The sequence below is a fragment of the Castor canadensis genome, chromosome 17 (genome assembly GCF_047511655.1).
Source record: "Castor canadensis chromosome 17, mCasCan1.hap1v2, whole genome shotgun sequence".
Lineage (NCBI taxonomy): Eukaryota > Metazoa > Chordata > Mammalia > Rodentia > Castoridae > Castor > Castor canadensis.
The window spans coordinates 31,449,229-31,521,317 of record NC_133402.1 but is presented as its reverse complement, the minus strand read 5'-3'; positions in this window follow the sequence as shown (position 1 = coordinate 31,521,317).

The following is a 72,089-nucleotide window of genomic DNA, read 5'->3' as shown; positions in this document are numbered from 1 at the left end:
ATATTGCACAAAGGTGGTATTCCTCACCCATGAACACACTGAGTTGTAGGCATTATTCCTTGAAAGGAGTACCTCAGTTCTAATTGGGAAACAAGGTGCTTGACCCTCCTGTTTCTAACATTCCTACTTCTCTTCCAAGAGTTGGAGGGTTGGTTCCCTTGACTTGAAAGAGGTAATTTTGCACAAACTTGAGGATCCTCACCCATAAAAACACTGAGAGTTAGGCAGTATTCCCTTCAACAGGTAACTCAATTCACAATGCTTAAGAGGGTGCTAGACCCTCTTGCTTCTAACATTAATCATTGTCTTACAAGAGCTACAGTATGCCTCCTTTCACTTGAGAGGCCTATTTTGCAGAACATTGAAGTTTCTCCCCGTGAAAACACTGACAGTTACGCAGTGTTCCCTTAAACAGGTAACTCAATTCACCATGCTTCACAAGGTGCTTGACCCTCTTGCTTGTAACACTTATGGTTCTCTTACAGGAGAAACAGTGCTTCTTCCTTACATTGCAACAGGCCTATTTTGCACAAAGCTACTATTCTTCACACTGTAAAAGCCTGAGAGACAGGTAGTATTCCTTTGTAAAGCTCACTCAATTCTCACTTTTGAACAACATTCCAGACCCTCTTGCTCCTAGAATGAATGGTTTTCATACATCCTAAACTGTTCTTCTTCCATTCAGTTGAATGCAGCTATTTGGCCAAACGGTGATGTTCCTCACCCATGAAAAAACTCAGAGGTAGTCAGTATTCCTTTCAACAGGTAACTTATTTCTCATAGGAAGACAAGTTGCAAAATATTCCTGCCTCTCACACACTGCATCAGGCCCTGAGCTACTAGTGTGTGTCCCTTTCGCCTAAAGAGCATATTTTTCAAGGAGTGAATGGTTCTCCATTGTCAAAGGCTTTCATTTGGCCAGCATTCCTTTCACATGCTAATTCAACTCTCACAGGGAAACAATGTGCTTGCAACTCCTGCTGCAAACCTTGACATCTGCTTGCAAGAGACACAGTGCCTGTTCCATTCAGTGGAAAGGTCTATTGGCACAAAGATGGAAATGCTCACACTGTCAAACCCTGACAGATAGGCAGTGTTCCTTTTGAATGCTAAATCAATTGAAGCTGCTAAACAAAGTGCTAGAGCAACTTTCCTGTAAGCTTTGTGGTTCTCCTACCAGACACCCAGTAATCCTTCCCTTCATTGAAACAGGCAATTTTGCACCAAAAGCAAGTTCCTCACACTTTCAAACCCTGAGTGCCAGGTGGTCTTCCTTTGAAAACTTCACTCTACTCACACTGTTACACAAGTTGCTAGACCCTCTTGCTTCTAACCTCAAACATTTTCTTAGAAGAGCCTCAGAGATTCTTCCATTCTTTTCAAAATGTGATGTTGCACCAAGGTGGTACTCCTCATCCCTGGAAACACTAAGTGGTAGGCAGTATTCCTTGAAACAAGTTACTCAAGTCTCATCCGAAGACAATCTGCTTCACCCTCCTGCTTGTAACATTCAGCCTTTTCTTACAACATAAGCACCGCTGGATCCAGTCACTTCAAAGAGGTGATTTTGCACAAAGTTGAAGGTACTCACACATAAAAACACTGAGAGGTATCAGTATGTCCTTAGACAGCTAACTCAGTTGAGAATCCTCAGAGTGCTAGGCTCTCTTCCTGTTAACTGTCCTGTCTCTCTTAGAAGGCCTACAGGGCATCTTCCATTCTCTGGAATGGGGCAATTTGGAAAAAACCTGGAGTCCTCATCCCTGAAAATCTGGAGAGGTAGGTAGTATTCCATGAAACAACTAACTCAATTCACAATGCTGAACAAAGTGTTTGACCCTCTTCCTTCTAACATTCATGGATTTCTTACAAGAGCTACAGTGTTTCTCCTTTCACTTCACAGAGTAAATTTTGCACAACGGTGATCTTCTTAGCACATGAAAACTGAAAAGCAGAGAGTATTCATTTAAAAAGCTAAGTCAATTCACAATGCTAAACAAGTTGCCAAGCCCTGTTGCTTCTAACATTCATGACTCTCTTACAAGAGCTACCAGGAATTTTCCATTCGCTTGTATGGGATATTTTGCAAAGTTGTGTTCCTGACCCATGAAAACGCTGAGAGGTACTCAGTATTCCTTTACACAGCTAACTCAGTTCACAATGCTGAACAAGGTGGTAGACCCTTTTCTTTCTAACATTAATGATTCTCTCTCAAATTCAACAGTGCTTCTTCCAATCCCTTTTAGCGGGTTATATTGCACAAAGGTGGTATTCCTCACCCATGAACACACTGAGTTGTAGGCATTATTCCTTGAAAGAAGTATATCAATTCTCCTTGGGAAACACGGTGCTTGACCCTCCTGTTTCTAACATTCCTACTTCTCTTCCAAGAGTTGGAGGGTTGGTTCCCTTGACTTGAAAGAGGTAATTTTGCACAAACTTGAGGATCCTCACCCATAAAAACACTGAGAGTTAGGCAGTATTCCCTTCAACAGGTAACTCAATTCACAATGCTTAAGAGGGTGCTAGACCCTCTTGCTTCTAACATTAATCATTGTCTTACAAGAGCTACAGTATGCCTAATTTCACTTGAATGGCCTATTTTACAGAACATTGAAGTTTCTCCCCGTGAAAACACTGACAGTTACGCAGTGTTCCCTTAAACAGGTAACTCAATTCACCATACTTCACAAGTTGCTTGACCCTCTTGCTTGTAACACTTATGGTTCTCTTACAGGAGAAACAGTGCTTCTTCCTTACATTGCAATAGGCTTATTTTGCACAAAGCTACTATTCTTCACACTGTAAAAGCCTGAGAGACAGGTAGTATTCCTTTGTAAAGCTCACTCAATTCTCACTTTTGAACAACGTTCCAGACCCTCTTGCTCCTAGAATGAATGGTTTTCATACATCCTAAACTGTTCTTCTTCCATTCAGTTGAATGCAGCTATTTGGCCCAACGGTGATGTTCCTCACCCATGAAAAAAGTCAGGGGTAGTCAGTATTCCTTTCAAAAGGTAACTCATTTCTCATAGGGAGACAAGTTGCAAAATATTCCTGCCTATCACACACTGCATCAGGCCCTGAGGTACAAGTGTATGTCCATTTCGATGGAAGCGAGTATTTTTCAAGGAGTGAATGATTCTCCATTTTCAAAGGCTTTCATTTGGCAAGCATTCCTTTCAAATGCTAATTCAACTCTCACAGGGAAACAATGTGCTTTTAACTCCTGCTGCAAACCTTGACATCTGCTTGCTAGAGACACAGTGCCTGTTCCATTCAGTGGAAAGGTCTATTGGCACAAAGACGGAAATGCTCACACTGTCAAACCCTGACAGATAGGCAGTGTTCCTTTTGAAGGCTAAATCAATTGAAGCTGCTAAACAAAGTGCTAGAGCAGCTTTCCTGTAAGCTTTGTGGTTCTCCTACCAGACACCCAGTAATCCTTCCCTTCATTGAAACAGGCAATTTTGCAGCAAAAGGAAGTTCCTCACACATTCAAACCCTGAGTGGCAGGTGGTCTTCCTTTAAAAACTTTACTCTACTCACACTGTTACACAAGTTGCTAGACCCTCTTGCTTCTACCCTCAAACATTTTCTTAGAAGAGATTCAGAGATTCTTCCATTCTCTTCAAAGGGTGATGTTGCACAAAGGCGATACTCCTCATCCCTGGAAACACTAAGTGGTAGGCAGTATTCCTTGAAACAAGTTACTCAATTCTCATCCGAAGACAATCTGCTTCACCCTCCTGCTTGTAACATTCAGCCTTTTCTTACAACATAAGCACCGCTGGATCCAGTCACTTCAAAGAGGTGATTTTGCACAAAGTTGAAGGTACTCACACATAAAAACACTGAGAGGTATCAGTATGTCCTTAGACAGCTAACTCAGTTGAGAATCCTCAGAGTGCTAGGCTCTCTTCCTGTTAACAGTCCTGTCTCTCTTAGAAGGCCTACAGGGCATCTTCCATTCTCTGGAATGGGGCAATTTGGAAAAAACCTGGAGTCCTCATCCCTGAAAATCTGGAGAGGTAGGTAGTATTCCATGAAACAACTAACTCAATTCACAATGCTGAAGAAAGTGTTTGACCCTCTTCCTTCTAACATTCATGGATTTCTTACAAGAGCTACAGTGTTTCTCCTTTAACTTCAGAGAGATAATTTTGCACAAAGGTGATCTTCTTAGCACATGAAAACTGACAAGCAGGCAGTATTCCTTTAAACAGCTAAGTCAATTCACAATGCTAAACAAGTTGCCAAGCCCTGTTGCTTCTAACATTCATGACTCTCTTACAAGAGCTACCAGGACTCTTCCATTCGCTTGTATGGGATATTTTGCCAAAGTTGTGTTCCTCACCCATGAAAACGCTGAGAGGTACTCAGTATTCCTTTACACAGCTAACTCAGTTGACAATGCTGAACAAGGTGGTAGACCCTTTTCTTTCTAACATTAATGATTCTCTCTCAAGTTCGACAGGGCTTCTTCCAATCCCTTTTAGGGGGTTATATTGCACAAAGGTGGTATTCCTCTCCCATGAACACATTGAGTTGTAGGCATTATTCCTTGAAAGAAGTATATCAATTCTCCTTGGGAAACAAGGTGCTTGACCCTCCTGTTTCTAACATTCCTACTTCTCTTCCAAGAGTTGGAGGTTTGGTTCCCTTGACTTGAAAGAGGTAATTTTGCACAAACTTGAGGATCCTCACCCATAAAAACACTGAGAGTTAGGCAGTATTGCCTTCAACAGGTAACTCACTTCACAATGCTTAAGAGGGTGCTAGACCCTCTTGCTTCTAACATTAATCATTGTCTTACAAGAGCTACAGTATGCCTCCTTTCACTTGAGAGGCCTATTTTGCAGAACATTGAAGTTTCTCCCCGTGAAAACACTGACAGTTACGCAGTGTTCCCTTAAACAGGTAACTCAATTCACCATGCTTCACAAGGTGCTTGACCCTCTTGCTTGTAACACTTATGGTTCTCTTACAGGAGAAACAGTGCTTCTTCCTTACATTGCAACAGGCCTATTTTGCACAAAGCTACTATTCTTCACACTGTAAAAGCCTGAGAGACAGGTAGTATTCCTTTGTAAAGCTCACTCAATTCTCACTTTTGAACAACGTTCCAGACCCTCTTGCTCCTAGAATGAATGGTTTTCATACATCCTAAACTGTTCTTCTTCCATTCAGTTGAATGCAGCTATTTGGCCCAACGGTGATGTTCCTCACCCATGAAAAAAGTCAGGGGTAGTCAGTATTCCTTTCAAAAGGTAACTCATTTCTCATAGGGAGACAAGTTGCAAAATATTCCTGCCTCTCACACACTGCATCAGGCCCTGAGGTACAAGTGTATGTCCATTTCACTGGAAGCGGGTATTTTTCAAGGAGTGAATGATTCTCCATTGTCAAAGGCTTTCATTTGGCCAGCATTCCTTTCACATGCTAATTCAACTCTCACAGGGAAACAATGTGCTTGCAACTCCTGCTGCAAACCTTGACATCTGCTTGCAAGAGACACAGTGCCTGTTCCATTCAGTGGAAAGGTCTATTGGCACAAAGATGGAAATGCTCACACTGTCAAACCCTGACAGATATTTAGTGTTCCTTTTGAATGCTAAATCAATTGAAGCTGCTAAACAAAGTGCTAGAGCAACTTTCCTGTAAGCTTTGTGGTTCTCCTACCAGACACCCAGTAATCCTTCCCTTCATTGAAACAGGCAATTTTGCACCAAAAGCAAGTTCCTCACACTTTCAAACCCTGAGTGGCAGGTGGTCTTCCTTTGAAAACTTCACTCTACTCACACTTTTACACAAGTTGCTAGACCCTCTTGCTTCTAACCTCAAACATTTTCTTAGAAGAGCCTCAGAGATTCTTCCATTCTTTTCAAAGGGTGATGTTGCACAAAGGTGATACTCCTCATCCCTGGAAACACTAAGTGGTAGGCAGTATTAATTGAAACAAGTTACTCAAGTCTCATCCGAAGACAATCTGCTTCACCCTCCTGCTTGTAACATTCAGCCTTTTCTTACAACATAAGCACCGCTGGATCCAGTCACTTCAAAGAGGTGATTTTGCACAAAGTTGAAGGTACTCACACATAAAAACACTGAGAGGTATCAGTATGTCCTTAGACAGCTAACTCAGTTGAGAATCCTCAGAGTGCTAGGCTCTCTTCCTGTTAACAGTCCTGTCTCTCTTAGAAGGCCTACAGGGCATCTTCCATTCTCTGGTATGGGGCAATTTGGAAAAAACCTGGAGTCCTCATCCCTGAAAATCTTGAGAGGTAGGCAGTATTCCATGAAACAACTAACTCAATTCACAATGCTGAAGGAAGTGTTTGACCCTCTTCCTTCTAACATTCATGGATTTCTTACAAGAGCTACAGTGTTTCTCCTTTTACTTCACAGAGTTAATTTTGCACAAAGGTGATCTTCTTAGCACATGAAAACTGACAAGCAGACAGTATTCATTTAAAAAGCTAAGTCAATTCACAATGCTAAACAAGTTGCCAAGCCCTGTTGCTTCTAACATTCATGACTCTCTTACAAGAGCTACCAGGAATTTTCCATTCGCTTGTATGGGATATTTTGCAAAGTTGTGTTCCTGACCCATGAAAACGCTGAGAGGTACTCAGTATTCCTTTACACAGCTAACTCAGTTCACAATGCTGAACAAGGTGGTAGACCCTTTTCTTTCTAACATTAATGATTCTCTCTCAAGTTCGACAGTGCTTCTTCCAATCCCTTTTAGCGGGTTATATTGCACAAAGGTGGTATTCCTCACCCATGAACACACTGAGTTGTAGGCATTATTCCTTGAAAGAAGTATATCAATTCTCCTTGGGAAACACGGTGCTTGACCCTCCTGTTTCTAACATTCCTACTTCTCTTCCAAGAGTTGGAGGGTTGGTTCCCTTGACTTGAAAGAGGTAATTTTGCACAAACTTGAGGATCCTCACCCATAAAAACACTGAGAGTTAGGCAGTATTCCCTTCAACAGGTAACTCAATTCACAATGCTTAAGAGGGTGCTAGACCCTCTTGCTTCTGACATTAATCATTGTCTTACAAGAGCTACAGTATGCCTCCTTTCACTTGAATGGCCTATTTTACAGAACATTGAAGTTTCTCCCGTGAAAACACTGACAGTTACGCAATGTTCCCTTAAACAGGTAACTCAATTCACCATGCTTCACAAGGTGCTTGACCCTCTTGCTTGTAACACTTATGGTTCTCTTATAGGAGTAACAGTGCTTCTTCCTTACATTGCAACAGGCCTATTTTGCACAAAGCTACTATTCTTCACAGTGTAAAAGCCTGAGAGACAGGTAGTATTCCTTTGTAAAGCTCACTCAATTCTCACTTTTGAACAACATTCCAGACCCTCTTGCTCCTAGAATGAATGGTTTTCATACATCCTAAACTGTTCTTCTTCCATTCAGTTGAATGCAGCTATTTGGCCAAACGGTGATGTTCCTCACCCATGAAAAAACTCAGAGGTAGTCAGTATTCCTTTCAACAGGTAACTTATTTCTCATAGGAAGACAAGTTGCAAAATATTCCTGTCTCTCACACACTGCATCAGGCCCTGAGCTACTAGTGTGTGTCCATTTCGCCGGAAGCGGGTATTTTTCAAGGAGTGAATGATTCTCCATTGTCAAAGGCTTTCATTTGGCAAGCATTCCTTTCAAATGCTAATTCAACTCTCACAGGGAAACAATGTGTTTGCAACTCCTGCTGCAAACCTTGACATCTGCTTGCAAGAGACACAGTGCCTGTTCCATTCAGTGGAAAGGTCTATTGGCAAAAGACAGAAATGCTCACACTGTCAAACCCTGACAGATAGGCAGTGTTCCTTTTGAAGGCTAAATCAATTGAAGCTGCTAAACAAAGTGCTAGAGCACCTTTCCTGTAAGCTTTGTGGTTCTCCTACCAGACACCCAGTAATCCTTCCCTTCATTGAAACAGGCAATTTTGCAGCAAAAGGAAGTTCCTCACACTTTCAAACCCTGAGTGGCAGGTGGTCTTCCTTTAAAAATTTCACTCTACTCACACTGTTATACAAGTTGCTAGACCCTCTTGCTTCTACCCTCAAACATTTTCTTAGAAGAGATTCAGAGATTCTTCCATTCTCTTCAAAGGGTGATGTTGCACAAAGGTGATACTCCTCATCCCTGGAAACACTAAGTGGTAGGCAGTATTCCTTGAAACAAGTTACTCAAGTCTCATCCGAAGACAATCTGCTTCACCCTCCTGCTTGTAACATTCATCCTTTTCTTACAACATAAGCATCGCTGGATCCAGTCACTTCAAAGAGGTGATTTTGCACAAAGTTGAAGGTACTCACACATAAAAACACTGAGAGGTATCAGTATGTCCTTAGACAGCTAACTCAGTTGAGAATCCTCAGAGTCCTAGGCTCTCTTCCTGTTAACAGTCCTGTCTCTCTTAGAAGGCCTACAGGGCATCTTCCATTCTCTGGAATGGGGCAATTTGGAAAAAACCTGGAGTCCTCATCCCTGAAAATCTTGAGAGGTAGGTAGTATTCCATGAAACAACTAACTCAATTCACAATGCTGAAGAAGGTGTTTGACCGTCTTCCTTCTAACATTCATGGTTTTCTTACAAGAGCCACAGTGTTTCTCCATTCACTTCACAGAGGCAATTTTGCACAAAGGTGATCTTCTTAGCACATGAAAACTCGGACAAGCAGGCAGTATTCCTTTAAAAAGCTAAGTCAATTCACAATGCTAAACAAGTTGCCAAGCCCTGTTGCTTCTAACATTCATGACTCTCTTACAAGAGCTACCAGTACTCTTCCATTCGCTTGTAAGGGATATTTAGCCAAAGTTGTGTTCCTGACCCATGAAAACGCTGAGAGGTACTCAGTATTCCTTTACCCAGCTAACTCAGTTCACAATGCTGAACAAGGTGGTAGACCCTTTTCTTTCTAACATTAATGATTCTCTCTCAAATTCAACAGTGCTTCTTCCAATCCCTTTTAGGGGGTTATATTGCACAAAGGTGGTATTCCTCACCCATGAACACACTGAGTTGTAGGCATTATTACTTGAAAGAAGTATATCAATTCTCCTTGGGAAACAAGGTGCTTGACCCTCCTGTTTCTAACATTCCTACTTCTCTTCCAAGAGTTGGAGGGTTGGTTCCCTTGACTTGAAAGAGGTAACTTTGCACAAACTTGAGGATCCTCACCCATAAAAACACTGAGAGTTAGGCAGTATTCCCTTCAACAGGTAACTCAATTCACAATGCTTAAGAGGGTGCTAGACCCTCTTGCTTCTAACATTAATCATTGTCTTACAAGAGCTACAGTATGCCTCCTTTCACTTGAATGGCCTATTTTACAGAACATTGAAGTTTCTCCCCGTGAAAACACTGACAGTTACGCAGTGTTCCCTTAAACAGGTAACTCAATTCACCATGCTTCACAAGTTGCTTGACCCTCTTGCTTGTAACACTTATGGTTCTCTTACAGGAGAAACAGTGCTTCTTCCTTACATTGCAACAGGCCTATTTTGCACAAAGCTACTATTCTTCACACTGTAAAAGCCTGAGAGACAGGTAGTATTCCTTTGTAAAGCTCACTCAATTCTCACTTTTGAACAACATTCCAGACCCTCTTGCTCCTAGAATGAATGGTTTTCATACATCCTAAACTGTTCTTCTTCCATTCAGTTGAATGCAGCTATTTGGCCCAACGGTGATGTTCCTCACCCATGAAAAAAGTCAGGGGTAGTCAGTATTCCTTTCAAAAGGTAACTCATTTCTCATAGGGAGACAAGTTGCAAAATATTCCTGCCTCTCACACACTGCATCAGGCCCTGAGGTACAAGTGTATGTCCATTTCGCTGGAAGCGGGTATTTTTCAAGGAGTGAATGATTCTCCATTGTCAAAGGCTTTCATTTGGCCAGCATTCCTTTCACATGCTAATTCAACTCTCACAGGGAAACAATGTGCTTGCAACTCCTGCTGCAAACCTTGACATCTGCTTGCAAGAGACACAGTGCCTGTTCCATTCAGTGGAAAGGTCTATTGGCACAAAGATGGAAATGCTCACACTGTCAAACCCTGACAGATATTTAGTGTTCCTTTTGAATGCTAAATCAATTGAAGCTGCTAAACAAAGTGCTAGAGCAACTTTCCTGTAAGCTTTGTGGTTCTCCTACCAGACACCCAGTAATCCTTCCCTTCATTGAAACAGGCAATTTTGCACCAAAAGCAAGTTCCTCACACTTTCAAACTCTGAGTGGCTGGTGGTCTATCTTTGAAAACTTCACTCTACTCACACTTTTACACAAGTTGCTAGACCCTCTTGCTTCTAACCTCAAACATTTTCTTAGAAGAGCCTCAGAGATTCTTCCATTCTTTTCAAAGGTTGATGTTGCATAAAGGTGATACTCCTCATCCCTGGAAACACTAAGTGGTAGGCAGTATTCCTTGAAACAAGTTACTCAAGTCTCATCCGAAGACAATCTGCTTCACCCTCCTGCTTGTAACATTCAGCCTTTTCTTACAACATAAGCACCGCTGGATCCAGTCACTTCAAAGACGTGATTTTGCACAAAGTTGAAGGTACTCACACATAAAAACACTGAGAGGTATCAGTATGTCCTTAGACAGCTAACTCAGTTGAGAATCCTCAGAGTGCTAGGCTCTCTTCCTGTTAACAGTCCTGTCTCTCTTAGAAGGCCTACAGGGCATCTTCCATTCTCTGGAATGGGGCAATTTGGAAAAAACCTGGAGTCCTCATCCCTGAAAATCTTGAGAGGTAGGCAGTATTCCATGAAACAACTAACTCAATTCACAATGCTGAAGGAAGTGTTTGACCCTCTTCCTTCTAACATTCATGGATTTCTTACAAGAGCTACAGTGTTTCTCCTTTTACTTCACAGAGTTAATTTTGCACAAAGGTGATCTTCTTAGCACATGAAAACTGACAAGCAGACAGTATTCATTTAAAAAGCTAAGTCAATTCACAATGCTAAACAAGTTGCCAAGCCCTGTTGCTTCTAACATTCATGACTCTCTTACAAGAGCTACCAGGAATTTTCCATTCGCTTGTATGGGATATTTTGCAAAGTTGTGTTCCTGACCCATGAAAACGCTGAGAGGTACTCAGTATTCCTTTACACAGCTAACTCAGTTCACAATGCTGAACAAGGTGGTAGACCCTTTTCTTTCTAACATTAATGATTCTCTCTCAAGTTCGACAGTGCTTCTTCCAATCCCTTTTAGCGGGTTATATTGCACAAAGGTGGTATTCCTCACCCATGAACACACTGAGTTGTAGGCATTATTCCTTGAAAGAAGTATATCAATTCTCCTTGGGAAACACGGTGCTTGACCCTCCTGTTTCTAACATTCCTACTTCTCTTCCAAGAGTTGGAGGGTTGGTTCCCTTGACTTGAAAGAGGTAATTTTGCACAAACTTGAGGATCCTCACCCATAAAAACACTGAGAGTTAGGCAGTATTCCCTTCAACAGGTAACTCAATTCACAATGCTTAAGAGGGTGCTAGACCCTCTTGCTTCTGACATTAATCATTGTCTTACAAGAGCTACAGTATGCCTCCTTTCACTTGAATGGCCTATTTTACAGAACATTGAAGTTTCTCCCGTGAAAACACTGACAGTTACGCAATGTTCCCTTAAACAGGTAACTCAATTCACCATGCTTCACAAGGTGCTTGACCCTCTTGCTTGTAACACTTATGGTTCTCTTATAGGAGTAACAGTGCTTCTTCCTTACATTGCAACAGGCCTATTTTGCACAAAGCTACTATTCTTCACAGTGTAAAAGCCTGAGAGACAGGTAGTATTCCTTTGTAAAGCTCACTCAATTCTCACTTTTGAACAACATTCCAGACCCTCTTGCTCCTAGAATGAATGGTTTTCATACATCCTAAACTGTTCTTCTTCCATTCAGTTGAATGCAGCTATTTGGCCAAACGGTGATGTTCCTCACCCATGAAAAAACTCAGAGGTAGTCAGTATTCCTTTCAACAGGTAACTTATTTCTCATAGGAAGACAAGTTGCAAAATATTCCTGTCTCTCACACACTGCATCAGGCCCTGAGCTACTAGTGTGTGTCCATTTCGCCGGAAGCGGGTATTTTTCAAGGAGTGAATGATTCTCCATTGTCAAAGGCTTTCATTTGGCAAGCATTCCTTTCAAATGCTAATTCAACTCTCACAGGGAAACAATGTGTTTGCAACTCCTGCTGCAAACCTTGACATCTGCTTGCAAGAGACACAGTGCCTGTTCCATTCAGTGGAAAGGTCTATTGGCAAAAGACAGAAATGCTCACACTGTCAAACCCTGACAGATAGGCAGTGTTCCTTTTGAAGGCTAAATCAATTGAAGCTGCTAAACAAAGTGCTAGAGCACCTTTCCTGTAAGCTTTGTGGTTCTCCTACCAGACACCCAGTAATCCTTCCCTTCATTGAAACAGGCAATTTTGCAGCAAAAGGAAGTTCCTCACACTTTCAAACCCTGAGTGGCAGGTGGTCTTCCTTTAAAAATTTCACTCTACTCACACTGTTATACAAGTTGCTAGACCCTCTTGCTTCTACCCTCAAACATTTTCTTAGAAGAGATTCAGAGATTCTTCCATTCTCTTCAAAGGGTGATGTTGCACAAAGGTGATACTCCTCATCCCTGGAAACACTAAGTGGTAGGCAGTATTCCTTGAAACAAGTTACTCAAGTCTCATCCGAAGACAATCTGCTTCACCCTCCTGCTTGTAACATTCATCCTTTTCTTACAACATAAGCATCGCTGGATCCAGTCACTTCAAAGAGGTGATTTTGCACAAAGTTGAAGGTACTCACACATAAAAACACTGAGAGGTATCAGTATGTCCTTAGACAGCTAACTCAGTTGAGAATCCTCAGAGTCCTAGGCTCTCTTCCTGTTAACAGTCCTGTCTCTCTTAGAAGGCCTACAGGGCATCTTCCATTCTCTGGAATGGGGCAATTTGGAAAAAACCTGGAGTCCTCATCCCTGAAAATCTTGAGAGGTAGGTAGTATTCCATGAAACAACTAACTCAATTCACAATGCTGAAGAAGGTGTTTGACCGTCTTCCTTCTAACATTCATGGTTTTCTTACAAGAGCCACAGTGTTTCTCCATTCACTTCACAGAGGCAATTTTGCACAAAGGTGATCTTCTTAGCACATGAAAACTCGGACAAGCAGGCAGTATTCCTTTAAAAAGCTAAGTCAATTCACAATGCTAAACAAGTTGCCAAGCCCTGTTGCTTCTAACATTCATGACTCTCTTACAAGAGCTACCAGTACTCTTCCATTCGCTTGTAAGGGATATTTAGCCAAAGTTGTGTTCCTGACCCATGAAAACGCTGAGAGGTACTCAGTATTCCTTTACCCAGCTAACTCAGTTCACAATGCTGAACAAGGTGGTAGACCCTTTTCTTTCTAACATTAATGATTCTCTCTCAAATTCAACAGTGCTTCTTCCAATCCCTTTTAGGGGGTTATATTGCACAAAGGTGGTATTCCTCACCCATGAACACACTGAGTTGTAGGCATTATTACTTGAAAGAAGTATATCAATTCTCCTTGGGAAACAAGGTGCTTGACCCTCCTGTTTCTAACATTCCTACTTCTCTTCCAAGAGTTGGAGGGTTGGTTCCCTTGACTTGAAAGAGGTAACTTTGCACAAACTTGAGGATCCTCACCCATAAAAACACTGAGAGTTAGGCAGTATTCCCTTCAACAGGTAACTCAATTCACAATGCTTAAGAGGGTGCTAGACCCTCTTGCTTCTAACATTAATCATTGTCTTACAAGAGCTACAGTATGCCTCCTTTCACTTGAATGGCCTATTTTACAGAACATTGAAGTTTCTCCCCGTGAAAACACTGACAGTTACGCAGTGTTCCCTTAAACAGGTAACTCAATTCACCATGCTTCACAAGTTGCTTGACCCTCTTGCTTGTAACACTTATGGTTCTCTTACAGGAGAAACAGTGCTTCTTCCTTACATTGCAACAGGCCTATTTTGCACAAAGCTACTATTCTTCACACTGTAAAAGCCTGAGAGACAGGTAGTATTCCTTTGTAAAGCTCACTCAATTCTCACTTTTGAACAACATTCCAGACCCTCTTGCTCCTAGAATGAATGGTTTTCATACATCCTAAACTGTTCTTCTTCCATTCAGTTGAATGCAGCTATTTGGCCCAACGGTGATGTTCCTCACCCATGAAAAAAGTCAGGGGTAGTCAGTATTCCTTTCAAAAGGTAACTCATTTCTCATAGGGAGACAAGTTGCAAAATATTCCTGCCTCTCACACACTGCATCAGGCCCTGAGGTACAAGTGTATGTCCATTTCGCTGGAAGCGGGTATTTTTCAAGGAGTGAATGATTCTCCATTGTCAAAGGCTTTCATTTGGCCAGCATTCCTTTCACATGCTAATTCAACTCTCACAGGGAAACAATGTGCTTGCAACTCCTGCTGCAAACCTTGACATCTGCTTGCAAGAGACACAGTGCCTGTTCCATTCAGTGGAAAGGTCTATTGGCACAAAGATGGAAATGCTCACACTGTCAAACCCTGACAGATATTTAGTGTTCCTTTTGAATGCTAAATCAATTGAAGCTGCTAAACAAAGTGCTAGAGCAACTTTCCTGTAAGCTTTGTGGTTCTCCTACCAGACACCCAGTAATCCTTCCCTTCATTGAAACAGGCAATTTTGCACCAAAAGCAAGTTCCTCACACTTTCAAACTCTGAGTGGCTGGTGGTCTATCTTTGAAAACTTCACTCTACTCACACTTTTACACAAGTTGCTAGACCCTCTTGCTTCTAACCTCAAACATTTTCTTAGAAGAGCCTCAGAGATTCTTCCATTCTTTTCAAAGGTTGATGTTGCATAAAGGTGATACTCCTCATCCCTGGAAACACTAAGTGGTAGGCAGTATTCCTTGAAACAAGTTACTCAAGTCTCATCCGAAGACAATCTGCTTCACCCTCCTGCTTGTAACATTCAGCCTTTTCTTACAACATAAGCACCGCTGGATCCAATCACTTCAAAGACGTGATTTTGCACAAAGTTGAAGGTACTCACACATAAAAACACTGAGAGGTATCAGTATGTCCTTAGACAGCTAACTCAGTTGAGAATCCTCAGAGTGCTAGGCTCTCTTCCTGTTAACAGTCCTGTCTCTCTTAGAAGGCCTACAGGGCATCTTCCATTCTCTGGAATGGGGCAATTTGGAAAAAACCTGGAGGCCTCATCCCTGAAAATCTTGAGAGGTAGGCAGTATTCCATGAAACAACTAACTCAATTCACAATGCTGAAGGAAGTGTTTGACCCTCTTCCTTCTAACATTCATGGATTTCTTACAAGAGCTACAGTGTTTCTCCTTTTACTTCACAGAGTTAATTTTGCACAAAGGTGATCTTCTTAGCACATGAAAACTGACAAGCAGACAGTATTCATTTAAAAAGCTAAGTCAATTCACAATGCTAAACAAGTTGCCAAGCCCTGTTGCTTCTAACATTCATGACTCTCTTACAAGAGCTACCAGGAATTTTCCATTCGCTTGTATGGGATATTTTGCAAAGTTGTGTTCCTGACCCATGAAAACGCTGAGAGGTACTCAGTATTCCTTTACACAGCTAACTCAGTTCACAATGCTGAACAAGGTGGTAGACCCTTTTCTTTCTAACATTAATGATTCTCTCTCAAGTTCGACAGTGCTTCTTCCAATCCCTTTTAGCGGGTTATATTGCACAAAGGTGGTATTCCTCACCCATGAACACACTGAGTTGTAGGCATTATTCCTTGAAAGAAGTATATCAATTCTCCTTGGGAAACACGGTGCTTGACCCTCCTGTTTCTAACATTCCTACTTCTCTTCCAAGAGTTGGAGGGTTGGTTCCCTTGACTTGAAAGAGGTAATTTTGCACAAACTTGAGGATCCTCACCCATAAAAACACTGAGAGTTAGGCAGTATTCCCTTCAACAGGTAACTCAATTCACAATGCTTAAGAGGGTGCTAGACCCTCTTGCTTCTGACATTAATCATTGTCTTACAAGAGCTACAGTATGCCTCCTTTCACTTGAATGGCCTATTTTACAGAACATTGAAGTTTCTCCCGTGAAAACACTGACAGTTACGCAATGTTCCCTTAAACAGGTAACTCAATTCACCATGCTTCACAAGGTGCTTGACCCTCTTGCTTGTAACACTTATGGTTCTCTTATAGGAGTAACAGTGCTTCTTCCTTACATTGCAACAGGCCTATTTTGCACAAAGCTACTATTCTTCACAGTGTAAAAGCCTGAGAGACAGGTAGTATTCCTTTGTAAAGCTCACTCAATTCTCACTTTTGAACAACATTCCAGACCCTCTTGCTCCTAGAATGAATGGTTTTCATACATCCTAAACTGTTCTTCTTCCATTCAGTTGAATGCAGCTATTTGGCCAAACGGTGATGTTCCTCACCCATGAAAAAACTCAGAGGTAGTCAGTATTCCTTTCAACAGGTAACTTATTTCTCATAGGAAGACAAGTTGCAAAATATTCCTGTCTCTCACACACTGCATCAGGCCCTGAGCTACTAGTGTGTGTCCATTTCGCCGGAAGCGGGTATTTTTCAAGGAGTGAATGATTCTCCATTGTCAAAGGCTTTCATTTGGCAAGCATTCCTTTCAAATGCTAATTCAACTCTCACAGGGAAACAATGTGTTTGCAACTCCTGCTGCAAACCTTGACATCTGCTTGCAAGAGACACAGTGCCTGTTCCATTCAGTGGAAAGGTCTATTGGCAAAAGACAGAAATGCTCACACTGTCAAACCCTGACAGATAGGCAGTGTTCCTTTTGAAGGCTAAATCAATTGAAGCTGCTAAACAAAGTGCTAGAGCACCTTTCCTGTAAGCTTTGTGGTTCTCCTACCAGACACCCAGTAATCCTTCCCTTCATTGAAACAGGCAATTTTGCAGCAAAAGGAAGTTCCTCACACTTTCAAACCCTGAGTGGCAGGTGGTCTTCCTTTAAAAATTTCACTCTACTCACACTGTTATACAAGTTGCTAGACCCTCTTGCTTCTACCCTCAAACATTTTCTTAGAAGAGATTCAGAGATTCTTCCATTCTCTTCAAAGGGTGATGTTGCACAAAGGTGATACTCCTCATCCCTGGAAACACTAAGTGGTAGGCAGTATTCCTTGAAACAAGTTACTCAAGTCTCATCCGAAGACAATCTGCTTCACCCTCCTGCTTGTAACATTCATCCTTTTCTTACAACATAAGCATCGCTGGATCCAGTCACTTCAAAGAGGTGATTTTGCACAAAGTTGAAGGTACTCACACATAAAAACACTGAGAGGTATCAGTATGTCCTTAGACAGCTAACTCAGTTGAGAATCCTCAGAGTCCTAGGCTCTCTTCCTGTTAACAGTCCTGTCTCTCTTAGAAGGCCTACAGGGCATCTTCCATTCTCTGGAATGGGGCAATTTGGAAAAAACCTGGAGTCCTCATCCCTGAAAATCTTGAGAGGTAGGTAGTATTCCATGAAACAACTAACTCAATTCACAATGCTGAAGAAGGTGTTTGACCGTCTTCCTTCTAACATTCATGGTTTTCTTACAAGAGCCACAGTGTTTCTCCATTCACTTCACAGAGGCAATTTTGCACAAAGGTGATCTTCTTAGCACATGAAAACTCGGACAAGCAGGCAGTATTCCTTTAAAAAGCTAAGTCAATTCACAATGCTAAACAAGTTGCCAAGCCCTGTTGCTTCTAACATTCATGACTCTCTTACAAGAGCTACCAGTACTCTTCCATTCGCTTGTAAGGGATATTTAGCCAAAGTTGTGTTCCTGACCCATGAAAACGCTGAGAGGTACTCAGTATTCCTTTACCCAGCTAACTCAGTTCACAATGCTGAACAAGGTGGTAGACCCTTTTCTTTCTAACATTAATGATTCTCTCTCAAATTCAACAGTGCTTCTTCCAATCCCTTTTAGGGGGTTATATTGCACAAAGGTGGTATTCCTCACCCATGAACACACTGAGTTGTAGGCATTATTACTTGAAAGAAGTATATCAATTCTCCTTGGGAAACAAGGTGCTTGACCCTCCTGTTTCTAACATTCCTACTTCTCTTCCAAGAGTTGGAGGGTTGGTTCCCTTGACTTGAAAGAGGTAACTTTGCACAAACTTGAGGATCCTCACCCATAAAAACACTGAGAGTTAGGCAGTATTCCCTTCAACAGGTAACTCAATTCACAATGCTTAAGAGGGTGCTAGACCCTCTTGCTTCTAACATTAATCATTGTCTTACAAGAGCTACAGTATGCCTCCTTTCACTTGAATGGCCTATTTTACAGAACATTGAAGTTTCTCCCCGTGAAAACACTGACAGTTACGCAGTGTTCCCTTAAACAGGTAACTCAATTCACCATGCTTCACAAGTTGCTTGACCCTCTTGCTTGTAACACTTATGGTTCTCTTACAGGAGAAACAGTGCTTCTTCCTTACATTGCAACAGGCCTATTTTGCACAAAGCTACTATTCTTCACACTGTAAAAGCCTGAGAGACAGGTAGTATTCCTTTGTAAAGCTCACTCAATTCTCACTTTTGAACAACATTCCAGACCCTCTTGCTCCTAGAATGAATGGTTTTCATACATCCTAAACTGTTCTTCTTCCATTCAGTTGAATGCAGCTATTTGGCCCAACGGTGATGTTCCTCACCCATGAAAAAAGTCAGGGGTAGTCAGTATTCCTTTCAAAAGGTAACTCATTTCTCATAGGGAGACAAGTTGCAAAATATTCCTGCCTCTCACACACTGCATCAGGCCCTGAGGTACAAGTGTATGTCCATTTCGCTGGAAGCGGGTATTTTTCAAGGAGTGAATGATTCTCCATTGTCAAAGGCTTTCATTTGGCCAGCATTCCTTTCACATGCTAATTCAACTCTCACAGGGAAACAATGTGCTTGCAACTCCTGCTGCAAACCTTGACATCTGCTTGCAAGAGACACAGTGCCTGTTCCATTCAGTGGAAAGGTCTATTGGCACAAAGATGGAAATGCTCACACTGTCAAACCCTGACAGATATTTAGTGTTCCTTTTGAATGCTAAATCAATTGAAGCTGCTAAACAAAGTGCTAGAGCAACTTTCCTGTAAGCTTTGTGGTTCTCCTACCAGACACCCAGTAATCCTTCCCTTCATTGAAACAGGCAATTTTGCACCAAAAGCAAGTTCCTCACACTTTCAAACTCTGAGTGGCTGGTGGTCTATCTTTGAAAACTTCACTCTACTCACACTTTTACACAAGTTGCTAGACCCTCTTGCTTCTAACCTCAAACATTTTCTTAGAAGAGATTCAGAGATTCTTCCATTCTCTTCAAAGGGTGATGTTGCACAAAGGTGATACTCCTCATCCCTGGAAACACTAAGTGGTAGGCAGTATTCCTTGAAACAAGTTACTCAAGTCTCATCCGAAGACAATCTGCTTCACCCTCCTGCTTGTAACATTCAGCCTTTTCTTACAACATAAGCACCGCTGGATCCAGTCACTTCAAAGACGTGATTTTGCACAAAGTTGAAGGTACTCACACATAAAAACACTGAGAGGTATCAGTATGTCCTTAGACAGCTAACTCAGTTGAGAATCCTCAGAGTGCTAGGCTCTCTTCTTGTTAACAGTCCTGTCTCTCTTAGAAGGCCTACAGGGCATCTTCCATTCTCTGGAATGGGGCAATTTGGAAAAAACCTGGAGTCCTCATCCCTGAAAATCTTGAGAGGTTGGCAGTATTCCATGAAACAACTAACTCAATTCACAATGCTGAAGGAAGTGTTTGACCCTCTTCCTTCTAACATTCATGGATTTCTTACAAGAGCTACAGTGTTTCTCCTTTCACTTCACAGAGTTAATTTTGCACAAAGGTGATCTTCTTAGCACATGAAAACTGACAAGCAGACAGTATTCATTTAAAAAGCTAAGTCAATTCACAATGCTAAACAAGTTGCCAAGCCCTGTTGCTTCTAACATTCATGACTCTCTTACAAGAGCTACCAGGAATTTTCCATTCGCTTGTATGGGATATTTTGCAAAGTTGTGTTCCTGACCCATGAAAACGCTGAGAGGTACTCAGTATTCCTTTACACAGCTAACTCAGTTCACAATGCTGAACAAGGTGGTAGACCCTTTTCTTTCTAACATTAATGATTCTCTCTCAAGTTCGACAGTGCTTCTTCCAATCCCTTTTAGCGGGTTATATTGCACAAAGGTGGTATTCCTCACCCATGAACACAGTGAGTTGTAGGCATTATTCCTTGAAAGAAGTATATCAATTCTCCTTGGGAAACACGGTGCTTGACCCTCCTGTTTCTAACATTCCTACTTCTCTTCCAAGAGTTGGAGGGTTGGTTCCCTTGACTTGAAAGAGGTAACTTTGCACAAACTTGAGGATCCTCACCCATAAAAACACTGAGAGTTAGGCAGTATTCCCTTCAACAGGTAACTCAATTCACAATGCTTAAGAGGGTGCTAGACCCTCTTGCTTCTAACATTAATCATTGTCTTACAAGAGCTACAGTATGCCTCCTTTCACTTGAATGGCCTATTTTACAGAACATTGAAGTTTCTCCCCGTGAAAACACTGACAGTTACGCAGTGTTCCCTTAAACAGGTAACTCAATTCACCATGCTTCAAAAGGTGCTTGACCCTCTTGCTTGGAACACTTATGGTTCTCTTACAGGAGAAACAGTGCTTCTTCCTTACATTGCAACAGGCCTATTTTGCACAAAGCTACTATTCTTCACACTGTAAAAGCCTGAGAGACAGGTAGTATTCCTTTGTAAAGCTCACTCAATTCTCACTTTTGAACAACATTCCAGACCCTCTTGCTCCTAGAACGAATGGTTTTCATACATCCTAAACTGTTCTTCTTCCATTCAGTTGAATGCAGCTATTTGGCCAAACGGTGATGTTCCTCACCCATGAAAAAACTCAGAGGTAGTCAGTATTCCTTTCAACAGGTAACTTATTTCTCATAGGAAGACAAGTTGCAAAATATTCCTGTCTCTCACACACTGCATCAGGCCCTGAGCTACTAGTGTGTGTCCCTTTCGCCTGAAGAGCGTATTTTTCAAGGAGTGAATGGTTCTCCATTTTCAAAGGCTTTCATTTGGCAAGCATTCCTTTCAAATGCTAATTCAACTCTCACAGAGAAACAATGTGCTTGCAACTCCTGCTGCAAACCTTGACATCTGCTTGCAAGAGACACAGTGCCTGTTCCATTCAGTGGAAAGGTCTATTGGCACAAAGACAGAAATGCTCACACTGTCAAACCCTGACAGATAGGCAGTGTTCCTTTTGAAGGCTAAATCAATTGAAGCTGCTAAACAAAGTGCTAGAGCACCTTTCCTGTAAGCTTTGTGGTTCTCCTACCAGACACCCAGTAATCCTTCCCTTCATTGAAACAGGCAATTTTGCAGCAAAAGGAAGTTCCTCACACTTTCAAACCCTGAGTGGCAGGTGGTCTTCCTTTAAAAACTTCACTCTACTCACACTGTTACACAAGTTGCTAGACCCTCTTGCTTCTACCCTCAAACATTTTCTTAGAAGAGCCTCAGAGATTCTTCCATTCTTTTCAAAGGGTGATGTTGCACAAAGGTGATACTCCTCATCCCTGGAAACACTAAGTGGTAGGCAGTATTAATTGAAACAAGTTACTCAAGTCTCATCCGAAGACAATCTGCTTCACCCTCCTGCTTGTAACATTCAGCCTTTTCTTACAACATAAGCACCGCTGGATCCAGTCACTTCAAAGAGGTGATTTTGCACAAAGTTGAAGGTACTCACACATAAAAACACTGAGAGGTATCAGTATGTCCTTAGACAGCTAACTCAGTTGAGAATCCTCAGAGTGCTAGGCTCTCTTCCTGTTAACAGTCCTGTCTCTCTTAGAAGGCCTACAGGGCATCTTCCATTCTCTGGAATGGGGCAATTTGGAAAAAACCTGGAGTCCTCATCCCTGAAAATCTTGAGAGGTAGGCAGTATTCCATGAAACAACTAACTCAATTCACAATGCTGAAGGAAGTGTTTGACCCTCTTCCTTCTAACATTCATGGATTTCTTACAAGAGCTACAGTGTTTCTCCTTTCACTTCACAGAGTTAATTTTGCACAAAGGTGATCTTCTTAGCACATGAAAACTGACAAGCAGACAGTATTCATTTAAAAAGCTAAGTCAATTCACAATGCTAAACAAGTTGCCAAGCCCTGTTGCTTCTAACATTCATGACTCTCTTACAAGAGCTACCAGGAATTTTCCATTCGCTTGTATGGGATATTTTGCAAAGTTGTGTTCCTGACCCATGAAAACGCTGAGAGGTACTCAGTATTCCTTTACACAGCTAACTCAGTTCACAATGCTGAACAAGGTGGTAGACCCTTTTCTTTCTAACATTAATGATTCTCTCTCAAGTTCGACAGTGCTTCTTCCAATCCCTTTTAGCGGGTTATATTGCACAAAGGTGGTATTCCTCACCCATGAACACAGTGAGTTGTAGGCATTATTCCTTGAAAGAAGTATATCAATTCTCCTTGGGAAACACGGTGCTTGACCCTCCTGTTTCTAACATTCCTACTTCTCTTCCAAGAGTTGGAGGGTTGGTTCCCTTGACTTGAAAGAGGTAATTTTGCACAAACTTGAGGATCCTCACCCATAAAAACACTGAGAGTTAGGCAGTATTCCCTTCAACAGGTAACTCAATTCACAATGCTTAAGAGGGTGCTAGACCCTCTTGCTTCTAACATTAATCATTGTCTTACAAGAGCTACAGTATGCCTCCTTTCACTTGAATGGCCTATTTTACAGAACATTGAAGTTTCTCCCCGTGAAAACACTGACAGTTACGCAGTGTTCCCTTAAACAGGTAACTCAATTCACCATGCTTCACAAGGTGCTTGACCCTCTTGCTTGTAACACTTATGGTTCTCTTACAGGAGAAACAGTGCTTCTTCCTTACATTGCAACAGGCCTATTTTGCACAAAGCTACTATTCTTCACACTGTAAAAGCCTGAGAGACAGGTAGTATTCCTTTGTAAAGCTCACTCAATTCTCACTTTTGAACAACATTCCAGACCCTCTTGCTCCTAGAACGAATGGTTTTCATACATCCTAAGCTGTTCTTCTTCCATTCAGTTGAATGCAGCTATTTGGCCAAACGGTGATGTTCCTCACCCATGAAAAAACTCAGAGGTAGTCAGTATTCCTTTCAACAGGTAACTTATTTCTCATAGGAAGACAAGTTGCAAAATATTCCTGTCTCTCACACACTGCATCAGGCCCTGAGCTACTAGTGTGTGTCCCTTTCGCCTGAAGAGCGTATTTTTCAAGGAGTGAATGGTTCTCCATTTTCAAAGGCTTTCATTTGGCAAGCATTCCTTTCAAATGCTAATTCAACTCTCACAGGGAAACAATGTGCTTGCAACTCCTGCTGCAAACCTTGACATCTGCTTGCAAGAGACACAGTGCCTGTTCCATTCAGTGGAAAGGTCTATTGGCACAAAGACAGAAATGCTCACACTGTCAAACCCTGACAGATAGGCAGTGTTCCTTTTGAAGGCTAAATCAATTGAAGCTGCTAAACAAAGTGCTAGAGCACCTTTCCTGTAAGCTTTGTGGTTCTCCTACCAGACACCCAGTAATCCTTCCCTTCATTGAAACAGGCAATTTTGCAGCAAAAGGAAGTTCCTCACACTTTCAAACCCTGAGTGGCAGGTGGTCTTCCTTTAAAAACTTCACACTACTCACACTGTTACACAAGTTGCTAGACCCTCTTGCTTCTACCCTCAAACATTTTCTTAGAAGAGATTCAGAGATTCTTCCATTCTCTTCAAAGGGTGATGTTGCACAAAGGCGATACTCCTCATCCCTGGAAACACTAAGTGGTAGGCAGTATTCCTTGAAACAAGTTACTCAAGTCTCGTCCGAAGACAATCTGCTTCACCCTCCTGCTTGTAACATTCATCCTTTTCTTACAACATAAGCACCGCTGGATCCAGTCACTTCAAAGAGGTGATTTTGCACAAAGTTGAAGGTACTCACACATAAAAACACTGAGAGGTATCAGTATGTCCTTAGACAGCTAACTCAGTTGAGAATCCTCAGAGTCCTAGGCTCTCTTCCTGTTAACAGTCCTGTCTCTCTTAGAAGGCCTACAGGGCATCTTCCATTCTCTGGAATGGGGCAATTTGGAAAAAACCTGGAGTCCTCATCCCTGAAAATCTTGACAGGTAGGTAGTATTCCATGAAACAACTAACTCAATTCACAATGCTGAAGAAAGTGTTTGACCCTCTTCCTTCTAACATTCATGGTTTACTGACAAGAGCTACAGTGTTTCTCCATTCACTTCACAGAGGCAATTTTGCACAAAGGTGATCTTCTTAGCACATGAAAACTGACAAGCAGGCAGTATTCCTTTAAAAAGCTAAGTCAATTCACAATGCTAAACAAGTTACCAAGCCCTGTTGCTTCTAACATTCATGACTACCAGGAATTTTCCATTCGCTTGTATGGGATATTTTGCAAAGTTGTGTTCCTGACCCATGAAAACGCTGAGAGGTACTCAGTATTCCTTTACACAGCTAACTCTGTTCACAATGCTGAACAAGGTAGTAGACCCTTTTCTTTCTAACATTAATGATTCTCTCTCAAATTCGACAGTGCTTCTTCCAATCCCTTTTAGGGGGTTATATTGCACAAAGGTGGTATTCCTCACCCATGAACACACTGAGTTGTAGGCATTATTCCTTGAAAGAAGTATATCAATTGTCCTTGGGAAACAAGGTGCTTGACCCTCCTGTTTCTAACATTCCTACTTCTCTTCCAAGAGTAGGAGGGTTGGTTCCCTTGACTTGAAAGAGGTAATTTTGCACAAACTTGAAGATCCTCACCCATAAAAACACTGAGAGTTAGGCAGTATTCCCTTCAACAGGTAACTCAATTCACAATGCTTAAGAGGGTGCTAGACCCTCTTGCTTCTAACATTAATCATTGTCTTACAAGAGCTACAGTATGCCTCCTTTCACTTGAGAGGCCTATTTTGCAGAACATTGAAGTTTCTCCCCGTGAAAACACTGACAGTTACGCAGTGTTCCCTTAAACAGGTAACTCAATTCACCATGCTTCACAAGTTGCTTGACCCTCTTGCTTGTAACACTTATGGTTCTCTTACATGAGAAACAGTGCTTCTTCCTCACATTGCAACATGCCTATTTTGCACAAAGCTACTATTCTTCACACTGTAAAAGCCTGAGAGACAGGTAGTATTCCTTTGTAAAGCTCACTCAATTCTCACTTTTGAACAACGTTCCAGACCCCCTTGCTCCTAGAATGAATGGTTTTCATACATCCTAAACTGTTCTTCTTCCATTCAGTTGAATGCAGCTATTTGGCCCAACGGTGATGTTCCTCACCCATGAAAAAACTCAGGGGTAGTCAGTATTCCTTTCAAAAGGTAACTCATTTCTCATAGGGAGACAAGTTGCAAAATATTCCTGCCTCTCACACACTGCATCAGGCCCTGAGGTACAAGTGTGTGTCCATTTCGCCTGAAGAGCGTATTTTTCAAGGAGTGAATGATTCTCCATTGTCAAAGGCTTTCATTTGGCCAGCATTCCTTTCACATGCTAATTCAACTCTCACAGGGAAACAATGTGCTTGCAACTCCTGCTGCAAACCTTGACATCTGCTTGCAACAGACACAGTGCCTGTTCCATTCAGTGGAAAGGTCTATTGGCACAAAGACGGAAATGCTCACACTGTCAAACCCTGACAGATAGGCAGTGTTCCTTTTGAAGGCCAAATCAATTGAAGCTGCTAAACAAAGTGCTAGAGCAACTTTCCTGTAAGCTTTGTGGTTCTCCTACCAGACACCCAGTAATCCTTCCCTTCATTGAAACAGGCAATTTTGCAGCAAAAGGAAGTTCCTCACACTTTCAAACCCTGAGTGGCAGGTGGTCTTCCTTTAAAAACTTCACTCTACTCACACTGTTACACAAGTTGCTAGACCCTCTTGCTTCTACCCTCAAACATTTTCTTAGAAGAGATTCAGAGATTCTTCCATTCTCTTCAAAGGGTGATGTTGCACAAAGGCGATACTCCTCATCCCTGGAAACACTAAGTGGTAGGCAGTATTCCTTGAAACAAGTTACTCAATTCTCATCCGAAGACAATCTGCTTCACCCTCCTGCTTGTAACATTCAGCCTTTTCTTACAACATAAGCACCGCTGGATCCAGTCACTTCAAAGAGGTGATTTTGCACAAAGTTGAAGGTACTCACACATAAAAACACTGAGAGGTATCAGTATGTCCTTAGACAGCTAACTCAGTTGAGAATCCTCAGAGTGCTAGGCTCTCTTCCTGTTAACAGTCCTGTCTCTCTTAGAAGGCCTACAGGGCATCTTCCATTCTCTGGAATGGGGCAATTTGGAAAAAACCTGGAGTCCTCATCCCTGAAAATCTTGAGAGGTAGGCAGTATTCCATGAAACAACTAACTCAATTCACAATGCTGAAGGAAGTGTTTGACCCTCTTCCTTCTAACATTCATGGATTTCTTACAAGAGCTACAGTGTTTCTCCTTTCACTTCACAGAGTTAATTTTGCACAAAGGTGATCTTCTTAGCACATGAAAACTGACAAGCAGACAGTATTCATTTAAAAAGCTAAGTCAATTCACAATGCTAAACAAGTTGCCAAGCCCTGTTGCTTCTAACATTCATGACTCTCTTACAAGAGCTACCAGGAATTTTCCATTCGCTTGTATGGGATATTTTGCAAAGTTGTGTTCCTGACCCATGAAAACGCTGAGAGGTACTCAGTATTCCTTTACACAGCTAACTCAGTTCACAATGCTGAACAAGGTGGTAGACCCTTTTCTTTCTAACATTAATGATTCTCTCTCAAGTTCGACAGTGCTTCTTCCAATCCCTTTTAGCGGGTTATATTGCACAAAGGTGGTATTCCTCACCCATGAACACAGTGAGCTGTAGGCATTATTCCTTGAAAGAAGTATATCAATTCTCCTTGGGAAACACGGTGCTTGACCCTCCTGTTTCTAACATTCCTACTTCTCTTCCAAGAGTTGGAGGGTTGGTTCCCTTGACTTGAAAGAGGTAATTTTGCACAAACTTGAGGATCCTCACCCATAAAAACACTGAGAGTTAGGCAGTATTCCCTTCAACAGGTAACTCAATTCACAATGCTTAAGAGGGTGCTAGACCCTCTTGCTTCTAACATTAATCATTGTCTTACAAGAGCTACAGTATGCCTCCTTTCACTTGAATGGCCTATTTTACAGAACATTGAAGTTTCTCCCCGTGAAAACACTGACAGTTACGCAGTGTTCCCTTAAACAGGTAACTCAATTCACCATGCTTCACAAGGTGCTTGACCCTCTTGCTTGTAACACTTATGGTTCTCTTACAGGAGAAACAGTGCTTCTTCCTTACATTGCAACAGGCCTATTTTGCACAAAGCTACTATTCTTCACACTGTAAAAGCCTGAGAGACAGGTAGTATTCCTTTGTAAAGCTCACTCAATTCTCACTTTTGAACAACATTCCAGACCCTCTTGCTCCTAGAACGAATGGTTTTCATACATCCTAAGCTGTTCTTCTTCCATTCAGTTGAATGCAGCTATTTGGCCAAACGGTGATGTTCCTCACCCATGAAAAAACTCAGAGGTAGTCAGTATTCCTTTCAACAGGTAACTTATTTCTCATAGGAAGACAAGTTGCAAAATATTCCTGTCTCTCACACACTGCATCAGGCCCTGAGCTACTAGTGTGTGTCCCTTTCGCCTGAAGAGCGTATTTTTCAAGGAGTGAATGGTTCTCCATTTTCAAAGGCTTTCATTTGGCAAGCATTCCTTTCAAATGCTAATTCAACTCTCACAGGGAAACAATGTGCTTGCAACTCCTGCTGCAAACCTTGACATCTGCTTGCAAGAGACACAGTGCCTGTTCCATTCAGTGGAAAGGTCTATTGGCACAAAGACAGAAATGCTCACACTGTCAAACCCTGACAGATAGGCAGTGTTCCTTTTGAAGGCTAAATCAATTGAAGCTGCTAAACAAAGTGCTAGAGCACCTTTCCTGTAAGCTTTGTGGTTCTCCTACCAGACACCCAGTAATCCTTCCCTTCATTGAAACAGGCAATTTTGCAGCAAAAGGAAGTTCCTCACACTTTCAAACCCTGAGTGGCAGGTGGTCTTCCTTTAAAAACTTCACACTACTCACACTGTTACACAAGTTGCTAGACCCTCTTGCTTCTACCCTCAAACATTTTCTTAGAAGAGATTCAGAGATTCTTCCATTCTCTTCAAAGGGTGATGTTGCACAAAGGCGATACTCCTCATCCCTGGAAACACTAAGTGGTAGGCAGTATTCCTTGAAACAAGTTACTCAAGTCTCGTCCGAAGATAATCTGCTTCACCCTCCTGCTTGTAACATTCATCCTTTTCTTACAACATAAGCACCGCTGGATCCAGTCACTTCAAAGAGGTGATTTTGCACAAAGTTGAAGGTACTCACACATAAAAACACTGAGAGGTATCAGTATGTCCTTAGACAGCTAACTCAGTTGAGAATCCTCAGAGTCCTAGGCTCTCTTCCTGTTAACAGTCCTGTCTCTCTTAGAAGGCCTACAGGGCATCTTCCATTCTCTGGAATGGGGCAATTTGGAAAAAACCTGGAGTCCTCATCCCTGAAAATCTTGACAGGTAGGTAGTATTCCATGAAACAACTAACTCAATTCACAATGCTGAAGAAAGTGTTTGACCCTCTTCCTTCTAACATTCATGGTTTACTGACAAGAGCTACAGTGTTTCTCCATTCACTTCACAGAGGCAATTTTGCACAAAGGTGATCTTCTTAGCACATGAAAACTGACAAGCAGGCAGTATTCCTTTAAAAAGCTAAGTCAATTCACAATGCTAAACAAGTTACCAAGCCCTGTTGCTTCTAACATTCATGACTACCAGGAATTTTCCATTCGCTTGTATGGGATATTTTGCAAAGTTGTGTTCCTGACCCATGAAAACGCTGAGAGGTACTCAGTATTCCTTTACACAGCTAACTCTGTTCACAATGCTGAACAAGGTAGTAGACCCTTTTCTTTCTAACATTAATGATTCTCTCTCAAATTCGACAGTGCTTCTTCCAATCCCTTTTAGGGGGTTATATTGCACAAAGGTGGTATTCCTCACCCATGAACACACTGAGTTGTAGGCATTATTCCTTGAAAGAAGTATATCAATTGTCCTTGGGAAACAAGGTGCTTGACCCTCCTGTTTCTAACATTCCTACTTCTCTTCCAAGAGTAGGAGGGTTGGTTCCCTTGACTTGAAAGAGGTAATTTTGCACAAACTTGAAGATCCTCACCCATAAAAACACTGAGAGTTAGGCAGTATTCCCTTCAACAGGTAACTCAATTCACAATGCTTAAGAGGGTGCTAGACCCTCTTGCTTCTAACATTAATCATTGTCTTACAAGAGCTACAGTATGCCTCCTTTCACTTGAGAGGCCTATTTTGCAGAACATTGAAGTTTCTCCCCGTGAAAACACTGACAGTTACGCAGTGTTCCCTTAAACAGGTAACTCAATTCACCATGCTTCACAAGTTGCTTGACCCTCTTGCTTGTAACACTTATGGTTCTCTTACATGAGAAACAGTGCTTCTTCCTCACATTGCAACATGCCTATTTTGCACAAAGCTACTATTCTTCACACTGTAAAAGCCTGAGAGACAGGTATTATTCCTTTGTAAAGCTCACTCAATTCTCACTTTTGAACAACGTTCCAGACCCCCTTGCTCCTAGAATGAATGGTTTTCATACATCCTAAACTGTTCTTCTTCCATTCAGTTGAATGCAGCTATTTGGCCCAACGGTGATGTTCCTCACCCATGAAAAAACTCAGGGGTAGTCAGTATTCCTTTCAAAAGGTAACTCATTTCTCATAGGGAGACAAGTTGCAAAATATTCCTGCCTCTCACACACTGCATCAGGCCCTGAGGTACAAGTGTGTGTCCATTTCGCCTGAAGAGCGTATTTTTCAAGGAGTGAATGATTCTCCATTGTCAAAGGCTTTCATTTGGCCAGCATTCCTTTCACATGCTAATTCAACTCTCACAGGGAAACAATGTGCTTGCAACTCCTGCTGCAAACCTTGACATCTGCTTGCAACAGACACAGTGCCTGTTCCATTCAGTGGAAAGGTCTATTGGCACAAAGACGGAAATGCTCACACTGTCAAACCCTGACAGATAGGCAGTGTTCCTTTTGAAGGCCAAATCAATTGAAGCTGCTAAACAAAGTGCTAGAGCAACTTTCCTGTAAGCTTTGTGGTTCTCCTACCAGACACCCAGTAATCCTTCCCTTCATTGAAACAGGCAATTTTGCAGCAAAAGGAAGTTCCTCACACTTTCAAACCCTGAGTGGCAGGTGGTCTTCCTTTAAAAACTTCACTCTACTCACACTGTTACACAAGTTGCTAGACCCTCTTGCTTCTACCCTCAAACATTTTCTTAGAAGAGATTCAGAGATTCTTCCATTCTCTTCAAAGGGTGATGTTGCACAAAGGCGATACTCCTCATCCCTGGAAACACTAAGTGGTAGGCAGTATTCCTTGAAACAAGTTACTCAATTCTCATCCGAAGACAATCTGCTTCACCCTCCTGCTTGTAACATTCAGCCTTTTCTTACAACATAAGCACCGCTGGATCCAGTCACTTCAAAGAGGTGATTTTGCACAAAGTTGAAGGTACTCACACATAAAAACACTGAGAGGTATCAGTATGTCCTTAGACAGCTAACTCAGTTGAGAATCCTCAGAGTGCTAGGCTCTCTTCCTGTTAACAGTCGTGTCTCTCTTAGAAGGCCTACAGGGCATCTTCCATTCTCTGGAATGGGGCAATTTGGAAAAAACCTGGAGTCCTCATCCCTGAAAATCTTGAGAGGTAGGCAGTATTCCATGAAACAACTAACTCAATTCACAATGCTGAAGGAAGTGTTTGACCCTCTTCCTTCTAACATTCATGGATTTCTTACAAGAGCTACAGTGTTTCTCCTTTCACTTCACAGAGTTAATTTTGCACAAAGGTGATCTTCTTAGCACATGAAAACTGACAAGCAGACAGTATTCATTTAAAAAGCTAAGTCAATTCACAATGCTAAACAAGTTGCCAAGCCCTGTTGCTTCTAACATTCATGACTCTCTTACAAGAGCTACCAGGAATTTTCCATTCGCTTGTATGGGATATTTTGCAAAGTTGTGTTCCTGACCCATGAAAACGCTGAGAGGTACTCAGTATTCCTTTACACAGCTAACTCAGTTCACAATGCTGAACAAGGTGGTAGACCCTTTTCTTTCTAACATTAATGATTCTCTCTCAAGTTCGACAGTGCTTCTTCCAATCCCTTTTAGCGGGTTATATTGCACAAAGGTGGTATTCCTCACCCATGAACACAGTGAGTTGTAGGCATTATTCCTTGAAAGAAGTATATCAATTCTCCTTGGGAAACACGGTGCTTGACCCTCCTGTTTCTAACATTCCTACTTCTCTTCCAAGAGTTGGAGGGTTGGATCCCTTGACTTGAAAGAGGTAATTTTGCACAAACTTGAGGATCCTCACCCATAAAAACACTGAGAGTTAGGCAGTATTCCCTTCAACAGGTAACTCAATTCACAATGCTTAAGAGGGTGCTAGACCCTCTTGCTTCTAACATTAATCATTGTCTTACAAGAGCTACAGTATGCCTCCTTTCACTTGAATGGCCTATTTTACAGAACATTGAAGTTTCTCCCCGTGAAAACACTGACAGTTACGCAGTGTTCCCTTAAACAGGTAACTCAATTCACCATGCTTCACAAGGTGCTTGACCCTCTTGCTTGTAACACTTATGGTTCTCTTACAGGAGAAACAGTGCTTCTTCCTTACATTGCAACAGGCCTATTTTGCACAAAGCTACTATTCTTCACACTGTAAAAGCCTGAGAGACAGGTAGTATTCCTTTGTAAAGCTCACTCAATTCTCACTTTTGAACAACATTCCAGACCCTCTTGCTCCTAGAACGAATGGTTTTCATACATCCTAAGCTGTTCTTCTTCCATTCAGTTGAATGCAGCTATTTGGCCAAACGGTGATGTTCCTCACCCATGAAAAAACTCAGAGGTAGTCAGTATTCCTTTCAACAGGTAACTTATTTCTCATAGGAAGACAAGTTGCAAAATATTCCTGTCTCTCACACACTGCATCAGGCCCTGAGCTACTAGTGTGTGTCCCTTTCGCCTGAAGAGCGTATTTTTCAAGGAGTGAATGGTTCTCCATTTTCAAAGGCTTTCATTTGGCAAGCATTCCTTTCAAATGCTAATTCAACTCTCACAGGGAAACAATGTGCTTGCAACTCCTGCTGCAAACCTTGACATCTGCTTGCAAGAGACACAGTGCCTGTTCCATTCAGTGGAAAGGTCTATTGGCACAAAGACAGAAATGCTCACACTGTCAAACCCTGACAGATAGGCAGTGTTCCTTTTGAAGGCTAAATCAATTGAAGCTGCTAAACAAAGTGCTAGAGCACCTTTCCTGTAAGCTTTGTGGTTCTCCTACCAGACACCCAGTAATCCTTCCCTTCATTGAAACAGGCAATTTTGCAGCAAAAGGAAGTTCCTCACACTTTCAAACCCTGAGTGGCAGGTGGTCTTCCTTTAAAAACTTCACACTACTCACACTGTTACACAAGTTGCTAGACCCTCTTGCTTCTACCCTCAAACATTTTCTTAGAAGAGATTCAGAGATTCTTCCATTCTCTTCAAAGGGTGATGTTGCACAAAGGCGATACTCCTCATCCCTGGAAACACTAAGTGGTAGGCAGTATTCCTTGAAACAAGTTACTCAAGTCTCGTCCGAAGACAATCTGCTTCACCCTCCTGCTTGTAACATTCATCCTTTTCTTACAACATAAGCACCGCTGGATCCAGTCACTTCAAAGAGGTGATTTTGCACAAAGTTGAAGGTACTCACACATAAAAACACTGAGAGGTATCAGTATGTCCTTAGACAGCTAACTCAGTTGAGAATCCTCAGAGTCCTAGGCTCTCTTCCTGTTAACAGTCCTGTCTCTCTTAGAAGGCCTACAGGGCATCTTCCATTCTCTGGAATGGGGCAATTTGGAAAAAACCTGGAGTCCTCATCCCTGAAAATCTTGACAGGTAGGTAGTATTCCATGAAACAACTAACTCAATTCACAATGCTGAAGAAAGTGTTTGACCCTCTTCCTTCTAACATTCATGGTTTACTGACAAGAGCTACAGTGTTTCTCCATTCACTTCACAGAGGCAATTTTGCACAAAGGTGATCTTCTTAGCACATGAAAACTGACAAGCAGGCAGTATTCCTTTAAAAAGCTAAGTCAATTCACAATGCTAAACAAGTTACCAAGCCCTGTTGCTTCTAACATTCATGACTACCAGGAATTTTCCATTCGCTTGTATGGGATATTTTGCAAAGTTGTGTTCCTGACCCATGAAAACGCTGAGAGGTACTCAGTATTCCTTTACACAGCTAACTCTGTTCACAATGCTGAACAAGGTAGTAGACCCTTTTCTTTCTAACATTAATGATTCTCTCTCAAATTCGACAGTGCTTCTTCCAATCCCTTTTAGGGGGTTATATTGCACAAAGGTGGTATTCCTCACCAATGAACACACTGAGTTGTAGGCATTATTCCTTGAAAGAAGTATATCAATTGTCCTTGGGAAACAAGGTGCTTGACCCTCCTGTTTCTAACATTCCTACTTCTCTTCCAAGAGTAGGAGGGTTGGTTCCCTTGACTTGAAAGAGGTAATTTTGCACAAACTTGAAGATCCTCACCCATAAAAACACTGAGAGTTAGGCAGTATTCCCTTCAACAGGTAACTCAATTCACAATGCTTAAGAGGGTGCTAGACCCTCTTGCTTCTAACATTAATCATTGTCTTACAAGAGCTACAGTATGCCTCCTTTCACTTGAGAGGCCTATTTTGCAGAACATTGAAGTTTCTCCCCGTGAAAACACTGACAGTTACGCAGTGTTCCCTTAAACAGGTAACTCAATTCACCATGCTTCACAAGTTGCTTGACCCTCTTGCTTGTAACACTTATGGTTCTCTTACATGAGAAACAGTGCTTCTTCCTCACATTGCAACATGCCTATTTTGCACAAAGCTACTATTCTTCACACTGTAAAAGCCTGAGAGACAGGTAGTATTCCTTTGTAAAGCTCACTCAATTCTCACTTTTGAACAACGTTCCAGACCCCCTTGCTCCTAGAATGAATGGTTTTCATACATCCTAAACTGTTCTTCTTCCATTCAGTTGAATGCAGCTATTTGGCCCAACGGTGATGTTCCTCACCCATGAAAAAAGTCAGGGGTAGTCAGTATTCCTTTCAAAAGGTAACTCATTTCTCATAGGGAGACAAGTTGCAAAATATTCCTGCCTCTCACACACTGCATCAGGCCCTGAGGTACAAGTGTGTGTCCATTTCGCCTGAAGAGCGTATTTTTCAAGGAGTGAATGATTCTCCATTGTCAAAGGCTTTCATTTGGCCAGCATTCCTTTCACATGCTAATTCAACTCTCACAGGGAAACAATGTGCTTGCAACTCCTGCTGCAAACCTTGACATCTGCTTGCAACAGACACAGTGCCTGTTCCATTCAGTGGAAAGGTCTATTGGCACAAAGACGGAAATGCTCACACTGTCAAACCCTGACAGATAGGCAGTGTTCCTTTTGAAGGCCAAATCAATTGAAGCTGCTAAACAAAGTGCTAGAGCAACTTTCCTGTAAGCTTTGTGGTTCTCCTACCAGACACCCAGTAATCCTTCCCTTCATTGAAACAGGCAATTTTGCAGCAAAAGGAAGTTCCTCACACTTTCAAACCCTGAGTGGCAGGTGGTCTTCCTTTAAAAACTTCACTCTACTCACACTGTTACACAAGTTGCTAGACCCTCTTGCTTCTACCCTCAAACATTTTCTTAGAAGAGATTCAGAGATTCTTCCATTCTCTTCAAAGGGTGATGTTGCACAAAGGCGATACTCCTCATCCCTGGAAACACTAAGTGGTAGGCAGTATTCCTTGAAACAAGTTACTCAATTCTCATCCGAAGACAATCTGCTTCACCCTCCTGCTTGTAACATTCAGCCTTTTCTTACAACATAAGCACCGCTGGATCCAGTCACTTCAAAGAGGTGATTTTGCACAAAGTTGAAGGTACTCACACATAAAAACACTGAGAGGTATCAGTATGTCCTTAGACAGCTAACTCAGTTGAGAATCCTCAGAGTGCTAGGCTCTCTTCCTGTTAACAGTCCTGTCTCTCTTAGAAGGCCTACAGGGCATCTTCCATTCTCTGGAATGGGGCAATTTGGAAAAAACCTGGAGTCCTCATCCCTGAAAATCTTGAGAGGTAGGCAGTATTCCATGAAACAACTAACTCAATTCACAATGCTGAAGGAAGTGTTTGACCCTCTTCCTTCTAACATTCATGGATTTCTTACAAGAGCTACAGTGTTTCTCCTTTCACTTCACAGAGTTAATTTTGCACAAAGGTGATCTTCTTAGCACATGAAAACTGACAAGCAGACAGTATTCATTTAAAAAGCTAAGTCAATTCACAATGCTAAACAAGTTGCCAAGCCCTGTTGCTTCTAACATTCATGACTCTCTTACAAGAGCTACCAGGAATTTTCCATTCGCTTGTATGGGATATTTTGCAAAGTTGTGTTCCTGACCCATGAAAACGCTGAGAGGTACTCAGTATTCCTTTACACAGCTAACTCAGTTCACAATGCTGAACAAGGTGGTAGACCCTTTTCTTTCTAACATTAATGATTCTCTCTCAAGTTCGACAGTGCTTCTTCCAATCCCTTTTAGCGGGTTATATTGCACAAAGGTGGTATTCCTCACCCATGAACACAGTGAGTTGTAGGCATTATTCCTTGAAAGAAGTATATCAATTCTCCTTGGGAAACACGGTGCTTGACCCTCCTGTTTCTAACATTCCTACTTCTCTTCCAAGAGTTGGAGGGTTGGTTCCCTTGACTTGAAAGAGGTAATTTTGCACAAACTTGAGGATCCTCACCCATAAAAACACTGAGAGTTAGGCAGTATTCCCTTCAACAGGTAACTCAATTCACAATGCTTAAGAGGGTGCTAGACCCTCTTGCTTCTAACATTAATCATTGTCTTACAAGAGCTACAGTATGCCTCCTTTCACTTGAATGGCCTATTTTACAGAACATTGAAGTTTCTCCCCGTGAAAACACTGACAGTTACGCAGTGTTCCCTTAAACAGGTAACTCAATTCACCATGCTTCACAAGGTGCTTGACCCTCTTGCTTGTAACACTTATGGTTCTCTTACAGGAGAAACAGTGCTTCTTCCTTACATTGCAACAGGCCTATTTTGCACAAAGCTACTATTCTTCACACTGTAAAAGCCTGAGAGACAGGTAGTATTCCTTTGTAAAGCTCACTCAATTCTCACTGTTGAACAACATTCCAGACCCTCTTGCTCCTAGAACGAATGGTTTTCATACATCCTAAGCTGTTCTTCTTCCATTCAGTTGAATGCAGCTATTTGGCCAAACGGTGATGTTCCTCACCCATGAAAAAACTCAGAGGTAGTCAGTATTCCTTTCAACAGGTAACTTATTTCTCATAGGAAGACAAGTTGCAAAATATTCCTGTCTCTCACACACTGCATCAGGCCCTGAGCTACTAGTGTGTGTCCCTTTCGCCTGAAGAGCGTATTTTTCAAGGAGTGAATGGTTCTCCATTTTCAAAGGCTTTCATTTGGCAAGCATTCCTTTCAAATGCTAATTCAACTCTCACAGGGAAACAATGTGCTTGCAACTCCTGCTGCAAACCTTGACATCTGCTTGCAAGAGACACAGTGCCTGTTCCATTCAGTGGAAAGGTCTATTGGCACAAAGACAGAAATGCTCACACTGTCAAACCCTGACAGATAGGCAGTGTTCCTTTTGAAGGCTAAATCAATTGAAGCTGCTAAACAAAGTGCTAGAGCACCTTTCCTGTAAGCTTTGTGGTTCTCCTACCAGACACCCAGTAATCCTTCCCTTCATTGAAACAGGCAATTTTGCAGCAAAAGGAAGTTCCTCACACTTTCAAACCCTGAGTGGCAGGTGGTCTTCCTTTAAAAACTTCACACTACTCACACTGTTACACAAGTTGCTAGACCCTCTTGCTTCTACCCTCAAACATTTTCTTAGAAGAGATTCAGAGATTCTTCCATTCTCTTCAAAGGGTGATGTTGCACAAAGGCGATACTCCTCATCCCTGGAAACACTAAGTGGTAGGCAGTATTCCTTGAAACAAGTTACTCAAGTCTCGTCCGAAGACAATCTGCTTCACCCTCCTGCTTGTAACATTCATCCTTTTCTTACAACATAAGCACCGCTGGATCCAGTCACTTCAAAGAGGTGATTTTGCACAAAGTTGAAGGTACTCACACATAAAAACACTGAGAGGTATCAGTATGTCCTTAGACAGCTAACTCAGTTGAGAATCCTCAGAGTCCTAGGCTCTCTTCCTGTTAACAGTCCTGTCTCTCTTAGAAGGCCTACAGGGCATCTTCCATTCTCTGGAATGGGGCAATTTGGAAAAAACCTGGAGTCCTCATCCCTGAAAATCTTGACAGGTAGGTAGTATTCCATGAAACAACTAACTCAATTCACAATGCTGAAGAAAGTGTTTGACCCTCTTCCTTCTAACATTCATGGTTTACTGACAAGAGCTACAGTGTTTCTCCATTCACTTCACAGAGGCAATTTTGCACAAAGGTGATCTTCTTAGCACATGAAAACTGACAAGCAGGCAGTATTCCTTTAAAAAGCTAAGTCAATTCACAATGCTAAACAAGTTGCCAAGCCCTCTTGCTTCTAACATTCATGACTCTCTTACAAGAGCTACCAGTACTCTTCCATTCGCTTGTATGGGATATTTTGCCAAAGTTGTGTTCCTCACCCATGAAAACGCTGAGAGGTACTCAGTATTCCTTTACACAGCTAACTCAGTTGACAATGCTGAACAAGGTGGTAGACCCTTTTCTTTCTAACATTAATGATTCTCTCTCAAGTTCGACAGGGCTTCTTCCAATCCCTTTTAGCGGGTTATATTGCACAAAGGTGGTATTCCTCTCCCATGAACACATTGAGTTGTAGGCATTATTCCTTGAAAGAAGTATATCAATTCTCCTTGGGAAACAAGGTGCTTGACCCTCCTGTTTCTAACATTCCTACTTCTCTTCCAAGAGTTGGAGGTTTGGTTCCCTTGACTTGAAAGAGGTAATTTTGCACAAACTTGAGGATCCTCACCCATAAAAACACTGAGAGTTAGGCAGTATTCCCTTCAACAGGTAACTCAATTCACAATGCTTAAGAGGGTGCTAGACCCTCTTGCTTCTAACATTAATCATTGTCTTACAAGAGCTACAGTATGCCTCCTTTCACTTGAGAGGCCTATTTTGCAGAACATTGAAGTTTCTCCCCGTGAAAACACTGACAGTTATGCAGTGTTCCCTTAAACAGGTAACTCAATTCACCATGCTTCACAAGTTGCTTGACCCTCTTGCTTGTAACACTTATGGTTCTCTTACAGGAGAAACAGTGCTTCTTCCTTACATTGCAACAGGCCTATTTTGCACAAAGCTACTGTTCTTCACACTGTAAAAGCCTGAGAGACAGGTAGTATTCCTTTGTAAAGCTCACTCAATTCTCACTTTTGAACAACGTTCCAGACCCTCTTGCTCCTAGAATGAATGGTTTTCATACATCCTAAACTGTTCTTCTTCCATTCAGTTGAATGCAGCTATTTGGCCCAACGGTGATGTTCCTCACCCATGAAAAAAGTCAGGGGTAGTCAGTATTCCTTTCAAAAGGTAACTCATTTCTCATAGGGAGACAAGTTGCAAAATATTCCTGCCTCTCACACACTGCTTCAGGCCCTGAGGTACAAGTGTATGTCCATTTCGCCGGAAGCGGGTATTTTTCAAGGAGTGAATGATTCTCCATTGTCAAAGGCTTTCATTTGGCCAGCATTCCTTTCACATGCTAATTCAACTCTCACAGGGAAACAATGTGCTTGCAACTCCTGCTGCAAACCTTGACATCTGCTTGCAAGAGACACAGTGCCTGTTCCATTCAGTGGAAAGGTCTATTGGCACAAAGATGGAAATGCTCACACTGTCAAACCCTGACAGATAGGCAGTGTTCCTTTTGAATGCTAAATCAATTGAAGCTGCTAAACAAAGTGCTAGAGCAACTTTCCTGTAAGCTTTGTGGTTCTCCTACCAGACACCCAGTAATCCTTCCCTTCATTGAAACAGGCAATTTTGCACCAAAAGCAAGTTCCTCACACTTTCAAACCCTGAGTGGCAGGTGGTCTTCCTTTGAAAACTTCACTCTACTCACACTGTTACACAAGTTGCTAGACCCTCTTGCTTCTAACCTCAAACATTTTCTTAGAAGAGATTCAGAGATTCTTCCATTCTCTTCAAAGGGTGATGTTGCACAAAGGTGATACTCCTCATCCCTGGAAACACTAAGTGGTAGGCAGTATTCCTTGAAACAAGTTACTCAAGTCTCATCCGAAGACAATCTGCTTCACCCTCCTGCTTGTAACATTCATCCTTTTCTTACAACATAAGCACCGCTGGATCCAGTCACTTCAAAGAGGTGATTTTGCACAAAGTTGAAGGTACTCACACATAAAAACACTGAGAGGTATCAGTATGTCCTTAGACAGCTAACTCAGTTGAGAATCCTCAGAGTGCTAGGCTCTCTTCCTGTTAACAGTCCTGTCTCTCTTAGAAGGCCTACAGGGCATCTTCCATTCTCTGGAATGGGGCAATTTGGAAAAAACCTGGAGTCCTCATCCCTGAAAATCTTGAGAGGTAGGTAGTATTCCATGAAACAACTAACTCAATTCACAATGCTGAACAAAGTGTTTGACCCTCTTCCTTCTAACATTCATGGATTTCTTACAAGAGCTACAGTGTTTCTCCTTTCACTTCACAGAATAAATTTTGCACAAAGGTGATCTTCTTAGCACATGAAAACTGAAAAGCAGAGAGTATTCATTTAAAAAGCTAAGTCAATTCACAATGCTAAACAAGTTGCCAAGCCCTGTTGCTTCTAACATTCATGACTCTCTTACAAGAGCTACCAGGAATTTTCCATTCGCTTGTATGGGATATTTTGCAAAGTTGTGTTCCTGACCCATGAAAACGCTGAGAGGTACTCAGTATTCCTTTACACAGCTAACTCAGTTCACAATGCTGAACAAGGTGGTAGACCCTTTTCTTTCTAACATTAATGATTCTCTCTCAAGTTCGACAGGGCTTCTTCCAATCCCTTTTAGGGGGTTATATTGCACAAAGGTGGTATTCCTCTCCCATGAACACATTGAGTTGTAGGCATTATTCCTTGAAAGAAGTATATCAATTCTCCTTGGGAAACAAGGTGCTTGACCCTCCTGTTTCTAACATTCCTACTTCTCTTCCAAGAGTTGGAGGTTTGGTTCCCTTGACTTGAAAGAGGTAATTTTGCACAAACTTGAGGATCCTCACATGTAAAAACACTGAGAGTTAGGCAGTATTCCCTTCAACAGGTAACTCAATTCACAATGCTTAAGAGGGTGCTAGACCCTCTTGCTTCTAACATTAATCATTGTCTTACAAGAGCTACAGTATGCCTCCTTTCACTTGAGAGGCCTATTTTGCAGAACATTGAAGTTTCTCCCCGTGAAAACACTGACAGTTACGCAGTGTTCCCTTAAACAGGTAACTCAATTCACCATGCTTCACAAGGTGCTTGACCCTCTTGCTTGTAACACTTATGGTTCTCTTACAGGAGAAACAGTGCTTCTTCCTTACATTGCAACAGGCCTATTTTGCACAAAGCTACTGTTCTTCACAGTGTAAAAGCCTGAGAGACAGGTAGTATTCCTTTGTAAAGCTCACTCAATTCTCACTTTTGAACAACGTTCCAGACCCTCTTGCTCCTAGAATGAATGGTTTTCATACATCCTAAACTGTTCTTCTTCCATTCAGTTGAATGCAGCTATTTGGCCCAACGGTGATGTTCCTCACCCATGAAAAAAGTCAGGGGTAGTCAGTATTCCTTTCAAAAGTAACTCATTTCTCATAGGAAGACAAGTTGCAAAATATTCCTGTCTCTCACACACTGCATCAGGCCCTGAGCTACTAGTGTGTGTCCCTTTCGCCTGAAGAGCGTATTTTTCAAGGAGTGAATGGTTCTCCATTTTCAAACGCTTTCATTTGGCAAGCATTCCTTTCAAATGCTAATTCAACTCTCACAGGGAAACAATGTGCTTGCAACTCCTGCTGCAAACCTTGACATCTGCTTGCAAGAGACACAGTGCCTGTTCCATTCAGTGGAAAGGTCTATTGGCACAAAGACGGAAATGCTCACACTGTCAAACCCTGACAGATAGGCAGTGTCCCTTTTGAAGGCTAAATCAATTGAAGCTGCTAAACAAAGTGCTAGAGCACCTTTCCTGTAAGCTTTGTGGTTCTCCTACCAGACACCCAGTAATCCTTCCCTTCATTGAAACAGGCAATTTTGCAGCAAAAGGAAGTTCCTCACACTTTCAAACCCTGAGTGGCAGGTGGTCTTCCTTTAAAAGCTTCACTCTACTCACACTGTTACACAAGTTGCTAGACCCTCTTGCTTCTACCCTCAAACATTTTCTTAGAAGAGATTCACAGATTCTTCCATTCTCTTCAAAGGGTGATGTTGCACAAAGGTGATACTCCTCATCCCTGGAAACACTAAGTGGTAGGCAGTATTCCTTGAAACAAGTTACTCAAGTCTCATCCGAAGACAATCTGCTTCACCCTCCTGCTTGTAACATTCAGCCTTTTCTTACAACATAAGCACCGCTGGATCCAGTCACTTCAAAGAGGTGATTTTGCACAAAGTTGAAGGTACTCACACATAAAAACACTGAGAGGTATCAGTATGTCCTCAGACAGCTAACTCAGTTGAGAATCCTCAGAGTCCTAGGCTCTCTTCCTGTTAACAGTCCTGTCTCTCTTAGAAGGCCTACAGGGCATCTTCCATTCTCTGGAATGGGGCAATTTGGAAAAAACCTGGAGTCCTCATCCCTGAAAATCTTGAGAGGTAGGTAGTATTCCATGAAACAACTAACTCAATTCACAATGCTGAAGAAGGTGTTTGACCCTCTTCCTTCTAACATTCATGGTTTTCTTACAAGAGCCACAGTGTTTCTCCATTCACTTCACAGAGGCAATTTTGCACAAAGGTGATCTTCTTAGCACATGAAAACTCGGACAAGCAGGCAGTATTCCTTTAAAAAGCTAAGTCAATTCACAATGCTAAACAAGTTGCCAAGCCCTCTTGCTTCTAACATTCATGACTCTCTTACAAGAGCTACCAGGACTCTTCCATTCGCTTGTATGGGATATTTTGCCAAAGTTGTGTTCCTGACCCATGAAAACGCTGAGAGGTACTCAGTATTCCTTTACACAGCTAACTCAGTTCACAATGCTGAACAAGGTGGTAGACCCTTTTCTTTCTAACATTAATGATTCTCTCTCAAATTCAACAGTGCTTCTTCCAATCCCTTTTAGGGGGTTATATTGCACAAAGGTGGTATTCCTCACCCATGAACACACTGAGTTGTAGGCATTATTACTTGAAAGAAGTATATCAATTCTCCTTGGGAAACAAGGTGCTTGCCCCTCCTGTTTCTAACATTCCTACTTCTCTTCCAAGAGTTGGAGGGTTGGTTCCCTTGACTTGAAAGAGGTAACTTTGCACAAACTTGAGGATCCTCACCCATAAAAACACTGAGAGTTAGGCAGTATTCCCTTCAACAGGTAACTCAATTCACAATGCTTAAGAGGGTGCTAGACCCTCTTGCTTCTAACATTAATCATTGTCTTACAAGAGCTACAGTATGCCTCCTTTCACTTGAATGGCCTATTTTACAGAACATTGAAGTTTCTCCCCGTGAAAACACTGACAGTTACGCAGTGTTCCCTTAAACAGGTAACTCAATTAACCATGCTTCACAAGTTGCTTGACCCTCTTGCTTGTAACACTTATGGTTCTCTTACAGGAGAAACAGTGCTTCTTCCTTACATTGCAACAGGCCTATTTTGCACAAAGCTACTATTGTTCACACTGCAAAAGCCTGAGAGACAGGTAGTATTCCTTTGTAAAGCTCACTCAATTCTCACTTTTGAACAACGTTCCAGACCCTCTTGCTCCTAGAATGAATGGTTTTCATACATCCTAAACTGTTCTTCTTCGATTCAGTTGAATGCAGCTATTTGGCCCAACGGTGATGTTCCTCACCCATGAAAAAAGTCAGGGGTAGTCAGTATTCCTTTCAAAAGGTAACTCATTTCTCATAGGGAGACAAGTTGCAAAATATTGCTGCCTCTCACACACTGCATCAGGCCCTGAGGTACAAGTGTATGTCCATTTCGCTGGAAGCGGGTATTTTTCAAGGAGTGAATGATTCTCCATTGTCAAAGGCTTTCATTTGGCCAGCATTCCTTTCACATGCTAATTCAACTCTCACAGGGAGACAATGTGCTTGCAACTCCTGCTGCAAACCTTGACATCTGCTTGCAAGAGACACAGTGCCTGTTCCATTCAGTGGAAAGGTCTATTGGCACAAAGATGGAAATGCTCACACTGTCAAACCCTGACAGATATTTAGTGTTCCTTTTGAATGCTAAATCAATTGAAGCTGCTAAACAAAGTGCTAGAGCAACTTTCCTGTAAGCTTTGTGGTTCTCCTACCAGACACCCAGTAATCCTTCCCTTCATTGAAACAGGCAATTTTGCACCAAAAGCAAGTTCCTCACACTTTCAAACCCTGAGTGGCAGGTGGTCTTCCTTTGAAAACTTCACTCTACTCACACTTTTACACAAGTTGCTAGACCCTCTTGCTTCTAACCTCAAACATTTTCTTAGAAGAGCCTCAGAGATTCTTCCATTCTTTTCAAAGGGTGATGTTGCACAAAGGTGATACTCCTCATCCCTGGAAACACTAAGTGGTAGGCAGTATTCCTTGAAACAAGTTACTCAAGTCTCATCCGAAGACAATCTGCTTCACCCTCCTGATTGTAACATTCAGCCTTTTCTTACAACATAAGCACCGCTGGATCCAGTCACTTCAAAGAGGTGATTTTGCACAAAGTTGAAGGTACTCACACATAAAAACACTGAGAGGTATCAGTATGTCCTTAGACAGCTAACTCAGTTGAGAATCCTCAGAGTGCTAGGCTCTCTTCCTGTTAACAGTCCTGTCTCTCTTAGAAGGCCTACAGGGCATCTTCCATTCTCTGGAATGGGGCAATTTGGAAAAAACCTGGAGTCCTCATCCCTGAAAATCTTGAGAGGTAGGCAGTATTCCATGAAACAACTAACTCAATTCAAAATGCTGAAGGAAGTGTTTGACCCTCTTCCTTCTAACATTCATGGATTTCTTACAAGAGCTACAGTGTTTCTCCTTTCACTTCACAGAGTTAATTTTGCACAAAGGTGATCTTCTTAGCACATGAAAACTGACAAGCAGACAGTATTCATTTAAAAAGCTAAGTCAATTCACAATGCTAAACAAGTTGCCAAGCCCTGTTGCTTCTAACATTCATGACTCTCTTACAAGAGCTACCAGGAATTTTCCATTCGCTTGTATGGGATATTTTGCAAAGTTGTGTTCCTGACCCATGAAAACGCTGAGAGGTACTCAGTATTCCTTTACACAGCTAACTCAGTTCACAATGCTGAACAAGGTGGTAGACCCTTTTCTTTCTAACATTAATGATTCTCTCTCAAGTTCGACAGTGCTTCTTCCAATCCCTTTTAGCGGGTTATATTGCACAAAGGTGGTATTCCTCACCCATGAACACACTGAGTTGTAGGCATTATTCCTTGAAAGAAGTATATCAATTCTCCTTGGGAAACACGGTGCTTGACCCTCCTGTTTCTAACATTCCTACTTCTCTTCCAAGAGTTGGAGGGTTGGTTCCCTTGACTTGAAAGAGGTAATTTTGCACAAACTTGAGGATCCTCACCCATAAAAACACTGAGAGTTAGGCAGTATTCCCTTCAACAGGTAACTCAATTCACAATGCTTAAGAGGGTGCTAGACCCTCTTGCTTCTAACATTAATCATTGTCTTACAAGAGCTACAGTATGCCTCCTTTCACTTGAATGGCCTATTTTACAGAACATTGAAGTTTCTCCCCGTGAAAACACTGACAGTTACGCAGTGTTCCCTTAAACAGGTAACTCAATTCACCATGCTTCACAAGGTGCTTGACCCTCTTGCTTGTAACACTTATGGTTCTCTTACAGGAGAAACAGTGCTTCTTCCTTACATTGCAACAGGCCTATTTTGCACAAAGCTACTATTCTTCACACTGTAAAAGCCTGAGAGACAGGTAGTATTCCTTTGTAAAGCTCACTCAATTCTCACTTTTGAACAACATTCCAGACCCTCTTGCTCCTAGAACGAATGGTTTTCATACATCCTAAACTGTTCTTCTTCCATTCAGTTGAATGCAGCTATTTGGCCAAACAGTGATGTTCCTCACCCATGAAAAAACTCAGAGGTAGTCAGTATTCCTTTCAACAGGTAACTTATTTCTCATAGGAAGACAAGTTGCAAAATATTCCTGTCTCTCACACACTGCATCAGGCCCTGAGCTACTAGTGTGTGTCCCTTTCGCCTGAAGAGCGTATTTTTCAAGGAGTGAATGGTTCTCCATTTTCAAAGGCTTTCATTTGGCAAGCATTCCTTTCAAATGCTAATTCAACTCTCACAGGGAAACAATGTGCTTGCAACTCCTGCTGCAAACCTTGACATCTGCTTGCAAGAGACACAGTGCCTGTTCCATTCAGTGGAAAGGTCTATTGGCACAAAGACGGAAATGCTCACACTGTCAAACCCTGACAGATAGGCAGTGTCCCTTTTGAAGGCTAAATCAATTGAAGCTGCTAAACAAAGTGCTAGAGCACCTTTCCTGTAAGCTTTGTGGTTCTCCTACCAGACACCCAGTAATCCTTCCCTTCATTGAAACAGGCAATTTTGCAGCAAAAGGAAGTTCCTCACACTTTCAAACCCTGAGTGGCAGGTGGTCTTCCTTTAAAAACTTCACTCTACTCACACTGTTACACAAGTTGCTAGACCCTCTTGCTTCTACCCTCAAACATTTTCTTAGATGAGATTCAGAGATTCTTCCATTCTCTTCAAAGGGTGATGTTGCACAAAGGCGATACTCCTCATCCCTGGAAACACTAAGTGGTAGGCAGTATTCCTTGAAACAAGTTACTCAAGTCTCATCCGAAGACAATCTGCTTCACCCTCCTGCTTGTAACATTCATCCTTTTCTTACAACATAAGCACCGCTGGATCCAGTCACTTCAAAGAGGTGATTTTGCACAAAGTTGAAGGTACTCACACATAAAAACACTGAGAGGAATCAGTATGTCCTTAGACAGCTAACTCAGTTGAGAATCCTCAGAGTGCTAGGCTCTCTTCCTGTTAACAGTCCTGTCTCTCTTAGAAGGCCTACAGGGCATCTTCCATTCTCTGGAATGGGGCAATTTGGAAAAAACCTGGAGTCCTCATCCCTGAAAATCTTGACAGGTAGGTAGTATTCCATGAAACAACTAACTCAATTCACAATGCTGAAGAAAGTGTTTGACCCTCTTCCTTCTAACATTCATGGTTTACTTACAAGAGCTACAGTGTTTCTCCATTCACTTCCCAGAGGCAATTGTGCACAAAGGTGATCTTCTTAGCACATGAAAACTGACAAGCAGGCAGTATTCCTTTAAAAAGCTAAGTCAATTCACAATGCTAAACAAGTTGCCAAGCCCTGTTGCTTCTAACATTCATGACTACCAGGAATTTTCCATTCGCTTGTATGGGATATTTTGCAAAGTTGTGTTCCTGACCCATGAAAACGCTGAGAGGTACTCAGTATTCCTTTACACTGCTAACTCTGTTCACAATGCTGAACAAGGTGGTAGACCCTTTTCTTTCTAACATTAATGATTCTCTCTCAAATTCGACAGTGCTTCTTCCAATCCCTTTTAGGGGGTTATATTGCACAAAGGTGGTATTCCTCACCCATGAACACACTGAGTTGTAGGCATTATTCCTTGAAAGAAGTATATCAATTGTCCTTGGGAAACAAGGTGCTTGACCCTCCTGTTTCTAACATTCCTACTTCTCTTCCAAGATTTGGAGGGTTGGTTCCCTTGACTTGAAAGAGGTAATTTTGCACAAACTTGAAGATCCTCACCCATAAAAACACTGAGAGTTAGGCAGTATTCCCTTCAACAGGTAACTCAATTCACAATGCTTAAGAGGGTGCTAGACCCTCTTGCTTCTAACATTAATCATTGTCTTACAAGAGCTACAGTATGCCTCCTTTCACTTGAGAGGCCTATTTTGCAGAACATTGAAGTTTCTCCCCGTGAAAACACTGACAGTTACGCAGTGTTCCCTTAAACAGGTAACTCAATTCACCATGCTTCACAAGTTGCTTGACCCTCTTGCTTGTAACACTTATGGTTCTCTTACATGAGAAACAGTGCTTCTTCCTCACATTGCAACATGCCTATTTTGCACAAAGCTACTATTCTTCACACTGTAAAAGCCTGAGAGACAGGTAGTATTCCTTTGTAAAGCTCACTCAATTCTCACTTTTGAACAACGTTCCAGACCCCCTTGCTCCTAGAATGAATGGTTTTCATACATCCTAAACTGTTCTTCTTCCATTCAGTTGAATGCAGCTATTTGGCCCAACGGTGATGTTCCTCACCCATGAAAAAACTCAGGGGTAGTCAGTATTCCTTTCAAAAGGTAACTCATTTCTCATAGGGAGACAAGTTGCAAAATATTCCTGCCTCTCACACACTGCATCAGGCCCTGAGGTACAAGTGTGTGTCCATTTCGCCGGAAGGAGGTATTTTTCAAGGAGTGAATGATTCTCCATTGTCAAAGGCTTTCATTTGGCCAGCATTCCTTTCACATGCTAATTCAACTCTCACAGGGAAACAATGTGCTTGCAACTCCTGCTGCAAACCTTGACATCTGCTTGCAAGAGACACAGTGCCTGTTCCATTCAGTGGAAAGGTCTATTGGCACAAAGACAGAAATGCTCACACTGTCAAACCCTGACAGATAGGCAGTGTTCCTTTTGAAGGCCAAATCAATTGAAGCTGCTAAACAAAGTGCTAGAGCAACTTTCCTGTAAGCTTTGTGGTTCTCCTACCAGACACCCAGTAATCCTTCCCTTCATTGAAACAGGCAATTTTGCAGCAAAAGGAAGTTCCTCACACTTTCAAACCCTGAGTGGCAGGTGGTCTTCCTTTAAAAACTTCACTCTACTCACACTGTTACACAAGTTGCTAGACCCTCTTGCTTCTACCCTCAAACATTTTCTTAGAAGAGATTCACAGATTCTTCCATTCTTTTCAAAGGGTGATGTTGCACAAAGGTGATACTCCTCATCCCTGGAAACACTAAGTGGTAGGCAGTATTCCTTGAAACAAGTTACTCAAGTCTCATCCGAAGACAATCTGCTTCACCCTCCTGCTTGTAACATTCAGCCTTTTCTTACAACATAAGCACCGCTGGATCCAGTCACTTCAAAGAGGTGATTTTGCACAAAGTAGAAGGTACTCACACATAAAAACACTGAGAGGTATCAGTATGTCCTTAGACAGCTAACTCAGTTGAGAATCCTCAGAGTCCTAGGCTCTCTTCCTGTTAACAGTCCTGTCTCTCTTAGAAGGCCTACAGGGCATCTTACATTCTCTGGAATGGGGCAATTTGGAAAAAACCTGGAGTCCTCATCCCTGAAAATCTTGAGAGGTAGGTAGTATTCCATGAAACAACTAACTCAATTCACAATGCTGAAGAAGGTGTTTGACCCTCTTCCTTCTAACATTCATGGTTTTCTTACAAGAGCCACAGTGTTTCTCCATTCACTTCACAGAGGCAATTTTGCACAAAGGTGATCTTCTTAGCACATGAAAACTCGGACAAGCAGGCAGTATTCCTTTAAAAAGCTAAGTCAATTCACAATGCTAAACAAGTTGCCAAGCCCTGTTGCTTCTAACATTCATGACTCTCTTACAAGAGCTACCAGGACTCTTCCATTCGCTTGTATGGGATATTTTGGCAAAGTTGTGTTCCTCACCCATGAAAACGCTGAGAGGTACTCAGTATTCCTTTACACAGAAGGTACACAGCTAACTCAGTTCACAATGCTGAACAAGGTGGTAGACCCTTTTCTTTCTAACATTAATGATTCTCTCTCAAATTCAACAGTGCTTCTTCCAATCCCTTTTAGGGGGTTATATTGCACAAAGGTCGTATTCCTCACACATGAACACACTGAGTTGTAGGCATTATTCCTTGAAAGAAGTACATCAATTCTCCTTGGGAAACAAGGTGCTTGACCCTCCTGTTTCTAACATTCCTACTTCTCTTCCAAGAGTTGGAGGGTTGGTTCCCTTGACTTGAAAGAGGTAATTTTGCACAAACTTGAGGATCCTCACCCATAAAAACACTGAGAGTTAGGCAGTATTCCCTTCAACAGGTAACTCAATTCACAATGCTTAAGAGGGTGCTAGACCCTCTTGCTTCTAACATTAATCATTGTCTTACAAGAGCTACAGTATGCCTCCTTTCACTTGAGAGGCCTATTTTGCCGAACATTGAAGTTTCTCCCCGTGAAAACACTGACAGTTACGCAGTGTTCCCTTAAACAGGTAACTCAATTCACCATGCTTCACAAGGTGCTTGACCCTCTTGCTTGTAACACTTATGGTTCTCTTACAGGAGAAACAGTGCTTCTTCCTTACATTGCAACAGGCCTATTTTGCACAAAGCTACTATTCTTCACACTGTAAAAGCCTGAGAGACAGGTAGTATTCCTTTGTAAAGCTCACTCAATTCTCACTTTTGAACAACATTCCAGACCCTCTTGCTCCTAGAATGAATGGTTTTCATACATCCTAAACTGTTCTTCTTCCATTCAGTTGAATGCAGCTATTTGGCCAAACGGTGATGTTCCTCACCCATGAAAAAACTCAGAGGTAGTCAGTATTCCTTTCAACAGGTAACTTATTTCTCATAGGAAGACAAGTTGCAAAATATTCCTGTCTCTCACACACTGCATCAGGCCCTGAGCTACTAGTGTGTGTCCCTTTCGCCTAAAGAGCATATTTTTCAAGGAGTGAATGGTTCTCCATTTTCAAAGGCTTTCATTTGGCAAGCATTCCTTTCAAATGCTAATTCAACTCTCACAGGGAAACAATGTGCTTTTAACTCCTGCTGCAAACCTTGACATCTGCTTGCAAGAGACACAGTGCCTGTTCCATTCAGTGGAAAGGTCTATTGGCACAAAGACAGAAATGCTCACACTGTCAAACCCTGACAGATAGGCAGTGTTCCTTTTGAAGGCTAAATCAATTGAAGCTGCTAAACAAAGTGCTAGAGCAGCTTTCCTGTAAGCTTTGTGGTTCTCCTACCAGACACCCAGTAATCCTTCCCTTCATTGAAACAGGCAATTTTGCAGCAAAAGGAAGTTCCTCACACATTCAAACCCTGAGTGGCAGGTGGTCTTCCTTTAAAAACTTCACTCTACTCACACTGTTACACAAGTTGCTAGACCCTCTTGCTTCTACCCTCAAACATTTTCTTAGAAGAGATTCAGAGATTCTTCCATTCTCTTCAAAGGGTGATGTTGCACAAAGGCGATACTCCTCATCCCTGGAAACACTAAGTGGTAGGCAGTATTCCTTGAAACAAGTTACTCAATTCTCATCCGAAGACAATCTGCTTCACCCTCCTGCTTGTAACATTCAGCCTTTTCTTACAACATAAGCACCGCTGGATCCAGTCACTTCAAAGAGGTGATTTTGCACAAAGTTGAAGGTACTCACACATAAAAACACTGAGAGGTATCAGTATGTCCTTAGACAGCTAACTCAGTTGAGAATCCTCAGAGTGCTAGGCTCTCTTCCTGTTAACAGTCCTGTCTCTCTTAGAAGGCCTACAGGGCATCTTCCATTCTCTGGAATGGGGCAATTTGGAAAAAACCTGGAGTCCTCATCCCTGAAAATCTTGAGAGGTAGGTAGTATTCCATGAAACAACTAACTCAATTCACAATGCTGAAGAAAGTGTTTGACCCTCTTCCTTCTAACATTCATGGATTTCTTACAAGAGCTACAGTGCTTCTCCTTTAACTTCAGAGAGTTAATTTTGCACAAAGGTGATCTTCTTAGCACATGAAAACTGACAAGCAGGCAGTATTCCTTTAAACAGCTAAGTCAATTCACAATGCTAAACAAGTTGCCAAGCCCTCTTGCTTCTAACATTCATGACTCTCTTACAAGAGCTACCAGTACTCTTCCATTCGCTTGTATGGGATATTTTGCCAAAGTTGTGTTCCTCACCCATGAAAACGCTGAGAGGTACTCAGTATTCCTTTACACAGCTAACTCAGTTGACAATGCTGAACAAGGTGGTAGACCCTTTTCTTTCTAACATTAATGATTCTCTCTCAAGTTCGACAGGGCTTCTTCCAATCCCTTTTAGGGGGTTATATTGCACAAAGGTGGTATTCCTCTCCCATGAACACATTGAGTTGTAGGCATTATTCCTTGAAAGAAGTATATCAATTCTCCTTGGGAAACAAGGTGCTTGACCCTCCTGTTTCTAACATTCCTACTTCTCTTCCAAGAGTTGGAGGTTTGGTTCCCTTGACTTCAAAGAGGTAATTTTGCACAAACTTGAGGATCCTCACCCATAAAAACACTGAGAGTTAGGCAGTATTCCCTTCAACAGGTAACTCAATTCACAATGCTTAAGAGGGTGCTAGACCCTCATGCTTCTAACATTAATCATTGTCTTACAAGAGCTACAGTATGCCTCCTTTCACTTGAATGGCCTATTTTACAGAACATTGAAGTTTCTCCCCGTGAAAACACTGACAGTTACGCAGTGTTCCCTTAAACAGGTAACTCAATTCACCATGCTTCACAAGGTGCTTGACCCTCTTGCTTGTAACACTTATGGTTCTCTTACAGGAGAAACAGTGCTTCTTCCTTACATTGCAACAGGCCTATTTTGCACAAAGCTACTGTTCTTCACACTGTAAAAGCCTGAGAGACAGGTAGTATTCCTTTGTAAAGCTCACTCAATTCTCACTTTTGAACAGCGTTCCAGACCCTCTTGCTCCTAGAATGAATGGTTTTCATACATCCTAAACTGTTCTTCTTCCATTCAGTTGAATGCAGCTATTTGGCCCAACGGTGATGTTCCTCACCCATGAAAAAAGTCAGGGGTAGTCAGTATTCCTTTCAAAAGGTAACTCATTTCTCATAGGGAGACAAGTTGCAAAATATTCCTGCCTCTCACACACTGCTTCAGGCCCTGAGGTACAAGTGTATGTCCATTTCGCCGGAAGCGGGTATTTTTCAAGGAGTGAATGATTCTCCATTGTCAAAGGCTTTCATTTGGCAAGCATTCCTTTCACATGCTAATTCAACTCTCACAGGGAAACAATGTGCTTGCAACTCCTGCTGCAAACCTTGACATCTGCTTGCAAGAGACACAGTGCATGTTCCATTCAGTGGAAAGGTCTATTGGCACAAAGATGGAAATGCTCACACTGTCAAACCCTGACAGATAGGCAGTGTTCCTTTTGAATGCTAAATCAATTGAAGCTGCTAAATAAAGTGCTAGAGCAACTTTCCTGTAAGCTTTGTGGTTCTCCTACCAGACACCCAGTAATCCTTCCCTTCATTGAAACAGGCAATTTTGCACCAAAAGCAAGTTCCTCACACTTTCAAACCCTGAGTGGCAGGTGGTCTTCCTTTGAAAACTTCACTCTACTCACACTGTTACACAAGTTGCTAGACCCTCTTGCTTCTAACCTCAAACATTTTCTTAGAAGAGCCTCAGAGATTCTTCCATTCTTTTCAAAGGGTGATGTTGCACAAAGGTGATACTCCTCATCCCTGGAAACACTAAGTGGTAGGCAGTATTCCTTGAAACAAGTTACTCAAGTCTCATCCGAAGACAATCTGCTTCACCCTCCTGCTTGTAACATTCAGCCTTTTCTTACAACATAAGCACCGCTGGATCCAGTCACTTCAAAGAGGTGATTTTGCACAAAGTTGAAGGTACTCACACATAAAAACACTGAGAGGTATCAGTATGTCCTTAGACAGCTAACTCAGTTGAGAATCCTCAGAGTGCTAGGCTCTCTTCCTGTTAACAGTCCTGTCTCTCTTAGAAGGCCTACAGGGCATCTTCCATTCTCTGGAATGGGGCAATTTGGAAAAAACCTGGAGTCCTCATCCCTGAAAATCTGGAGAGGTAGGTAGTATTCCATGAAACAACTAACTCAATTCACAATTCTGAACAAAGTGTTTGACTCTCTTCCTTCTAACATTCATGGATTTCTTACAAGAGCTACAGTGTTTCTCCTTTCACTTCACAGAGTAAATTTTGCACAAAGGTGATCTTCTTAGCACATGAAAACTGAAAAGCAGAGAGTATTCATTTAAAAAGCTAAGTCAATTCACAATGCTAAACAAGTTGCCAAGCCCTGTTGCTTCTCACATTCATGACTCTCTTACAAGAGCTACCAGGAATTTTCCATTCGCTTGTATGGGATATTTTGCAAAGTTGTGTTCCTGACCCATGAAAACGCTGAGAGGTACTCAGTATTCCTTTACACAGCTAACTCAGTTCACAATGCTGAACAAGGTGGTAGACCCTTTTCTTTCTAACATTAATGATTCTCTCTCAAATTCAACAGTGCTTCTTCCAATCCCTTTTAGTGGGTTATATTGCACAAAGGTGGTATTCCTCACCCATGAACACACTGAGTTGTAGGCATTATTCCTTGAAAGAAGTATATCAATTCTCCTTGGGAAACACGGTGCTTGACCCTCCTGTTTCTAACATTCCTACTTCTCTTCCAAGAGTTGGAGGGTTGGTTCTCTTGACTTGAAAGAGGTAATTTTGCACAAACTTGAGGATCCTCACCCATAAAAACACTGAGAGTTAGGCAGTATTCCCTTCAACAGGTAACTCAATTCACAATGCTTAAGAGGGTGCTAGACCCTCTTGCTTCTAACATTAATCATTGTCTTACAAGAGCTACAGTATGCCTCCTTTCACTTGAATGGCCTATTTTACAGAACATTGAAGTTTCTCCCCGTGAAAACACTGACAGTTACGCAGTGTTCCCTTAAACAGGTAACTCAATTCACCATGCTTCACAAGGTGCTTGACCCTCTTGCTTGTAACACTTATGGTTCTCTTACAGGAGAAGCAGTGCTTCTTCCTTACATAGCAACAGGCCTATTTTGCACAAAGCTACTATTCTTCACACTGTAAAAGCCTGAGAGACAGGTAGTATTCCTTTGTATATAGCTCACTCAATTCTCACTTTTGAACAACATTCCAGACCCTCTTGCTCCTAGAATGAATGGTTTTCATACATCCTAAACTGTTCTTCTTCCATTCAGTTGAATGCAGCTATTTGGCCAAACGGTGATGTTCCTCACCCATGAAAAAACTCAGAGGTAGTCAGTATTCCTTTCAACAGGTAACTTATTTCTCATAGGAAGACAAGTTGCAAAATATTCCTGTCTCTCACACACTGCATCAGGCCCTGAGCTACTAGTGTGTGTCCCTTTCGCCTGAAGAGCGTATTTTTCAAGGAGTGAATGGTTCTCCATTTTCAAAGGCTTTCATTTGGCAAGCATTCCTTTCAAATGCTAATTCAACTCTCACAGGGAAACAATGTGCTTGCAACTCCTGCTGCAAACCTTGACATCTGCTTGCAAGAGACACAGTGCCTGTTCCATTCAGTGGAAAGGTCTATTGGCACAAAGACGGAAATGCTCACACTGTCAAACCCTGACAGATAGGCAGTGTCCCTTTTGAAGGCTAAATCAATTGAAGCTGCTAAACAAAGTGCTAGAGCACCTTTCCTGTAAGCTTTGTGGTTCTCCTACCAGACACCCAGTAATCCTTCCCTTCATTGAAACAGGCAATTTTGCACCAAAAGGAAGTTCCTCACACTTTCAAACCCTGAGTGGCAGGTGGTCTTCCTTTAAAAACTTCACTCTACTCACACTGTTACACAAGTTGCTAGACCCTCTTGCTTCTACCCTCAAACATTTTCTTAGAAGAGATTCAGAGATTCTTCCATTCTCTTCAAAGGGTGATGTTGCACAAAGGTGATACTCCTCATCCCTGGAAACACTAAGTGGTAGGCAGTATTCCTTGAAACAAGTTACTCAAGTCTCATCCGAAGACAATCTGCTTCACCCTCCAGCTTGTAACATTCAGCCTTTTCTTACAACATAAGCACCGCTGGATCCAGTCACTTCAAAGAGGTGATTTTGCACAAAGTTGAAGGTACTCACACATAAAAACACTGAGAGGTATCAGTATGTCCTTAGACAGCTAACTCAGTTGACAATCCTCAGAGTCCTAGGCTCTCTTCCTGTTAACAGTCCTGTCTCTCTTAGAAGGCCTACAGGGCATCTTCCATTCTCTGGAATGGGGCAATTTGGAAAAAACCTGGAGTCCTCATCCCTGAAAATCTTGAGAGGTAGGTAGTATTCCATGAAACAACTAACTCAATTCACAATGCTGAAGAAGGTGTTTGACCCTCTTCCTTCTAACATTCATGGTTTTCTTACAAGAGCCACAGTGTTTCTCCGTTCACTTCACAGAGGCAATTTTGCACAAAGGTGATCTTCTTAGCACATGAAAACTCGGACAAGCAGGCAGTATTCCTTTAAAAAGCTAAGTCAATTCACAATGCTAAACAAGTTGCCAAGCCCTGTTGCTTCTAACATTCATGACTCTCTTACAAGAGCTACCAGGACTCTTCCATTCGCTTGTATGGGATATTTTGCCAAAGTTGTGTTCCTCACCCATGAAAACGCTGAGAGGTACTCAGTATTCCTTTACACAGAAGGTACACAGCTAACTCAGTTCACAATGCTGAACAAGGTGGTAGACCCTTTTCTTTCTAACATTAATGATTCTCTCTCAAATTCAACAGTGCTTCTTCCAATCCCTTTTAGCGGGTTATATTGCACAAAGGTGGTATTCCTCACCCATGAACACACTGAGTTGTAGGCATTATTCCTTGAAAGAAGTATATCAATTCTCCTTGGGAAACAAGGTGCTTGACCCTCCTGTTTCTAACATTCCTACTTCTCTTCCAAGAGTTGGAGGGTTGGTTCCCTTGACTTGAAAGAGGTAACTTTGCACAAACTTGAGGATCCTCACCCATAAAAACACTGAGAGTTAGGCAGTATTCCCTTCAACAGGTAACTCAATTCACAATGCTTAAGAGGGTGCTAGACCCTCTTGCTTCTAACATTAATCATTGTCTTACAAGAGCTACAGTATGCCTCCTTTCACTTGAATGGCCTATTTTACAGAACATTGAAGTTTCTCCCCGTGAAAACACTGACAGTTACGCAGTGTTCCCTTAAACAGGTAACTCAATTCACCATGCTTCACAAGTTGCTTGACCCTCTTGCTTGTAACACTTATGGTTCTCTTACAGGAGAGACAGTGCTTCTTCCTTACATTGCAACAGGCCTATTTTGCACAAAGCTACTATTCTTCACACTGTAAAAGCCTGAGAGACAGGTAGTATTCCTTTGTAAAGCTCACTCAATTCTCACTTTTGAACAACATTCCAGACCCTCTTGCTCCTAGAATGAATGGTTTTCATACATCCTTAACTGTTCTTCTTCCATTCAGTTGAATGCAGCTATTTGGCCAAACGGTGATGTTCCTCACCCATGAAAAAACTCAGAGGTAGTCAGTATTCCTTTCAACAGGTAACTTATTTCTCATAGGAAGACAAGTTGCAAAATATTCCTGTCTCTCACACACTGCATCAGGCCCTGAACTACTAGTGTGTGTCCCTTTCGCCTGAAGAGCGTATTTTTCAAGGAGTGAATGGTTCTCCATTTTCAAAGGCTTTCATTTGGCAAGCATTCCTTTCAAATGCTAATTCAACTCTCACAGGGAAACAATGTGCTTGCAACTCCTGCTGCAAACCTTGACATCTGCTTGCAAGAGACACAGTGCCTGTTCCATTCAGTGGAAAGGTCTATTGGCACAAAGACGGAAATGCTCACACTGTCAAACCCTGAGAGATAGACAGTGTCCCTTTTGAAGGCTAAATCAATTGAAGCTGCTAAGCAAAGTGCTAGAGCACCTTTCCTGTAAGCTTTGTGGTTCTCCTACCAGACACCCAGTAATCCTTCCCTTCATTGAAACAGGCAATTTTGCAGCAAAAGGAAGTTCCTCACACTTTCAAACCCTGAGTGGCAGGTGGTCTTCCTTTAAAAACTTCACTCTACTCACACTGTTACACAAGTTGCTAGACCCTCTTGCTTCTACCCTCAAACATTTTCTTAGAAGAGATTCAGAGATTCTTCCATTCTCTTCAAAGGGTGATGTTGCACAAAGGTGATACTCCTCATCCCTGGAAACACTAAGTGGTAGGCAGTATTCCTTGAAACAAGTTACTCAAGTCTCATCCGAAGACAATCTGCTTCACCCTCCTGCTTGTAGCATTCAGCCTTTTCTTACAACATAAGCACCGCTGGATCTAGTCACTTCAAAGAGGTGATTTTGCACAAAGTTGAAGGTACTCACACATAAAAACACTGAGAGGAATCAGTATGTCCTTAGACAGCTAACTCAGTTGAGAATCCTCAGAGTGCTAGGCTCTCTTCCTGTTAACAGTCCTGTCTCTCTTAGAAGGCCTACAGGGCATCTTCCATTCTCTGGAATGGGGCAATTTGGAAAAAACCTGGAGTCCTCATCCCTGAAAATCTTGACAGGTAGGTAGTATTCCATGAAACAACTAACTCAATTCACAATGCTGAAGAAAGTGTTTGACCCTCTTCCTTCTAACATTCATGGTTTTCTTACAAGAGCTACAGTGTTTCTCCATTCACTTCACACAGGCAATTTTGCACAAAGGTGATCTTCTTAGCACATGAAAACTGACAAGCAGGCAGTATTCCTTTAAAAAGCTAAGTCAATTCACAATGCTAAACAAGTTGCCAAGCCCTGTTGCTTCTAACATTCATGACTACCAGGAATTTTCCATTCGCTTGTATGGGATATTTTGCAAAGTTGTGTTCCTGACCCATGAAAACTCTGAGAGGTACTCAGTATTCCTTTACACAGCTAACTCTGTTCACAATGCTGAACAAGGTAGTAGACCCTTTTCTTTCTAACATTAATGATTCTCTCTCAAATTCGACAGTGCTTCTTCCAATCCCTTTTAGGGGGTTATATTGCACAAAGGTGGTATTCCTCACCCATGAACACACTGAGTTGTAGGCATTATTCCTTGAAAGAAGTATATCAATTGTCCTTGGGAAACAAGGTGCTTGACCCTCCTGTTTCTAACATTCCTACTTCTCTTCCAATAGTTGGAGGGTTGGTTCCCTTGACTTGAAAGAGGTAATTTTGCACAAACTTGAAGATCCTCACCCATAAAAACACTGAGAGTTAGGCAGTATTCCCTTCAACAGGTAACTCAATTCACAATGCTTAAGAGGGTGCTAGACCCTCTTGCTTCTAACATTAATCATTGTCTTACAAGAGCTACAGTATGCCTCCTTTCACTTGAGAGGCCTATTTTGCAGAACATTGAAGTTTGTCCCCGTGAAAACACTGACAGTTACGCAGTGTTGCATTAAACAGGTAACTCAATTCACCATGCTTCACAAGTTGCTTGACCCTCTTGCTTGTAACACTTATGGTTCTCTTACAGGAGAAACAGTGCTTCTTCCTCACATTGCAACATGCCTATTTTGCACAAAGCTACTATTCTTCACACTGTAAAAGCCTGAGAGACAGGTAGTATTCCTTTGTAAAGCTCACTCAATTCTCACTTTTGAACAACGTTCCAGACCCCCTTGCTCCTAGAATGAATGGTTTTCATACATCCTAAATTGTTCTTCTTCCATTCAGTTGAATGCAGCTATTTGGCCCAACGGTGATGTTACTCACCCATGAAAAAACTCAGGGGTAGTCAGTATTCCTTTCAAAAGGTAAATCATTTCTCATAGGGAGACAAGTTGCAAAATATTCCTGCCTCTCACACACTGAATCAGGCCCTGAGGTACAAGTGTGTGTCCATTTCGCCGGAAGCGGGTATTTTTCAAGGAGTGAATGATTCTCCATTGTCAAAGGCTTTCATTTGGCAAGCATTCCTTTCACATGCTAATTCAACTCTCACAGGGAAACAATGTGCTTGCAACTCCTGCTGCAAACCTTGACATCTGCTTGCAAGAGACACAGTGCCTGTTCCATTCAGTGGAAAGGTCTATTGGCACAAAGACGGAAATGCTCACACTGTCAAACCCTGACAGATAGGCAGTGTTCCTTTTGAAGGCCAAATCAATTGAAGCTGCTAAACAAAGTGCTAGAGCACCTTTCCTGTAAGCTTTGTGGTTCTCCTACCAGACACCCAGTAATCCTTCCCTTCATTGAAACAGGCAATTTTGCAGCAAAAGGAAGTTCCTCACACTTTCAAACCCTGAGTGGCAGGTGGTCTTCCTTTAAAAATTTCACTCTACTCACACTGTTATACAAGTTGCTACACCCTCTTGCTTCTACCCTCAAACATTTTCTTAGAAGAGCCTCAGAGATTCTTCCATTCTTTTCAAAGGGTGATGTTGCACAAAGGTGATACTCCTCATCCCTGGAAACACTAAGTGGTAGGCAGTATTCCTTGAAACAAGTTACTCAAGTCTCATCCGAAGACAATCTGCTTCACCCTCCTGCTTGTAACATTCAGCCTTTTCTTACAACATAAGCACCGCTGGATCCAGTCACTTCAAAGAGGTGATTTTGCACAAAGTTGAAGGTACTCACACATAAAAACACTGAGAGGTATCCGTATGTCCTTAGACAGCTAACTCAGTTGAGAATCCTCAGAGTGCTAGGCTCTCTTCCTGTTAACAGTCCTGTCTCTCATAGAAGGCCTACAGGGCATCTTCCATTCTCTGGAATGGGGCAATTTGGAAAAAACCTGGAGTCCTCATCCCTGAAAATCTTGAGAGGTAGGTAGTATTCCATGAAACAACTAACTCAATTCACAATGCTGAAGGAAGTGTTTGACCCTCTTCCTTCTAACATTCATGGATTTCTTACAAGAGCTACAGTGTTTCTCCTTTCACTTCACAGAGTTAATTTTGCTCAGAGGTGATCTTCTTAGCACATGAAAACTGACAAGCAGGCCGTATTCCTTTAAAAAGCTAAGTCAATTCACAATGCTAAACAAGTTGCCAAGCCCTGTTGCTTCTAACATTCATGACTCTCTTACAAGAGGTACCAGGAATCTTCCATTCGCTTGTATGGGCTATTTTGCCAAAGTTGTGTTCCTCACCCATGAAAACGCTGGGAGGTACTCAGTATTCCTTTACACAGCTAACTCAGTTCACAATGCTGAACAAGGTGGTAGACCCTTTTCTTTCTAACATTAATGATTCTCTCTCAAGTTCGACAGCGCTTCTTCAAATCCCTTTTAGGGGGTTATATTGCACAAAGGTGGTATTCCTCTCCCATGAACACACTGAGTTGTAGGCATTATTCCTTGAAAGAAGTATTTCAATTCTCCTTGGGAAACAAGGTGCTTGACCCTCCTGTTTCTAACATTCCTACTTCTCTTCCAAGAGTTGGAGGGTTGGTTCCGTTGACTTGAAAGAGGTAATTTTGCACAAACTTGAGGATCCTCACCCATAAAAACACTGAGAGTTAGGCAGTATTCCCTTCAACAGGTAACTCAATTCACAATGCTTAAGAGGGTGCTAGACCCTCTTGCTTCTAACATTAATCATTGTCTTACAAGAGCTACGGTATGCCTCCTTTCACTTGAGAGGCCTATTTTACAGAACATTGAAGTTTCTCCCCGTGAAAACACTGACAGTTACGCAGTGTTCCCTTAAACAGGTAACTCAATTCACCATGCTTCACAAGGTGCTTGACCCTCTTGCTTGTAACACTTATGGTTCTCTTACAGGAGAAACAGTGCTTCTTCCTTACATTGCAACAGGCCTATTTTGCACAAAGCTACTATTCTTCACACTGTAAAAGCCTGAGAGACAGGTAGTATTCCTTTGTAAAGCTCACTCAATTCTCACTTTTGAACAACATTCCAGACCCTCTTGCTCTTAGAATGAATGGTTTTCATACATCCTAAACTGTTCTTCTTCCATTCAGTTGAATGCAGCTATTTGGCCCAACGGTGTTGTTCCTCATCCATGAAAAAACTCAGGGGTAGTCAGTATTCCTTTCAACAGGTAACTCATTTCTCATAGGGAGACAAGTTGCAAAATATTCCTGCCTCTCACACACAGCATCAGGCCCTGAGGTACAAGTGTGTGTCCCTTTTGCCTGAAGAGCGTATTTTTCAAGGAGTGAATGATTCTCCATTGTCAAAGTCTTTCATTTGGGAAGCATTCCTTTCACATGATAATTCAACTCTTCCTTTGAAAACTTCACTCTCCTCACACTGTTACACAAGTTGCTAGACCCTCTTGCTTCTAACCTCAAACATTTTCTTAGAAGAGCCTCAGAGATTCTTCCATTCTTTTCAAAGGTTGATGTTGCACAAAGGTGATACTCCTCATCCCTGGAAACACTAAGTGGTAGGCAGTATTCCTTGAAACAAGTTACTCAAGTCTCATCCGAAGACAATCTGCTTCACCCTCCTGCTCGTAACATTCAGCCTTTTCTTACAACATAAGCACCGCTGGATCCAGTCACTTCAAAGAGGTGATTTTGCACAAAGTTGAAGGTACTCCCACATAAAAACACTGAGAGGTATCAGTTTGTGCTTAGACAGCTAACTCAGTTGAGAATCCTTAGAGTGCTAGGCTCTCTTCCTGTTAACAGTCCTGTCTGTCTTAGAAGGCCTACAGGGCATCTTCCATTCTCTGGAATGGGGCAATTTGGAAAAAACCTGGAGTCCTCATCCCTGAAAATCTTGAGAGGTAGGTAGTATTCCATGAAACAACTAACTCAATTCACAATGCTGAAGAAAGTGTTTGACCCTCTTCCTTCTAACATTCATGGATTTCTTACAAGAACTACATTGTTTCTCCATTCACTTCACAGAGTTAATTTTGCACAAAGGTGATCTTCTTAGCACATGAAAACTGACAAGCAGGCCGTATTCCTTTAAAAAGCTAAGTCAATTCACAATGCTAAACAAGTTGCCAAGCCCTGTTGCTTCTAACATTCATGACTCTCTTACAAGAGCTACCAGGAATCTTCCATTCGCTTGTATGGGCTATTTTGCCAAAGTTGTGTTCCTCACCCATGAAAACGCTGGGAGGTACTCAGTATTCCTTTACACAGCTAACTCAGTTCACAATGCTGAACAAGGTGGTAGACCCTTTTCTTTCTAACATTAATGATTCTCTCTCAAGTTCGACAGCACTTCTTCCAATCCCCTTTAGGGGGTTATATTGCACAAAGGTGGTATTCCTCTCCCATGAACACACTGAGTTGTAGGCATTATTCCTTGAAAGAACTATATCAATTCTCCTTGGGAAACAAGGTGCTTGACCCTCCTGTTTCTAACATTCCTACTTCTCTTCCAAGAGTTGGAGGGTTGGTTCCGTTGACTTGAAAGAGGTAATTTTGCACAAACTTGAGGATCCTCACCCATAAAAACACTGAGAGTTAGGCAGTATTCCCTTCAACAGGTAACTCAATTCACAATGCTTAAGAGGGTGCTAGACCCTCTTGCTTCTAACATTAATGATTGTCTTACAAGAGCTACAGTATGCCTCCTTTCAGTTGAGAGGCCTATTTTACAGAACATTGAAGTTTCTCCCCGTGAAAACACTGACAGTTACGCAGTGTTCCCTTAAACAGGTAACTCAATTCACCATGCTTCACAAGGTGCTTGACCCTCTTGCTTGTAACACTTATGGTTCTCTTACAGGAGAAACAGTGCTTCTTCCTTACATTGCAACAGGCCTATTTTGCACAAAGCTACTATTCTTCACACTGTAAAAGCCTGAGAGACAGGTAGTATTCCTTTGTAAAGCTCACTCATTTCTCACTTTTGAACAACATTCCAGACCCTCTTGCTCCTAGAATGAATGGTTTTCATGCATCCTAAACTGTTCTTCTTCCATTCAGTTGAATGCAGCTATTTGGCCAAACGGTGATGTTCCTCACCCATGAAAAAACTCAGAGGTAGTCAGTATTCCTTTCAACAGGTAACTTATTTCTCATAGGGAGACAAGTTGCAAAATATTCCTGTCTCTCACACACTGCATCAGTCCCTGAGGTACAAGTTTGTGTCCATTTCGCCGGAAGCGGGTATTTTTCAAGGAGTGAATGATTCTCCATTGTCAAAGGCTTTCATTTGGCCAGCATTCCTTTCACATGCTAATTCAACTCTCACAGGGAAACAATGTGCTTGCAACTCCTGCTGCAAACCTTGACATCTGCTTGCAAGAGACACAGTGCCTGTTCCATTCAGTGGAAAGGTCTATTGGCACAAAGATGGAAATGCTCACACTGTCAAACCCTGACAGATAGGCAGTGTTCCTTTTGAATGCTAAATCAATTGAAGCTGCTAAACAAAGTGCTAGAGCACCTTTCCTGTAAGCTTTGTGATTCTCCTACCAGACACCCAGTAATCCTTCCCTTCATTGAAACAGGCAATTTTGCACCAAAAAAAAGTTCCTCACACTTTCAAACCCTGAGTGGCAGGTGGTCTTCCTTTAAAAACTTCACTCTACTCACACTGTTACACAAGTTGCTAGACCCTCTTGCTTCTACCCTCAAACATTTTCTTAGAAGAGCCTCAGAGATTCTTCCATTCTTTTCAAAGGGTGATGTTGCAAAAAGGTGATACTCCTCATCCCTGGAAACACTAAGAGGTAGGCAGTATTCCTTGAAACAAGTTACTCAAGTCTCATCCGAAGACAATCTGCTTCACCCTCCTGCTTGTAACATTCAGCCTTTTCTTACAACATAAGCACCGCTGGAACCAGTCACTTCAAAGAGGTGATTTTGCACAAAGTTGAAGGTACTCACACATAAAAACACTGAGAGGTATCAGTATGTCCTTAGACAGCTAACTCAGTTGAGAATCCTCAGAGTGCTAGGCTCTCTTCCTGTTAACAGTCCTGTCTCTCTTAGAAGGCCTACAGGGCATCTTCCATTTTCTGGAATGGGGCAATTTGGAAAAAACCTGGAGTCCTCATCCCTGAAAATCTTGAGAGGTAGGTAGTATTCCATGAAACAACTAACTCAATTCACAATGCTGAAGAAGGTGTTTGACCCTCTTCCTTCTAACATTCATGGTTTTCTTACAAGAGCTACAGTGTTTCTCCATTCACTTCACAGAGGCAATTTTGCACAAAGGTGATCTTCTTAGCACATGAAAACTCGGACAAGCAGGCAGTATTCCTTTAAACAGCTAAGTCAATTCACAATGCTAAACAAGTTGCCAAGCCCTCTTGCTTCTAACATTCATGACTCTCTTACAACAGCTACCAGGACTCTTATATTCGCTTGTATGGGATATTTTGCAAAGTTGTGTTCCTGACCCATGAAAACGCTGAGAGGTACTCAGTATTCCTTTACACAGCTAACTCAGTTCACAATGCTGAACAAGGTGGTAGACCCTTTTCTTTCTAACATTAATGATTCTCTCTCAAATTCGACAGTGCTTCTTCCAATCCCTTTTAGGGGGTTATATTGCACAAAGGTGGTATTCCTCACCCATGAACACACTGAGTTGTAGGCATTATTCCTTGAAAGAAGTATATCAATTGTCCTTGGGAAACAAGGTGCTTGACCCTCCTGTTTCTAACATTCCTACTTCTCTTCCAAGAGTTGGAGGGTTGGATCCCTTGACTTGAAAGAGGTAATTTTGCACAAACTTGAGGATCCTCACCCATAAAAACACTGAGAGTTAGGCAGTATTCCCTTCAACAGGTAACTCAATTCACAATGCTTAAGAGGGTGCTAGACCCTCTTGCTTCTAACATTAATCATTGTCTTACAAGAGCTACAGTATGCCTCCTTTCACTTGAGAGGCCTATTTTGCAGAACATTGAAGTTTCTCCCCGTGAAAACACTGACAGTTACGCAGTGTTCCCTTAAACAGGTAACTCAATTCACCATGCTTCACAAGTTGCTTGACCCTCTTGCTTGTAACACTTATGGTTCTCTTACAGGAGAAACAGTGCTTCTTCCTTACATTGCAACATGCCTATTTTGCACAAAGCTACTATTCTTCACACTGTAAAAGCCTGAGAGACAGGTAGTATTCCTTTGTAAAGCTCACTCAATTCTCACTTTTGAACAACATTCCAGACCCTCTTGCTCCTAGAATGAATGGTTTTCATACATCCTAAACTGTTCTTCTTCCATTCAGTTGAATGCAGCTATTTGGCCAAACGGTGATGTTCCTCACCCATGAAAAAACTCAGAGGTCGTCAGTATTCCTTTCAACAGGTAACTTATTTCTCATAGGAAGACAAGTTGCAAAATATTCCTGTCTCTCACACACTGCATCAGGCCCTGAGCTACTAGTGTGTGTCCCTTTCGCCTGAAGCGCGTATTTTTCAAGGAGTGAATGGTTCTCCATTTTCAAAGGCTTTCATTTGGCAAGCATTCCTTTCAAATGCTAATTCAACTCTCACAGGGAAACAATGTGCTTGCAACTCCTGCTGCAAACCTTGACATCTGCTTGCAAGAGACACAGTGCCTGTTCCATTCAGTTTAAAGGTCTATTAGCACAAAGACGGAAATGCTCACACTGTCAAACCCTGACAGATAGGCAGTGTCCCTTTTGAAGGCTAAATCAATTGAAGCTGCTAAACAAAGTGCTAGAGCACCTTTCCTGTAAGCTTTGTGGTTCTCCTACCAGACACCCAGTAATCCTTCCCTTCATTGAAACAGGCAATTTTGCAGCAAAAGGAAGTTCCTCACACTTTCAAACCCTGAGTGGCAGGTGGTCTTCCTTTAAAAACTTCACTCTACTCACACTGTTACACAAGTTGCTAGACCCTCTTGCTTCTACCCTCAAACATTTTCTTAGAAGAGATTCAGAGATTCTTCCATTCTCTTCAAAGGGTGATGTTGCACAAAGGTGATACTCCTCATCCCTAGAAACACTAAGTGGTAGGCAGTGTTCCTTGAAACAAGTTACTCAAGTCTCATCCGAAGACAATCTGCTTCACCCTCCTGCTTCTAACATTCAGCCTTTTCTTACACCATAAGCACCGCTGGATCCAGTCACTTCAAAGAGGTGATTTTGCACAAAGTTGAATGTACTCACACATAAAAACTCTGAGAGGTATCAGTATGTCCTTAGACAGCTAACTCAGTTGAGAATCCTCAGAGTGCTAGGCTCTCTTCCTGTTAACAGTCCTGTCTCTCTTAGAAGGCCTACAGGGCATCTTCCATTCTCTGGAATGGGGCAATTTGGAAAAAACCTGGAGTCCTCATCCCTGAAAATCTTGAGAGGTAGGTAGTATTCCATGAAACAACTAACTCAATTCACAATGCTGAAGAAAGTGTTTTACCCTCTTCCTTCTAACATTCATGGATTTCTTAAAAGAGCTACAGTGTTTCTCCATTCACTTCACAGAGTTAATTTTGCACAAAGGTGATCTTCTTAGCACATGAAAACTGACAAGCAGGCAGTATTCCTTTAAAAAGCTAAGTCAATTCACAATGCTAAACAAGTTGCCAAGCCCTGTTGCTTCTAACATTCATGACTCTCTTACAAGAGCTACCAGGAATTTTCCATTCGCTTGTATGGGATATTTTGCAAAGTTGTGTTCCTGACCCATGAAAATGCTGAGAGGTACTCAGTATTCCTTTACACAGCTAACTCAGTTCACAATGCTGAACAAGGTGGTAGACCCTTTTCTTTCTAACATTAATGATTCTCTCTCAAATTCAACAGTGCTTCTTCCAATCCCTTTTAGGGGTTATATTGCACAAAGGTGGTATTCCTCACCCATGAACACACTGAGTTGTAGGCCTTATTCCTTGAAAGAAGTATATCAATTCTCCTTGGGAAACAAGGTGCTTGACCCTCCTGTTTCTAACATTCCTACTTCTCTTCCAAGAGTTGGAGGGTTGGTTCCCTTGACTTGAAAGAGGTAATTTTGCACAAACTTGAGGATCCTCACCCATAAAAACACTGAGAGTTAGGCAGTATTCCCTTCAACAGGTAACTCAATTCACAATGCTTAAGAGGGTGCTAGACCCTCTTGCTTCTAACATTAATCATTGTCTTACAAGAGCTACAGTATGCCTCCTTTCACTTGAGAGGCCTATTTTGCAGAACATTGAAGTTTCTCCCCGTGAAAGCACTGAGAGTTACGCAGTGTTCCCTTAAACAGGTAACTCAATTCACCACGCTACACAAGGTGCTTGACCCTCTTGCTTGTAACACTTATGGTTCTCTTACAGGAGAAACAGTGCTTCTTCCTTACATTGCAACAGGCCTATTTTGCACAAAGCTACTATTCTTCACACTGTAAAAGCCTGAGAGACAGGTAGTATTCCTTTGTAAAGCTCACTCAATTCTCACTTTTGAACAACGTTCCAGACCCTCTTGCTCCTAGAATGAATGGTTTTCATACATCCTAAACTGTTCTTCTTCCATTCAGTTGAATGCAGCTATTTGGCCAAACGGTGATGTTCCTCACCCATGAAAAAAGTCAGGGGTAGACAGTATTCCTTTCAAAAGGTAACTCATTTCTCATAGGGAGACAAGTTGCAAAATATTCCTGCCTCTCACACACTGCATCAGGCCTTGAGCTACTAGTGTGTGTCCATTTCGCCTGAAGAGCATATTTTTCAAGGAGTGAATGGTTCTCCATTTTCAACGGCTTTCATTTGGCAAGCATTCCTTTCAAATGCTAATTCAACTCTCACAGGGAAACAATGTGCTTGCAACTCCTGCTGCAAACCTTGACATCTGCTTGCAAGAGACACAGTGCCTGTTCCATTCAGTGGAAAGGTCTATTGGCACAAAGATGGAAATGCTCACACTGTCAAACCCTGACAGATAGGCAGTGTCCCTTTTGAAGGCTAAATCAATTGAAGCTGCTAAACAAAGTGCTAGAGCACCTTTCCTGTAAGCTTTGTCGTTCTCCTACCAGACACCCAGTAATCCTTCCCTTCATTGAAACAGGCAATTTTGCAGCAAAAGGAAGTTCCTCACACATTCAAACCCTGAGTGGCAGGTGGTCTTCCTTTAAAAACTTCACTCTACTCACACTGTTACACAAGTTGCTAGACCGTCTTGCTTCTACCCTCAAACATTTTCTTAGAAGAGATTCAGAGATTCTTCCATTCTCTTCAAAGGGTGATGTTGCACAAAGGCGATACTCCTCATCCCTGGAAACACTAAGTGGTAGGCAGTATTCCTTGAAACAAGTTACTCAAGTCTCATCCGAAGACAATCTGCTTCACGCTCCTGCTTGTAACATTCATCCTTTTCTTACAACATAAGCACCGCTGGATCCAGTCACTTCAAAGAGGTGATTTTGCACAAAGTTGAAGGTACTCACACATAAAAACACTGAGAGGTATCAGTATGTCCTTAGACAGCTAACTCAGTTGAGAATCCTCAGAGTCCTAGGCTCTCTTCCTGTTAACAGTCCTGTCTCTCTTAGAAGGCCTACAGGGCATCTTACATTCTCTGGAATGGGGCAATTTGGAAAAAACCTGGAGTCCTCATCCCTGAAAATCTTGAGAGGTAGGTAGTATTCCATGAAACAACTAACTCAATTCACAATGCTGAAGAAGGTGTTTGACCCTCTTCCTTCTAACATTCATGGTTTTCTTACAAGAGCCACAGTGTTTCTCCATTCACTTCACAGAGGCAATTTTGCACAAAGGTGATCTTCTTAGCACATGAAAACTCGGACAAGCAGGCAGTATTCCTTTAAAAAGCTAAGTCAATTCACAATGCTAAACAAGTTGCCAAGCCCTGTTGCTTCTAACATTCATGACTCTCTTACAAGAGCTACCAGGACTCTTCCATTCGCTTGTATGGGATATTTTGCCAAAGTTGTGTTCCTCACCCATGAAAACGCTGAGAGGTACTCAGTATTCCTTTACACAGCTAACTCAGTTCACAATGCTGAACAAGGTGGTAGACCCTTTTCTTTCTAACATTAATGATTCTCTCTCAAATTCAACAGTGCTTCTTCCAATCCCTTTTAGGGGGTTATATTGCACAAAGGTGGTATTCCTCACCCATGAACACACTGAGTTGTAGGCATTATTACTTGAAAGAAGTATATCAATTCTTCTTGGGAAACAAGGTGCTTGACCCTCCTGTTTCTAACATTCCTACTTCTCTTCCAAGAGTTGGAGGGTTGGTTCCCTTGACTTGAAAGAGGTAACTTTGCACAAACTTGAGGATCCTCACCCATAAAAACACTGAGAGTTAGGCAGTATTCCCTTCAACAGGTAACTCAATTCACAATGCTTAAGAGGGTGCTAGACCCTCTTGCTTCTAACATTAATCATTGTCTTACAAGAGCTACAGTATGCCTCCTTTCACTTGAATGGCCTATTTTACAGAACATTGAAGTTTCTCCCCGTGAAAACACTGACAGTTACGCAGTGTTCCCTTAAAGAGGTAACTCAATTCACCATGCTTCACAAGTTGCTTGACCCTCTTGCTTGTAACACTTATGGTTCTCTTACAGGAGAAACAGTGCTTCTTCCTTACATTGCAACAGGCCTATTTTGCACAAAGCTACTATTCTTCACACTGTAAAAGCCTGAGAGACAGGTAGTATTCCTTTGTAAAGCTCACTCAATTCTCACTTTTGAACAACATTCCAGACCCTCTTGCTCCTAGAATGAATGGTTTTCATACATCCTAAACTGTTCTTCTTCCATTCAGTTGAATGCAGCTATTTGGCCCAACGGTGATGTTCCTCACCCATGAAAAAACTCAGGGGTAGTCAGTATTCCTTTCAAAAGGTAACTCATTTCTCATAGGGAGACAAGTTGCAAAATATTCCTGCCTCTCACACACTGCATCAGGCCCTGAGGTACAAGTGTATGTCCATTTCGCTGGAAGCGGGTATTTTTCAAGGAGTGAATGATTCTCCATTGTCAAAGGCTTTCATTTGGCCAGCATTCCTTTCACATGCTAATTCAACTCTCACAGGGAAACAATGTGCTTGCAACTCCTGCTGCAAACCTTGACATCTGCTTGCAAGAGACACAGTGCCTGTTCCATTCAGTGGAAATGTCTATTGGCACAAAGATGGAAATGCTCACACTGTCAAACCCTGACAGATAGGCAGTGTCCCTTTTGAAGGCTAAATCAATTGAAGCTGCTAAACAAAGTGCTAGAGCACCTTTCCTGTAAGCTTTGTGGTTCTCCTACCAGACACCCAGTAATCCTTCCCTTCATTGAAACAGGCAATTTTGCACCAAAAGCAAGTTCCTCACACTTTCAAACCCTGAGTGGCAGGTGGTCTTCCTTTGAAAACTTCACTCTACTCACACTTTTACACAAGTTGCTAGACCCTCTTGCTTCTAACCTCAAACATTTTCTTAGAAGAGCCTCAGAGATTCTTCCATTCTTTTCAAAGGGTGATGTTGCACAAAGGTGATACTCCTCATCACTGGAAACACTAAGTGGTAGGCAGTATTCCTTGAAACAAGTTACTCAAGTCTCATCCGAAGACAATCTGCTTCACCCTCCTGCTTGTAACATTCAGCCTTTTCTTACAACATAAGCACCGCTGGATCCAGTCACTTCAAAGAGGTGATTTTGCACAAAGTTGAAGGTACTCACATATAAAAACACTGAGAGGTATCAGTATGTCCTTAGACAGCTAACTCAGTTGAGAATCCTCAGAGTGCTAGGCTCTCTTCCTGTTAACAGTCCTGTCTCTCTTAGAAGGCCTACAGGGCATCTTCCATTCTCTGGAATGGGGCAATTTAGAAAAAACCTGGAGTCCTCATCCCTGAAAATCTTGAGAGGTAGGCAGTATTCCATGAAACAACTAACTCAATTCACAATGCTGAAGGAAGTGTTTGACCCTCTTCCTTCTAACATTCATGGATTTCTTACAAGAGCTACAGTGTTTCTCCTTTCACTTCACAGAGTTAATTTTGCACAAAGGTGATCTTCTTAGCACATGAAAACTGACAAGCAGACAGTATTCATTTAAAAAGCTAAGTCAATTCACAATGCTAAACAAGTTGCCAAGCCCTGTTGCTTCTAACATTCATGATTCTCTTACAAGAGCTACCAGGAATTTTCCATTCGCTTGTATGGGATATTTTGCAAAGTTGTGTTCCTGACCCATGAAAACGCTGAGAGGTACTCAGTATTCCTTTACACATCTAACTCAGTTCACAATGCTGAACAAGGTGGTAGACCCTTTTCTTTCTAACATTAATGATTCTCTCTCAAGTTCGACAGTGCTTCTTCCAATCCCTTTTAGCGGGTTATATTGCACAAAGGTGGTATTCCTCACCCATGAACACACTGAGTTGTAGGCATTATTCCTTGAAAGAAGTATATCAATTCTCCTTGGGAAACACGGTGCTTGACCCTCCTGTTTCTAACATTCCTACTTCTCTTCCAAGAGTTGGAGGGTTGGTTCCCTTGACTTGAAAGAGGTAACTTTGCACAAACTTGAGGATCCTCACCCATAAAAACACTGAGAGTTAGGCAGTATTCCCTTCAACAGGTAACTCAATTCACAATGCTTAAGAGGGTGCTAGACCCTCTTGCTTCTAACATTAATCATTGTCTTACAAGAGCTACAGTATGCCTCCTTTCACTTGAATGGCCTATTTTACAGAACATTGAAGTTTCT